The 60,948-nt window shown below is 33.6% G+C and overlaps 2 protein-coding genes and 1 pseudogene across 4 annotated transcripts; 1 reads left to right on the forward strand and 2 right to left on the reverse strand.

Moving 5' to 3' along the window:
* The first annotated feature begins 13,219 nt into the window (after positions 1-13,219).
* On the forward strand, positions 13,220-56,066 carry LOC134244594 (calcyphosin-like protein). Of its 3 annotated transcripts, none has more exons than XM_062726847.1 (2): positions 13,220-13,944; positions 31,831-32,413. In XM_062726847.1, exons 1-2 carry the CDS (start codon positions 13,584-13,586, stop codon positions 32,073-32,075), a joined length of 606 nt encoding a protein of 201 aa, XP_062582831.1. In that variant the 5' UTR covers positions 13,220-13,583; the 3' UTR covers positions 32,076-32,413. The 3 variants fall into 3 exon arrangements, with proteins under 3 accessions (XP_062582831.1, XP_062582832.1, XP_062582830.1); XM_062726848.1 differs by lacking the exon at positions 31,831-32,413 and adding an exon at positions 55,491-56,066 and having other exon boundaries at positions 13,221-13,944; XM_062726846.1 differs by lacking the exon at positions 13,220-13,944 and adding an exon at positions 29,987-30,681.
* Positions 34,936-36,655, reverse strand: LOC134244592 (prostaglandin E2 receptor EP4 subtype-like). Its single transcript, XM_062726845.1, has 2 exons — positions 35,692-36,655; positions 34,936-35,491 (listed from the first exon to the last, which is right to left on the reverse strand). Exons 1-2 carry the CDS (start codon positions 36,445-36,447, stop codon positions 35,219-35,221), a joined length of 1,029 nt encoding a protein of 342 aa, XP_062582829.1. The 5' UTR covers positions 36,448-36,655; the 3' UTR covers positions 34,936-35,218.
* Positions 56,067-58,275: 2,209 nt separating the features above from the next.
* Positions 58,276-59,518, reverse strand: LOC134244593 (prostaglandin E2 receptor EP4 subtype-like; annotated as a pseudogene).
* Positions 59,519-60,948: the final 1,430 nt, after the last annotated feature.

Consider the following 60,948-nt stretch of genomic DNA (forward strand, 5'->3'; position numbering starts at 1 on the left):
CCGTTTATTTTCCAATAATTCAAACATTTTGAAGAAATCTTTCCATAAATGAAAAGGAGTTCTACACGCAGTGTCAGGAAATATTGCGCTTCCATAAACTGGCGGTAGCTGATAAAGGTCTCCGAATGCAATTATGTGAATGTTTCCAAAATAGGTGTCAGTATCAAGATAGTGGCCTTTAATTTCATTTAGACGCAGATGTATGTGCTCCAGTGTGTTATAACTTACCATACTTATTTCATCTATAATCAAACACTGAACATACTTGAATGTATCACTCAACAATTTGTAGTTTTTGGGTGATAATCTTCTGTACTGTGCATTTGCTTTGTCTTGGGTAGGAAGTTGAAGTAAGGTATGTAATGTGTGCCCATTAATATTGAAGGCTGCTACTCCAGTAGGTGCTGCCACTAATACATTTGGAAACTCATGTGCATTTTGACGCAGAAAATATTCCTTTAACAAACACAGAAGAAATGATTTACCAGTTCCTGCACCACCTGTAATGAACAAGGTTAATTGGTTCATTCCTTTTGAAGGCTTCTGCACATAATCAAACACTAGTTTTTGAGATGATGATAGCAACAATATCTTTTCTTGATACTCTTCTTCAGACATAGATAAATGTGCTAGTTTTTTTAAACATTCCTACATTAAAGTCACTTTCAGTTACATCTTTTTCTTTCTCATCATTTGATATATCAAAAGAGAAAATATCCTCTACTTTAGATAGTCCCTCTTCTAAAGCCACATTATTAAGCTGTTCGTTTGATGGTGCAGTAACACAAATTATATCCTCCAAATGATCATGATCCAACCTCAATAAATGCTTGACTGCATTGTCAAACTTCTTGGATAACTTTGTCAACTGCAATAATTGTTGATTGAGATGGTTTTTCTTTTGACGGAAGGCTTCCATATATGTTTTATATGGAGTCAAGATCTGTGATTCATTGCGGAATGGAAGAAACAAATACAACAAGCTGTAATAGTATCCCTCTTCATCCTTCAACATATCTGGAATATAACACTGCAGACAGGCCAGTTTTGAACGTTGCATAATTAACTTTTTTTCACTTGAAATCTCTAAAGTGTACCTTGGCATACCTTTTGAAGTTTTAGGTGCTGTTGATGTTGTCTTATATTTGGTTACAAATTCTGCCAAACACTTGTTTTCAAAAACTTCATTATGTGGACGATACAGATAGTATTGTGCAAGTCCATCATAATAAATGCTTATGCTATCCTGTGACAAATGATCCAGTTCTTTTTTGGATTTTAGAATTCGATAACGTTTCTCTGGAATGTTGACATCTACATAAATAGACTCCCTTGAGCTATATACCATATTTAGTCCTAATAATCTATAAGCAGTTTCCTGAAGACCAATTGTTCTGTGTGTCAACAAAATATTTCCTATTTTTGATAGGAGTTTTCGCTGAGTAGAGTCCTCTGGAAGTTTTTGGATACAGCTTTGTATTTTCTGTCGAAATTCAAATGGCTCATTCTTACAAATGTAAGCACAGACATACTTAGCGACTGCATGCATTGAACCAATAAATTGCAAATCCATATTAGCTTCCCAGTTTTGAAGAACATCTTTGTTGTAAGCATTAACAAATATGTCTTTTTCTGATCGATGCAAAAGGTAAAACCTTGACTTTGATCCAGTGTCTAGTTCTGTTTTCAACCTGGTTTTATCAGAAATTGGCATTGGAAAATCAAATCTGCATAGAACTTTTTTGGAACGCTGACATGACATGGTATGAGAATGTGTTTGTAATGATGTCACAAGGAATTTAAGTCTCTGATCTGTTTCATCTGGTATTTGAGCACTAATATATGCATCAAGAAATGGCACTATGTAGTCCCTTTCATTTTCATTTTCAAAGTTGGGAGCATCTGCAATCCAGAGTAGGATATGAAGATGTGGACTACCACGGACCTGAAATTCTATACGTGCAAAATAATCCACAATATTTCCAAGAGGATAAGGTTTTTCCAGTAGAAAATGTTTCAGAAATGCTTCCCAGCGATTATTGAAATGTATTGAACTGGCAATTGGATTTTCTTTAATAAGTTTCATTTTTTCTGCAGTGGACATTTTCATAATATCTTCACTGGACAGCATAGGGTTAATGAATTTCAAATTGTCAATCCAATGGATGTCATTTGCACTCAATGACATGAAAAATGTTGGTGGACCAAGACTTCTAATTTTAGCCATCAGTTTTGAAAGTTCACTTTTCCAGTATGCTGCAGTTACTCGAAGATTTTTCACGAACATATAATTGTCTGTTTTATTGCTAATGTCTCTTTCATACGTGCATTGTTTTAAATTCATTCCCAACACAGAGCAAAGAATTTTTTTATGCCCATCGTCTTTGTTGAGTGTAAATACTGTTTTCTCTTTAGGAGCACTCTTTCCTGGGGACAAATCAATGTTTGGACTGTTAGGTCCTGGCAAATATCGTGTATAATCTCTGTCAGAGGGATTAACAGTTCTTATGCCAGTACTTCCTTGCAAACATCTCAGCATTCCATATATTCTCAGTTCAATATTTTCTAGCAATCGGATGTCATTAATTGAGAAATTGCCATTCTTGATCTCATTTCCCATTAAGGATAACTGGATTGTTCCAGAATTGTCTTGTAGTCTCACTTTCACAATATCTACCCCTGTTGATCCTAATCGCTCTGCATTTGGTATGGACAAAACCTTTCCGACTACACTGACTTTTTGCTGGTTTTCTTTTGATGCTAACTCGGCGATTGGTGTAACATCAACAGGTGATATCAAAGGTTCAGATTCAACCTGTTCTATTTCTGAGTTTTTGTCTAAAATGATCTGACAGATATGCTTTGTCCTAGAGTAGCTCTCCTTCGCAAATACCGATTTTGCTTTACAAATTTTGTACGTACAGTTCTCTTTCAAAATAGCATCAAATTTGATTGCCCCTTCTGTCCAACACACAAAGTCAATGCTTCCACTTTTGTCCATTAAAATCCCAGTCAGGATCTTTCCACTTGATTTATTCCTAGTCCATGCTCTGACTTGAGTTCTTGTTTTGACGGTTGCCAGAAATGAAACCACACAATCATCTTTGATGTTGTTAATAGTTGTTAGGTCTTTTCCTTCCATGATGATCTGCAAAAATATAACAGGATTTAATAACTGGTATTGATGAACTGTCTCATCTGAAGATATTTATTAAAAGACCTGATATGCCAAAATCAAATCAAAGTAAATTCTTTAGCTAGTTATAAATACATTCTCAATATACTTTACAGTAGGCCCATGGGCCTTAAACATAAGTATACAGGTGACAAAATTATACAGTAGAATATATGTAAACTATAAATGCAAAAAATCATTCAAAAACTATTTTAGTCTGAGCAATCCACCTAATTTTAAGTCAGTAATCAAATAAAAATTCCTTGAAAAATATTTTGATTTGCAGCATCATAAGCATGTAATCAGTATTTGTAATATAAATGTTTGGGGTAAAATATACTCATCATTTTGAAATGATGTAGAAATGACATTAAATCCTAGCAGGAGGAAAATGGGAGCTCACTCCATGCACATCAAAACATTTTTCAAGGGTACAACATTATCAGGCACATTTCTTTCTTTAGTAGGTTTTCCTTCTGCACGACAAATAAGTTAAAGAGTACAGTATAAATGACACCTTTTAACATGTGGTAATATTTGCACAATGCAATATATATAGTATACTTTGTTTCCATTTAGTAGTACAATTGCTCCCTTTCACAAAGTAGAGTTATTTAATTTCAGTCTGTCTATATTTCCGTTCATTTCCTGTTTTTTATTTAAAAGAATATTTACATTAATCTTGTTTCAGTTCTATTAATAATCACTGGGAAAACATTGTTAATTAAAAAAAGCAAGACATTGCAATGATCCTTATTTGTTTTAGAGATTCAGAGTAATTTGTTTTGTTGATCATTTATTTCAAGGTTTCATTATAAATACAGTTTATATTTAACACATCTTAGGTTATAACATTAAAAAGTTGAATATATATGAAAGCACATTTGTCATTAAAATAAACCCTGATTCTCTTTCATCAAAATATACTACCATACCATTAAAAATTACTTTATTGTTTCAAAAATACTGGTATGGTATATTGTACTGTTTTACCCTAATCAGTATCAAACCCTAGTTCTATTGCTCTCAACCAATAGAACACATTGAGTTATTCCCTCAACCTCAGCAAAAATATTCTGGTCTATTAACTGCTCAAGCATTAATAATCATTTAGTATTTTATGAAAATGCATTATATTTAGGTAGTGTTCTCAGGGTGAAGCAATAGATACTTCTCCTTAGTATGACATATTTTTTCTTTAGGAGTTATTCCCCTTAGCTGCCATTATTGTAGGGAAACGTATATTCAGATCTCTTCACTATTCAACTAAGCTCAATTTCTTATACATGTACTGGTTACTGAAGTAAAGATAACACTATTTTCCTTAAAAATATACCACTGTAAAAACCTCTATTAATTCATAATTTTAAGATTTCCCTCATATCTTTCTTGCATATATATATGTTCAGTCTTCATAATAAGTCATTCTAACCCAGCCCATTGAAATTTGTACATGCCCTACTCAAAATTCATTCTTATAACAGATGTATGATTGTGCAACAAAAAATAGGGTTTTTATATTAACTATAAGGACAGTGTTTCTGTTTTTAAATTCTCTCGATCTTAAGTTTAAATTGTTTACCGAGTTTTAAATCAACCGTGGCCTGCCAGTCTGCCATTTTCATATGCATTTTTGTTTACAACTTTTGACTTGCATGTTGGTCATTTGTTGGTTGGTATAGCTGAACTGAATTTCAGAAATAGGATCATGATCATCATGACAGAAGTCACTGCATGTGGTATCAATAAACATATCGTAATTTAGCAAGAAACATCGAGAAAACAAATCAGTTAAATTAAACACTTTGATGATTACCATTGACAAGCATTTGACAAGTCATATCAATAATGTAACGCAAGAAGAATGTAGACTGGCAATTCATAATAAGACATTACATAGCAAGTTTACGCAAATAACGGGTACGACAGAAGAAATAGCAAGTAATCATCATTAATGAAAGGAAATTCACTCATGCCCTTCAGGCATGTAATTTGAGAATTTTCACTTGCCCGCTGACAAATTTACCAGGTCCTAGGCATCAGGCACCCAGGTTATTTCAAAGACTGTATGTTAAAATTTGGTTGCTCGATAAGGTAACTAAATTACCTTGCCCTACAGATGACGGCTAAGGGAAATAACTCCAATGCAAAATATGCCATGGGAAAAGGGTCTATATTCACTAATCTGGATGATTAATTTATCAATATTTCATTCAAAACTGGGTGTTAAATCCATATTAATGAGGCAACACTGAAAATTACAGACACCAAGAAATAAAAAAAATATACTTACACTCTTAATAAACAGCCTCCAGTGGATTTAATGCGTCTTTTTTTTCCATTGACATCATGATGTACATTTATAACTCGTTTTAACATGCAAACATGTGTAGAGAATGTAGTGAGCAAACATTACGCTAATCCATTCTTTAAATTTTTTGTGACAAACTATACCATTGGTGTATCTTGCACTAAAAATTATATGTATACACTAAACCACAAACCTTTGGATAACTTATAAAAATCTGTGTTTGTAAAAAAGATAAAGGTATGGAACTCTTACACAGGGTACCCAATTTTGCAAATAGCATATATCTTTAATCAAATGCACGAAATTACCCCTAAAAGGAGTATATATGATAAGAGCCAGTTTTGGCCCCCTAAAAATTATCATTTTAGAATGACATTCACATATGTTTAATTGATATTTTTTTGTAGAAGAGATTATATTAGAAATATTTCCAATAATTTTTTCACATTTATATGCACTTTCTAGCTGTTAATGACATGAAAAATTATGCTATTTTTGCTATCTAACAAAAAAAGCCAAAAATATGCCTTTTTCTTGATGTTTTTTCTTATGGGAAACATAGAGCGCAGTGTAGAACATGCATAATTTTTCTGTCACTAATTAGTATTGGATAAATACATCTTTGGTAAAAATATAAAGCTTGTTCTAGGCTGCGCTCTATATTTTCCTGAAGAAAAACTGCTTGAAAATAAGCAGTTTTATACAAAATATGCTAAAATGGCGGGAAAACGTGATTTTTACGACATCATATTTCTAAAATAACGGCATTTTGATCAAAATGAAAATGACCAATAAAGGTTGCACATATAGCTGTACAAATTGAAGCTATATATAAAGTAAAATTAAGATATTCATTTTAAGGGGCCAATTGAAACACTAACCACATATCGCTCTTTTACTTTTTATTTAGATCAATTCATAGATAAACAATCTTCATTTCTTCCAAAGCTAGATCATTCCAAAATTCCATATACTTCAAGAGAGTATTCTGATATCAGTTTCAAAAGTGACCAACTTTTTTTTTACTCAAAATTAGCTCAGACCCCCTGGTCATTCATCTCGAGAAAAATGAACAGACTCCTTTTGTAGAGAAGAAACACCAATAAGTTATTTACATAAAAAAATTGAATAAAAATAAAATGTACTGATGTAGAAAAAATATTTTCAAAATCGTTGGTATTAAAGTTCCTTTTTGAAGTTATCTTTCCTGTTGCCCGGTACTCAAAAACTTTGTTTGGTAAGTCTCTGCATACGTCACCATACTATATTTACTCGTTAATGGCTAAATTGATTTCAGAATATTTCGAGAAGTATTATATAGGAATAAATAAGATTAGAAAGTAAAATTGTAAAGCATTTGACTTAAATAATTCTATTGGCATAAGTAGGTACCTATATATGAAAAGAGTCCCAAACCTTTCTATTATTATAACACCTCAATTTCTTTTAAGTCATCTAAAGCTAGGCCTGTGAACTAAACTAAGTAAGTACACCCCTTCATCATGCTGCAAGGAAAAATTCATTTGTGCTACCGCTAAAAAATTTCACATACTGCCTCTATACCAATTATTATCGTTTGCAGCTAGCTGTAAAGTTTCACATTACGTCACAATCGAGTTGACAGCTGCGCTCAAGGGAAATTGTACATGCCTCCTAACCACAAGCTTTACGACAGTCACTAGACCTTTTTTCTTATCCCTGATTGGTTGTTCGTGCAACAGACTATTTCCGTGTCAATGTTGATAATTTGAGTTGACCAATCACGAGAAGTGTTTACGCTGGACACATCTGACAAAAAAGATGGTGACGTAACGTGAAACTTTACAGTTAGCTGTAAACAATAATATTATCAAATAATTTAAATCATGAAATATATTTAGTGTCAACCAGAAGCTTGGCTGTCTCCGTAAGCTCCCACGAGCTCCGTGACGTCGTGTAACGTCACAGGTAGTCGAGACGTATTGTGCGGCTTGATGTTTGAAGTGGCTGATTTTTTCAAGTTTTTTCGATGGTAATACTGCGCTCGCCCCAACGGTCACACCGTAAAACATATTAATTTTATTGTAAATATGGCATTCTTTATAAAATCGTACTGTGTCTCTTATAATCTTGATCGATGAGTTACAAAATCGCAGAAATGCATCGAATGTTTTGGAAAAATTCATCAGTAAATTGAGTAGAGGAGTCAAAAGTAATCTTGCCATGTCAGGGTGTCCACATACATTCCCGGGCAGAAGAATTAAAAGATGAATTCATTTTATTAAAATAAAATTACAATGAAACGCTACAACTTTGTAGATATTTTGGAATATTCTGTGTTTTTTTTTTTCTCTCCCCCAAAATGGCGACACGGGACATAACTTTTGGAAAGTACGATTGCTCCTTCGCATCGATGCTCTGACTTATGTAAGAATGATTTTTAAAAATAAAAAACATTGATAGACATTAATCGAAAATAATCAAAGAAAGGATTATACTTACTGTAATATAAATTGGTAGTAAATCTCCTCGGTTCTCCTCTTGATTTCTCTTTAGTTTGGCATTTGGCGGGAAAATGACGCTTTACTCGCGCAGAAATCTGGTTTACTATATTTTTTTATCTTCATAATTTTAATATTTCAATTCACATTGGATTACATACCAGAAAATCTATTAAACAACATTTTAATTTCATTACATGTTATCAATACGATCTCTGAATAATAAAAATGATACAATCCCTGCAGAACTATATTTTGTCTTAACATTTGCATCCGCAACAAAATATGTGTAAAATAAGTTACGAAAGTATGGTCCAAACCGGAAATTTCGAAAATAAAATCCTGTTTTTTTTCTTTTAATTACTGAAAGATACTTATGTATTAGTCACATAACTTACGTGTATAAATCGAATTCTATATATAATGATAATATCCTGTGCTTCAGCACAAATCCGATTGTCAGTTTAGAAATCTCCGGCCCGGTTTAGGTTTTGTTACACATTTTATAGGCGTTCTCCCTACAGTTAACTATCTACACACGTGCAGGAATCGACTCAGGGATTGAACATTCCGTTATTTAATAAAGCACACACACAAAATGATTAATTTTTTCTCTAAGAGGAAATTTTATGATATTTAACGAACAATTAACATGAACATAATACAATTGTTGATATAGTATAATCAATTCATTGGTGAAAAAATATCAATCGAAGAATGACCTAGATAATTTCTGTTATCAAACAAAAAAAAAGCTGAGGAGGGAGCGAGCGTAGGAATATCAATATTTTTATTTGCATTTCTGGGGGAAAGTGATCTTTGGAGAAAAAAATAACGTTAATTTTCGTTTCTTTTACGTATGACATGCACAGCATTTTCTTAACATGAACAATTATGTTGTATATCTACTTATCATGATGGAACTATTTTCGTCGGAACTATTTGTGTGAGTCGCCGCTGACTACAGTAATATATTTTGCACTAATAGTATGCACTGATCGAATATATTAAAAACATTTGTTAAAATGTTGAAAAAGAGTTCAATGAGCCTACTGGTAAGCCCAATATACGCCACGAGACTGTGCAGCAACAAAGTCTGCGCCACCAGTAGGCATGTGACAAAATAGCAAATTATGATTTATATGAACATGTCACTAGAACCATAATAGCAAATATATGCCAATAAATGCAAATAGTATTGCCTTAGCGACAAGCAACAATCAATCTTCAATGAGGGCAAAAACCTTGCCCAAAATATGTCAATAAATGCAAGCAATATTGCCTTAGCAATAAGCGATGACAATACAAAAATAATGGACTAGTCACAATGTGCAGCCATATTAAATACATATGGCTAAAGCACTATGACCCCATAACTAGTCATAGCGCAGCCATTGCCCAAAGTATGACAAAAATGCAAATTATGATTTATATGAACATGTCATTAGAACCATAATAGCAAATTTATATATGTCATTAAATGCAAATAGTATTGCTTTAGCAATAAGCAACAATCAATCTTCAATGAGGGCAAAAACATTGCCCTAAATTTGTCAATAAAAGCATGCAGTATTGCCTTAGCAATAAGCGATGATAATGCAAAAACAAATGCGCAGCCATATTACTAAATAAATACTCAGTATTTATATACGTTGTTGAAACTATGGCCCCTTAACTAGTCATAGCGCATCCATGACTCAAAGTATCCCTGTGCTGATGAAGCAATTTAATAATAATGTCTGTGTTTGCAAGAGAAGCCTGTAAAATGGTTAAAATTTTACAGGTTTTTCTGTTATCCATTCCAAGTCGAGATATCTAACACCGTGTCACTTAACAAGGTATGGAAGTTGCAAACCTAGATAACGGCGTACAAGACATATTATGTTTTTCTTTTTACCCCTTTTATCCCTTCACTTTCATAAATCACTATAACACAATAAAACACGACAGAGCAATCAAAGTGAGATCTATACATTGCCCACTCACAGCAATCAGCTAACGCAAAATGAGTGAATTTGTAGCAATTATCTGTTAAAAAATATTTATTTAGCATTGAAGACAATAATACAGATTTAACCTAATATTTCGAAGGCAGAGGGTGACATAACACTCCAGGGCTTTCCTGTGTGATATGTGTATATATGTGATATATATGTATAATATCGGTCCTTCCCATTTACATGTCCTGGGATGCCTATTTACCGAATTATGATTAAAATCTCCATGAATTCTCTTAAAATATGCCTTCAAAAAAAGGAAAAGTTAACGCTGCTTGAGAATCGGTCTTGTTAAAACCAAACTGCCCTGGAAATGAGTCATTCAAACTGGAAAAGGAAAGTTTCAGCACAGACTGATGACGAATAAGTGCCGTGACGTCAGAGTTCCCTTGCTAGGTGCTACTAATATTCCCAAACTATAAATGGAACTGATAAATACCGTACAAATTGCCCAATGAACCCGATGCATTTTCGACCAAGCCACACCACAAATATTTAGTTCATTTTGATAAATAGATTTAACCTTTAGTGGTTAAATCTCAATAAATCGTTAGTGAACATACGTCAGAATTTTTCAGCCACATCATAACATTTGAATGTTTTACTGACCCTGACAAGAATGGTAATTAAAACTACATGTATCATCTAAACTGAATGACAAACGAAGTGACTTTTCCATCGTCAAGATTGTACTAAAATCAACAGCCTAAAAACTTTTTACGACTTTAAACCTTTACATACACTCATTCAACACGAACAATTCAAGTCCAGACTTTTTGATATCTTTGATAGTTGCTTTTTTCAATAAAAATGGAACACGTAAATTTACTTACTTTATCATTTGCAAATTCTTTTGTTAAAAGCATTCTGATTGTACACACAATACAAAATACTTGAGTTTCTGATTGACAATATCTTTGGGGTATTTGGAGACCAGGTCTTTTAACAATCTATTGGAATTCCCAGGGGTACCAATTTCGCCACGTTATAAGCAGACCTATTTTTGTATTCGTATTAGCAGAATTTGTCCAAAATCATATACGTGAAAAGAAGAAAACACTTGCTGTGGCCTTCAAATCGACATTTGATATATCATTGACGTATTGTCAATTACTAAGGGTTAATTCCATTTTTTTGTCGATACGATATATCCCTGTGAGCTTGAGATAAAAGATACCATAGAGTCTCATATATCTGTTTTTTAAAAAGAACTTAATGGTAATCTAACAACCAATCTTTATGATAAACGTGAAGATTTTAACTTTTCAATCGTCAATTTCCAATACTTAAGCAGGAAAATACCTTACACCTCCATACCGGGTTGATATCTAGGTTGATTCGATACGCAAGAGCATGCTCCATGCATGTACAATTTCCAAAACGAGATAAATTATTGTCAAACAAGTTGATGAAAAAGGACATCAACAGTTGCGTTTAAAGTGTTCATTTCGTAAGTTGTCAATACAATGACCTTGTCAGAATACACAATTTATATTGAGTCATATGCTGACTTACGTTTTTCATACTAATTTTAGGCCATAATTTACTCTCTGTATTGTCGACGGATTTTTCTGTTATTTCCCGATCATAACAAGGGGCACTAGGCGGGTGTGAGTGATTGGCAGATATTCACTCCTCCATGTCACCTGACCCACCTCTTTTGTTTTTAAGGTTTGCTCATATCTTATATGCAGTTTGTTGTAAAATATCCAGATATCATACAGATGTGTCAGACTTTTTGTGGTATATTATATTCCAAGCTCACTTGAATGTATAGAGTCGACAAACGAATGGAAGTAACTATTGTTAACTGGTACAACGTCGTCGATATATCGAAATGTCTAGTTGAAGGCCAAGTAAATGTTTTCTTCTCATTTATAAGTTTTTTTTTATAAATTGTGCTGCATACAAATACAAAAATGAGTCTGCTAATAACGAGGCGAAATAGGTTCCCATGGAAATTCCAACAGATTGTTTGAAAAACTGATCTCAAGAAAATACATAGATACATGTGTATTGTCGATTAGAAACTCAAATATCTTTGTTTAATATCCCACTTCATTGTACTTATGTGTACAATCAGAATATTAGCAAAAGACCATTGACAAGGTAAGTATATTCACGAGTTACATTTTAAAAGAAAAAAGTAACTGAATACGACGTCAAAAAAATTTATGTTACTAATTTTTTTTAAATTTTCTAAAAGTTCCTTGAAGTATACATTCACGTCTGATTTACATCCCTTCTCGATTTTACTGTTGTTCAGTCCTCCATAAGTTTCTTCTTCACTACTGTGAATATTTTATAAGTAAGATAAGAGTAAAGAAAGATACTTGTAGCAGAATAAGCATTTCTCATCTGAATCGATAATTGTGTAGAGAAGCTCTGGTCGACGTTGGTTTCTTTCAAAGTGTTTAAAAAGAGACCAACATGTTCAATTCTAATTCATATATTGTGAGAAATTATTTTTGTTCCTCACATTTGTATTATTTTTTATTTATAATGTCACTATGGGAGGGAGTATACTATGACGATTTTTAAAGTCAAATGTTGGAATTTTTTATATCAACTATTTATTTTTATAATAAATTATTTGTTTTTATTTTTAATTTATATCAACAAAAATCTAAAAATCTAAAACTTCGAGTCATTACAGGTATATGCATTCATCCCTCAGATTCTAGATTCCTAATGAGGGTTGGACTTCTAAGCTGTACGCGTTTATTTTTACGTTTATTATCAGCTATAGTCTCTTGAATTTCTATATTGATTTTTATTAATGTTTCATCTTTTTATTTCAAAATAAATTGTTGTAAAGTTAAATGCATACAAAATATGCAAATTTAAAACTATTTCCTAATGAGTATTTCTCGAAGACTGCAACTTGACATGAATTATGGATATAAATTATGGACATTCCTGGAGAGCGCCGCAATACGTTACCGTTAATGAGATTTTCTGTAGCTTGATTAGCATGTTAATTGTAAACAAATGTATTTTGACTTATATTGCTTCTCATCCATTATGAGTTTTTAAACAAAATCTCAAAATTCTCTGCAAAATATTCAAACCTCCATCTAACAAACCGCATTAACGCGTTCCGGAGATTGACCTGTGGGGAATAAGAAGGGCCTACTTCAATTCCAAACTTTTGTTTCTACTTGAAAATTTCTTTGACGTCTTGAAACACTCAGAATCTGTTAAACTCAGAAATATTTCAGAGGCATTGATTTTCTCCTGGCATAAGAAGTGTCTCTCTCCCCCACACTAAGGGCGATCCCCTCTGTTTCATGAACATAGGACGGATAATCCTGTTACAATTGACACAAAATGCAACAGTGGTAATAAGCCATCTCATAGGATGTTTTCACTGCAACGGGTTGAAAACAAACATAATCTCCGAGGAATTTTCAGTGAACTATGGCACAATAGACTGGATTAATAATTCACATTTATCTACTCAACACTAATAGTTAACCCCGTTTTATATCATGGGTATGCTGTTAAATGAAGTTTATTGTATTCGTTGTCACTGCTGCAGGTTTAATTCTTCAGAGATGCAATTTGCCTCAGTTCGCAATACGAAAAAGTATTAAAGTAGTTTTCTGCATAGTTTGATCATGGACGACACTACTGTTGTTCTCATTGAAGCCTTGCGAGAGCAAGTTCTACGGAAAGGTTATGGTGGTATGAGGGGCCTCGCCCTGGCATTTAAAAGCCTTGATATCGACTTTTCAAAAAGAATTGTTTTTGAAGAACTGAAAATAGGAATAGAGTCGTATGGCATACGAATGTCACACGGCTATTTACAGCGATTGTTCCGGGCCCTGGATAAAGATAACAGCGGGGGCATCGATTTCCTGGAGTTCATGAAGGCACTGGAGCCGCCAATGAAAACGAGCAGGAAGGTGGTCATCAATGAAGCTTTTGACAAACTGGATATCAGCAAGGACGATGTCCTCAATATTGATGATCTAAGAGGTCAGTTTAACTCTGCTAAGTGTAAACTAATTCTTAATGTTGATGATCTAAGAGGTCAGTTTAACTGCTAAATGTAAACTAATTCTTAATGTTGATGATCTAAGAGGTCAGTGTAACTGCTAAGTGTAAACTAATTCATAATATTGATGATCTAAGAGGTCAGTTTAACTGCTAAGTGTAAACTAATTCTTAATATTGATGATCTAAGAGGTCAGTTTAACTGCTAAGTGTAAACTAATTCTTAATATTGATGATCTAAGAGGTCAGTTTAACTGCTAAGTGTAAACTAATTCATAATATTGATGATCTAAGAGGTCAGTTTAACTGCTAAGTGTAAACTAATTCTTAATATTGATGATCTAAGAGGTCAGTTTAACTGCTAAGTGTAAACTAATTCTTAATATTGATGATCTAAGAGGTCAGTTTAACTGCTAAGTGTAAACTAATTCTTAATATTGATGATCTAAGAGGTCAGTTTAACTGCTAAGTGTAAACTAATTCTTAATATTGATGATCTAAGAGGTCAGTTTAACTCTGCTAAGTGTAAACTAATTCTTAATATTGATGATCTAAGAGGTCAGTTTAACTGCTATGTGTAAACTAATTCTTAATATTGATGATCTAAGAGGTCAGTTTAACTCTGCTATGTGTAAAATAATTCTGTCTTCATAGAGCTCTACATGTTTAGATTTTTGTTCCACTCTGATCACCAATAAGTTTATATAGGGAGGAAAGTGAACCGATATCGGTATAATTTGCTGTAACGTATTTTAGGTTTAACTGGCTATTGATACTCACTTAACGAATGAAAAAAAGCAATCAAAGCTTGAAAATAAAACACATGTATATTTATGAATTGCAGAATTTTGTTTTTCAATCATATTAATTTTAAATCCTAACACACATTTCTATATATATATATATATATATATATATATATATATATATATATATATATATATATATATATATATATATATATATATATATTGTCCATATGCATATATATGTATATCGGTCTTCTTGATCGAATTCATTTAATTAGAGTTGTGGCAAAAATGGATGTTTAGTCGTTTGTGGAGGAATTTTCTTTTTATCTTGGTGAATACGATGCTTTTAATGAGGCACTCTCTATAATTATAGTGCTGCATGGTGTAAAATCTATCAATTTTTTCTCAGTTTACGTTCCATTTCCCATTATACAAAAGTTTTGTAATTCAATTACCAAGAAGAAAAGCAAGAATTTTTCATTCATCATATCTTACAGAAATCCCCATTAATAAACTAAAAAAGATTTTAAACGGATAAAGCTGTTCAGTTATTTAGATAACACTAATATATCTGTTTTTCATGCTAATTTATGTATCGTTATTTACAGTAGAACTGCAGATTCCAACGCATGACCTTTAAAACACAGAAAAAAAACCATTTGAGCATTGTCAAAATACATACTGATTTAATTAAAACTACTTTATGCTTTGTAAAAAAAAAATGAACATTTTTTTCTGTTCTTCATGTATGCTAGACGATTTAACATTGAAATTGTGAAATATTCTAAATTAAAAACAGAAAATCGATTTGGACAGAACCGACTCTAAAAGCAATGAAAACAAAAGTGCTACTTGCAAATTCCTAGTCCTATGAATATAACTGATGGTCTGAACAAAGAAAAAATTCAGCATCTTTGGAGTACATTCTTCTTGATGTTAACAGGCGAGTGTGTGGGAGCCATGTATCATCAAGACTCTATGATCCTTCATCTAAAAGTTCTAAGCTTTTAATATGTTACATATGTTTACCATTGCTTGAATAATCATGTTACTCATACATGAAAAGAACGAGTGTGTACTTTAAGAGCTTAATAATTTACAAAGATTCCTTAACAACTACTACAAGGGTCATTCAAAAAGTTCGTAGACTTTTGTCCTTACTTTTTTATTTAACGTCATATTATATCCAAATTTGATACACATATTTTAACAACAAATTCGAATAATTTGAGTACAAAAATGGGAATATATCTTCATATTTATAAGAAATTATCAAAAATTTAAAACAGAAAAAAGGGGTTACGGAGCAATGTCTAAATTGAGTAAGAAAGAGAGCTTATAAGGCGTAAACAATCCCCGCTCTGAGACAAAACGTTTCTCAATTTTCAAAATTCTCAGAAACTGCGGTCAGAAGGGCGCATCACACTTGCAAATATTAAAAATCCCTCGTCAAACTCGATCTACTGCTTCAACAATCCGAGAAATCGCCAAAGGGGGGCCGGAAGTTTATATTAATATGCTAACGGGAATTCCATATTTGTCAGTTTTGTGGTGGATCTAAAACGGTGTGTTATAATTACTTTGACATTTTAATAAATATTTCGATTTAGTGAAATGAAAAAAAAAGGAAAACACTTCTTGTGAATATACCTGTAAAATGTACTGTATTAATCTATACAGATCGTTGCGTTCGAAACAATCTTGAATAAAAGAGTGGGGGAGGGGGGATGCTTGAAATAAAAAAAACAACAACAATTCATCTAGAGTTTATTGAACGGTTTTCAAAAAACAATAGACTGCAAACCATCCAGTTATATATACATATATACCTGGCATATGCTTAATTAAAAAAGGGGAGGGGTCACACTGATAAAAGGCTATTTGATGAACACAGGCACCAAGTATACTAGGGGATCAAAAATTCAAGCGAGTTTGGTGCCTGTGGTAATGAACTCAAATATTACCTTATGCAATATGCATACCGGTTGGTATAAACTGTCACCAAGAAAAAAAATGGTTCGGACAATAAAAATGTTGCCATGCCACTACTTTATTGCAGTACATAAAATTGCAGATTTCAACACTCCCTGGAATAATTTTAGTGTGACTCCCCCCCCCCCCTCCCTTCTGAAACACGTGCGCACATGTTACTTTAGATAAACAAAGTCAATCTTGTCCACGGATGGCGCTCAAACAGCGCACCAATAATGACAGTGTTAATAATAATATTTAGGCGTGTAAGTAGGGACTTACAACCGACTCAGTATTTTGTCTTGAAAATGTTCATTAATCAGCCTGATCAGGCTTATCTTCGACAATAACAAAATATAATCGCTTTTATCAAGTTATATCGAAATTATTTTGGAGGGAAATAAAATGAATGTTCTTACATGTATATTACGTTGTATTATTGTCTGAATGATTGTTTTTGGAATAAGTACTAACTTTCGCCGGTTATTTTTAAAAAATAAATCGTACAAATATATTGACCAATCAAAAAAGGGCTTTCCCTGAGAATTTCAAGTCGAATGTAACTTCCGGCCCCCCTTTGGCGATTTTTCGGATTGTTGAAGCAGTAGATCGAGTTTGACGAGGGATTTTTAATATTTGGAAGTGTGATGCACCCTTCTGGTTGCAGTTTCCGTAAGTTTAGACCTCGAAAGACTGACCACAGAAGGAATATGGTTGCAGGGAATTTATTTGACGGGGTTTAAAAAGAAAATACAAGTGGATGTGGCAGACCTAGAAAAATTCAACATGGCGCTGATGGGAACCTTGTTTATTATTCAGTATGTGTATAATTTTTTCATTAAAAGAAAACAGTCGGGTGCCTGTGATACATGTGGACTTGATTTAAAAAGGCAAAAAAATACATGACGCTTGGGGACGTCACGGAGCAGCGAGTAGCAATAAAATTTTGCTTTGCATTCGGGAAACCTATTCAACAAACTTTTAAAAAAAATCTGTATAGATCAGGAAATGTATGAAAAGTAAGCCCATATTTGTATAAAATGCAAAATACAATTTTTGAGTGGTAGCGAGTTTGAATCGGACGATGGATGGTCTGCAAAGAAACAGGTTATAGTTTAAAATCTTGTCAAAAGAGTTATGAACGTCATTAAATGTGATGCGCGCTTCACTGTTGCGGAACTAATAGAGTTACGCAGTAAAGAATTTGAAAACACTGACAATATAGTTCAAGCTATTTGCTATTTGCACAACTGTTTGCAAACTAGGTATCAAGAGTAATGGATACGTTTCTGTGAATGATGAAGACGCTACAAACCGTGTTTGCAATTAAAAAGAGTAATTATGAGAAACTCTCGACGTTGTTTTTGACGTTACAATGTTGGTTAAGTGTGCTCCGTGGTACAAAAAACGTTGCTTTAAAAAAAATTGGCGAACATGAGTTCTATTCAATCAAATGGAATGAAACTTCACACTTCGACAAAATAAATTTTTTTATTTACGAAAATTGGTTGATCTGTAGTATTGTAATAATAATATGACGATGAGGAATATTGTCTACGGATTTTTTGAATGACTCTTGTAAATATGTATGATCACGATTCCCTATAAATAAGAATAAAATAATTGTGTAATTACATGTAAACTTCTTACATTTGTTTGCAATTATACCAGTCATACACTTACAAAATTTGTTTCCACTTATACCATTCATACATGTATTTCCATGGTTATATATTCTTATTACTATTAATTGATAAATGACATCAATAAATCAAAATGTTGAGTAGAAGGCAACACCTTGAGTTTTTATTCTCGAGTCAAATAAAACATATAAAGAGAACAAATAGTATTCAAGATAAAAAAAAATCCATAAAACAATACAAAATAGAAGCAGATCAAATACGGACCTCCAAAACATCAGAAGTGGGATCAGGTGTCATGGAGGAGTGAGCATCCCCTTCCGACTGGTCACGCCCGCCATTTGCTCCTTGTCATGATTGGGAAATTACGGGGAAATTCGTCGTCAATTCAGTGTACAATTCAGTGTACATGTATAAATAATAGACTAACAATTAGTATGAAAAACGTCAGCCAGCATTTGACTCAATAATAAATTGTATTTGCTGACACGGTCATTTTATCGGTCATAGAACTTACGAAATGATGGCTTTAAACGTGACTGCTGATATTCTTGTTTCATTAACTTGTTTTTCAATAATTTACCTCGATTTCGAAATTGTTCATACGTAGAGACTACCATTAACGTCTTTTTCAAATAAAATATCCAAATATGAAACAGATGGGTCAGAGTCTGTAATATCTTTTATCAGAAGCTCACCAGGATATATCGTATCGACTTAAGAATGGAAATTACCATGATTGTAAATTGACAAAACGTCGTCGATATATCTAAACGTCGAATTGAAGGCCACAGCAAGTGTTTTCTTCTTTGCACATATAAGATTGTGGACAAATTCTTCTTCATATGGATACAAAAATAGATCTGCTAATAACGGGGCGCAATTGGTACCAATGGGATTTCCGGTAGATTTTTGAAAGATCCGGTCTTCAAAAACAACAAAGATATAGTCAAACTCAAGCATCTTTTTATGTCACCTTTAGAGTACTGACCAATGACAAGGTAAGTAAAGAATAGAGGCGTACAAGGCGAGGACAAGACATTTCTCAGTTCTAAAAGTTACCGGGTATATTTTTCAAAATTATATAATTTATATCATCTTTTACACATTTAATTCTGTATTTGATTGTTTAATATTTTATTTATAATTTTTTTCATACATGTTTTTAAGATATGTGAAAACAAAAAAGAAAAATCTTCACGTATGATTCGAACTCTCTCCATAGTGCAGGGTTTAGTCCAAGACCGACCGGGTTTTTTTTTTCTCTTTTAGACCGACCGCTTTAACCACTACGCTATGAAGTATATGCATTATCGACGATTTAAATGAACGGGTTTGTTGAAGCGTATATTTTTTCAGAAATTTTCGATTTTTATGTAGAATGGGTTCAGATACCATTTTTTGGACAAATGAAATAGATTTCACATGTACGTTTTCATCATTTAAGCGTTAACGAAGAATGGAGACTTGACCCATTCATGTTCAAAATTCGTTTTTAGCCGGGCTTATTGCTCAAAGAGCAATTGCCGGCTTATGTGATCCTGTTCAAGGCAGGATGTTAACCCAATAGTCGCCATTTTAAAGTTACGTGCAAAAATATACTTCTTACTCTCAACCGCTTTTGAGATAATACAAACGCTAAATAAAGCAACAAAAATAAAACGAAGTTTTATCTATATAAAGTAAAAATTTGTAGTAATGACTTTTAAAACTGCTTAAGTCAAAGAACATAGTTCATTAGCGTAAGGATTTTTGATAATCAGTGTTACCGTAGTTCTCTACACATACGAGGTAAAGCAGGAGAGGGAACCAGACTGGCCTGTTTGTTTACATTCAGCTGCGGTACCAGATTAATTCTGATTCTGACAAAATCGGACCGTGGCATTAGGTTTGAAAAACTCACTGTCAGTGTCTTATCATTTATATTGATAGTTTTAAAATAATTTTTTTCATCAGAATATGAACGTGATTCATGTTAGAAATCCATTCTACTCTGTAAATGAGCCCGGCTCTCTGTACTTCTGAGTACTTTGATTATAGCTCTAGTAAACCCATTTTCCACTAAATATGCTTAGCTGTCAACTTTGAAATAAAGATTATCAAATTATAAGTCGTTCAGTAAAATAAAATAATAAAATGTTTTGAAGATGACATTACTGAGAACACGGTTTTAGAAAAATATAACTTTTCTTTGAATTTTGAAAATTGAGAAACATTTTGTCTTACAGCCGGGGATTGTTCACGCCTTGTACGCCCTCTTTCTTTACTAGTTCCATTCTTATTAGAAATCAGATGTCAATGATATCAAAAAGCCTGGGTTCCATTTTACAAAAGAACGTACGACAAAGACAAAAATTTAATTCTGTTTATAAGTTTCTAATTAACGGTTATACTTAAATGGTTAGAATCATATTGAAAGAAATGTAGTAAGATAATTTCATGTTTGCAATATTAAACACAATCATTAATTTAGCAAAATTTTATAAACAATTCAAGAAATGTCTGTCGTTTTGATCCTGTAAGCGGGTGGGGGGGGGGGGGTGTAGGTAAACTTTTTTTCAGTGTCAACTACTTTTAGTACCAATTCTTATACTACATTTTCTGTACATTTCTAAAAGTGGGGGCCCAAACAGGCTTTGAATTAACATTTCCTATAGTGTAAGTATGGTTGGGAAAAAAAGTGGGGGGGAGGGGGCCGGGCCCCCCCCCCCCGCCCCCCCCGATACTATGCCCCTGTGCTAGAACTTTTACAAATCGGTTCTATAATCTTTGATATTATAACCGAAAGAATAATAAAAAAAACTATTTCCGTTTTCACGGTCATAGATCTCAAAGTTGATGTCAAACAACATTCTCCGAGATGAACTACAAATGATACAAATCGTGAAAAAAACAAAAGCATGTTTATATAAGAAGAATAATTCATTCTAAGTTTCTAACCAAATATCTGGCAAGGAATTTTTTATCCTAAACCGTTGTCTGGCTTAGATAGAGGTGTATGAGACTTTTCAGGAATATTGTGTTTATAACTAGTCTCCATTAATCTTCAAAATTTGTCCGTTGTCTGTCGTCGTCGTCGTCGTTGTCGCTGTAAACTTTTCAAATTTTCATTTTCTCAAGAACCCAACCAGTCTTGTCACCTGCGAGGGTAGGGTGGAGTCACAATTAACGATGAAAGTTTAGCATAGGAGTATATAGGAACAATCTTCAAACTTCTTCTCAAGAACAGCAAAGCTTTGATTATTCATATTTATGTGAAAGCATCCTCCTTTAGTGTAGATTCAAGTTGATTCAAAATCATTACCCCCTACGTAGCGTGGAGCTACAATGGAGGATCAAAGTTTAACATTGGAGTATATAGGAAGTATATAGGAAGCCATGGTTTGTTATATTTATTTGGAAGCATCCTCAGAGCTAGAGTGTAGATTCAAATTTGTTCAAATCGTACCCCCCCCCACCCCCCCCACCCCTTCTGTCTTTAATGGGTAGGTTGGGACCACTCATGCATTTAAGCTTTTTATTACTAAACTGATGTTTGCAATTTTCTTAGCCACATTTCTCAGGTGAGCGATGTGGCCCCTGGGCCTCTTGTTAATGCTCAATGAAGTACAGGAAGGACAAGAGGTCCTCTTGCTTTATGTCCTTTTGACACCATTTCGAGAATCTTATGATTTTCTTTGTGCGTAAACTTTACAGATATTTTTGTAATATGACAATTGTTTTTCCATTGAGAAGCATTTTTTTAATTTCAGCTCTAGAATTTATTAATGGTATAGCAAATGCACTGTATTAAATTTCTCCCCATCTCATCTAATTAGGAGAAAATAAATTAGTACTTGTTTTTATGTCATTCTAATGACATGTATGTACATGTATACTCAGGAAAGAACAATAGAAACCATGTTTTAAAGCTCCTTAACGAGGAAGAATGTCTCAAGAAATTCATCATCACCAAAACACATCAATCATTCTCTCGATCTGCACGGGATGCTACTGATGATCAAGGTTGTCGTGCCACAGATTTGCTTGCTTCTGAACGGGAAGGTTAAAGCCACTCTAAAGGATGATTCTAAAAAGAAAGCATCAGATTTTCAGTTGTTAAAGTCGTTAATAAAACAGAGACAATGTGCCGTCTAACACATGATGAGAGGTTACGTTCCCTTGACATGCTAAAGGACTAGGTTGGCACAAGACAGGTCGCTGTGGCAAGGGCAATAAATGTTTCCCAATGTGTTATCAGCAGATTGTGGTCCAAACTTCATTTTCGATATGTATACAATCACAGGAGTTCGCAATGTTATCAATAAAGTCAATAGAAATCTATGGAACGCCGGGACTGTCTTATATGAGGATTAAGTATTATATGCAGTGCTTCCTTTATTATATGCGGTACTATTTTTATTATATAAAGTAGTTTTTACTTTATATTGTGTACAACCTCCATTATATACAGTACTTCTATCATTATATGATGTAGATATGTCATTATATTATGTACATCTATCATTATATGAAGTGCTTTTAACATTATATGCGGTAGTTCCAACATTATATACGGTAGTTCAAACATTATATGCGGTAGTTCTATCATTACATGCAGTAAACACAACAATATATTATGTACTTCTCACATTATATATAGTACATTCATCATTATGTGTAGTATTTCTGTTATTATGATGATGCTGATCATTAAATAATATGTCCGGTCCAGTTAGCTTTCCGTGCGGTAGATTTTGCATTTTGTTATGATGTAGACACAGTATTATATGCGGTGCTTTCTTCTTTATGATGATGATCTTTCGGAAGCTACCCTTCGGAACCCCCTCTGTTATATTTAGAAAGTTTTACTTTTCGGTTTTTAGATATGGACATTCTTCATGGTTTTGGGTAATATTTTTTTTATTTATTTAGTTTGACAAAAACCACATGTGGAGCAAGTAAACAAAAATAATAATTTATATATAGTCACATGGATTTTGTTATATTAATTAAATGCAACACGTATTAAGTTACAAATATTTCTTGTATATTTAACATCCGCTGAATTAAGAATTTCATAAATTATACATGTACAGTATCTTTGAAAAGTGTACAAAATTCACTTTTAAGTTCAGGCGCAGATCCAGATTTTTTTTAGGAGAGGGGGGGGGGGGTTACCCCAAAAAACCCCCCCCCCCCCCGAAATAACGTATTAAATGAGGGGGTCAATGACTTCTAGTTTTTCAAACCTCTGGATTTTCATACCAATTTAATGTAAATTCGCGGTTTCCAGGGGGCGGGGTCCGCGATTTCCGAGGGTGGTCCAAAGTACAGGGGGGGGTGTGACCCAACCCCCTCTAGATTTGTGCATGATTAGTTGTTTATAAAGAGGGCACAAACAAATAAAAAATTAAATTCATCTTCAGCAACAGTTTATACAATATCGTTCATCTCTTGGGAAACATAATCTGCCAACCTCTATCTTTATTTTGTGTACACTTATTTTCAATCCAGCTAAAAAAGAACAAAGATTTTTGGAATTGGTAAAAATTAAGTTTGGTTGAATTTCAAGCTTGTTAAGATTTCGTTGACTTATTAACTAGATTTATCCCTACATTAATTAAAGGAATTTTGAAGTCAATACTTCAGTAGTTTAATTACAATGAGAGAGAGAGAGAGAGAGATGCGCTTATCATTAAAATATTTTTTACCATTCCATTGTATTAATGGTTAAACTATGGCGCATAAAAAATGTATGATATTCACTGTCTTAAATTGTACTAAATAAATGATATGTATCAGGAAAAGACATGCGATATTCAGAGCAGACATTATACACGCGCGAAGTAACACCCCCCCCCCCCTTTCCTTTACATTACTTTTACTATTGAAAATTCTCAATGTTTTTTTTACTTGTCCACTTTCTTCAGGTAACTTGAGTTATTTTTTTTCTTCCGGCCGAACCCCCCCCCCTCCCCTTCCACCACTTTCAAAAACAAAGTCTACGTTACTGTATTGAGTTGTCGTGGATTGTACTTCAAGAATTTACTTTTAAAAAGATATATGGTAGAATCCCTTGTGCCTCTTAAATTGAGAGATAAAGGGTAATTTTACATTATGAAAAAATTAGCACACCCCACCCAATATGTAGGTATATAAATAATGTAATGTTTTCTATAACGCGCTGTTAAAGACCTGCGTACTCGAAGACATCAGTTTTTTTTTTATTAGCCATTTTGAAATTGATTGTCCTACATATGAAATGAATCTTTTTGAATGCCATATTGTTCACAAGAAAGAAAAAAATATCTCATTTTTTACACCCTTTTTCTCTCTCTCTCTCTTTACTTCATACCATGAATTAGATGACATTTTATTTTACTATTACCCTACTTCTTATCTTTTAAAAACAATTTAATTAGTTCCTGTAGCATTTATTATTCACCGCTTTAATCAGAGACATAAATAATACGCGCATGTATTTTTATTGTACTGAATTCAACAGTTGATAGAAAGAAGAACCTTGAACAGAGAGTTCCGAAGGGTAGCTTCCGAAAGATCATCATCATAAAGAAGAAAGCACCGCATATAATACTGTGTCTACATCATAACGAAATGCAAAATTTACCGCACGGAAAGCTAACTGGACCGGACATAATATTTAATGATCAGCATCATCATAATAACAGAAATACTACACATAATGATGGATGTACTATATATAATGTGAGAAGTACATAATATATTGTTGTGTTTACTCCATATAATGTTAGAACTACCGCATATAATGATGGAACTACCGCATATAATGTTGGAACTACCGCATATAATGTTAAAAGCACATCATATAATGATAGATGTACATAATATAATGACATATCTACATCATATAATGAGAGAAGTACTACATGTAATGGAGGTTGTACACTATATAATGTAAAAACTACTTCATATAATAAAAATAGTACCGCGTATAATAAAGGAAGCACTGCATATAATATTTAATCTTCATATAAGACAGTCCCGGCGTTCCATAGAAATCACTCAATTGACGCATAGCTTATGGATTGGTCAATCGAGTGATTTCTATTGACTTTATTGATAAAAATTACGAACTCCTGTGATTACAGTGTGGGAAATTATTTATATACTGTGACTGTGTGTGAGCTCTTATTCGTCTGATGACGTATACTATACAGCTGTATAGTTTGAGGAAGGATCCTTTTTCAATTTTGAGATGAAAATTTCATTATCATCCCCTTTTCTTGCAATTATTTAATATTCGAATGTTGTTTCATTATTCGATCGTCGGTCCATTCGACTGACAGTCGAATGGTCGACTATTCGTTGACATCCCTAGTTTGCTGCCGACGTAATGAACGTTTAAACTTGATCGGTATTATGTAGTAACTGTTCTGTAATGGTGTGGGGAGGCATCACTGTAGACAATAGAACAAACTTGTAGGTTATTGCTGGACGTGTCAAAGGGTAGCATTACAGGGACATCATCTTTGCACCCCATGTGCCGTTTGCACGTCGTTTTGGCAGTCGTTTCATTTTTCAAGATGACAGCCCCAGACGTCATAGTACCAGGATCGTTTCAGATTATCTCCAACAGCAAAATATCACCACATTACCATGACCCACACTCCGACCGGACCTTTCCTCCATCAAGCATGTCTGGGAGATGCTTGGACAGCGGATACGCCAACGTCAACAACCTCCTGCCGATGTCCAAGAACTTGCTGCATCATTGCAACAGGAATAAAATAATCTTTCCTAAAGTGACATGGGACGTCGCATTAGGAGTATGCTACGCCGAATTGGAGCTTGCCTGGCCAACCGAAGGGGTATTTCCCTAACCTGACACTGTTTCACAATGGTGGTGAATTTGCTGCGTGACCCTGTGTTGGTGTCGAACCTCATACTGGAGAACCTGTCTTTTTCTGAGTGCACACAGGGTTTTGAATAAATTGAAAAATGCTTCCTAAATGGTTTCCAGTCATTTGTTTCCTTCCTCACCTTATGATCTGTATTTTATTGTCCTTGTAAATTCTATATCTCGTAACTTTTTTAAATAGATAGTAAACATAATTTTGGAACAAATTTTTAACATTAGAAGTTGCAAACTACTATCGGACATTGTATGACGATTCTTAGAATTGTTCAAGCTTTCATAGAAATATAACAAATACCTTGCATTTTGAAGGAAAAAATCCTTTTTGGTCACCTGAAACGAAGGCTTAAATCAGCGGGAGGTCAACATTACCGCTACGTCGCCAAAAATTTCAACTCATTACCGCTACATTTTTTCAGATTTTCGACCGATCATTACCGCTACATTTTTCCGGCAAAAAACAACTCATTACCGCTACATATTGAATCAGCCAAAAACAACTCATTTCCGCTACATATCAGTTTAGCCAGGGATGTTCGATATATGAGTTCTATAATGAACAGTATTTAGACAGTGGTTGAAAGTTTTCTTCTATTTGTTTTTTTTTTTCTTGGATCCTCGAGAAGTTGAAGAGTGCTTTGTGTTTGATGTGTTTCCGAGGCACATTGAAAGGTCATCGTCATTTCCACCAACAATTTGGGCAGACGCAGACGTTGAGTGTAAAAGTTTTCACAAAGAGTTCGGCACAATTAATGTTAAATATAGTTCACAACCGAGCATTTCTGATTTTCTGGCCTATATTCAGCCTTCCTGGAAAAAAGTTACATGAAAATGCGTGCTGTAAGAAACAGGATTCTCCCAGAATTTTATCTATGAACCGTGCTTGATTTTAAATTTTTGTTTTTTATGAAATAAAATTGATTTTAATTAAAAAAATAATAAACCCATCCTATCCAAAGTTCTACTTTCACCTACCCGTAGTGAGCAGGGGAAACGAGTCTTATGCATGTATAGGTTGTACTGTACACGCATAAGTGGCTGGCTAACGAAAGAGACAATGTAGCGGTAATGTATACTTTTTTATGTAGCGGTAATGTAAGGGTTTTTGTAGCGGTAATGACTATGTAGCGGTAATGAAAATTTTGAAAATGTAGCGGTAATGATACGCACCCAAATCAGCTCTTCTGACCACATCTGTCCGGCACCCGTCTGTACACTTTCCACAATTTTCAAATTCTTAGAACCACTGGGCCAATCTAAACCAATTTTTTGGTAGAGGTGATTTCAGTTTGTTCAAATGAAGGGCCACACCTTCTTCAAAGGGGAGATAATTTCAAATTAGTGAAAAAATAATGGCATCTTTTTAAAAAAGTATGAAAGCTTCCTCGGGTATTGTAGATTCAAATCATGACCCCAGAGGGTAGGATGGAGCCACAATTGCCTATAATAATTACACAGGATTATATAAGAAAAAAAACTTTGAAAAACCTTTCAAGAACAGCAAGCCTTAATTGGTCATGTTTATATAGAGGCATCCTAAATTCGTGTAAATTCTAAATTGTTCACATCATGACCAGAGCGGATAGTGTGTAGCCATATTGGACAATCAAAGTTTTTTCATATGAATACATAGGGCGAATAAAATCTTCAAAACACTCTTCTCAGAAACAGAAAAGCCATTGATTGGTGATATTAATATGAAGCAGCCTTAGGTTTAGATTCAGATTTGTTTAAATCATGACCTCCTTGGAGAGGGAGGGGCCATATTGGTCGACCGATGTTTGACATAGAAATGTATATAAAAAAAGTATATTAAAATCTTCTGGTGAAAAACTTGTTGTTTCAAATTAGTTCAAATCATAAACCAAAGGGTAGGGAGAGGACATAATTGGTGTTTATGTTTTACTTAAGAAGTCAAAAGAAAAATTTGTTTTTAAGAATAAAAAGCAAATTCAAAGAATTGTGGTCCCCACCCCTTTCGGTGTCTTTGTGGGTGAGATGTCATTTTTTGACATATTGTGTCTTCAATGAACAAACTATCATATGTCATTTATTTAAAAATTATCACTGAAGTTGATATGTGAAGAACAAGCAAATTCAAAGAATCAAAGTCCGTTCGGCGTCTTTGTGGGTGGGAAGTCATTTTTTATGACATATTGTGTCAAATCTTGTCAAAGGTAATGCACATGTCAGATATGAAAGCCCTTTCTCTTCTCAATCAAAAGTTATAAGGAAGTGAACCTGATGACCCCGTATGACAAAAGAGAATATATATTGGTATATATATTGACAAACAGACAGACAGACAGGACAAGAACAATATACGCCTCGGATCTTTCAATCAGGGCGCATAATAAAAATGAAATAACTTGAAAGATTTTGCCAATTCTATGGTCCATAAGACATACAATAGCATGTGATGCCTCCATATCTTTTGTTCATTAATGTTAAAGTTTGCAGAAAAAACTATTTTTAGCATATAGGTCACAGTCAAGGTCACAAGGTCATTGACCTTGGTGTCATTTGAAAGAGCTTAATTAGTGGAGTATGCATACCAAATATGAAGTCTCAAACATTCATGGCTCAAAAGTTATGGCGAAGGTTAAAGTTTGCAGACAAACAGATAAACAGATAAACAGACAGACAGGACAAGAAAAATATACGCCTCGGATCTTTTAATCAGGGCGCATAATAAAAATGAAATAACTTGAAAGATTTTGCCAATTCTACGGTCCATAAGACATACAATAGCATGTGATGCATCCATATTTTTTGTTCATTAATGTCTTACAACCTTGTATTCCAGTTGCAGAATTTCATTTAATTTAGGGTACCGAATCTCTCCTGAGGCTTTCTGAATTTCTTTTACGAGGCTTATCACTGGCATTGAGAAAAGCCTCACGGCCGTTAATATGCGATATATATTAATAAAATATGACAACAAGAGCATTAAACCGGAAGATGTCTTTCAAATCCGTGAAATATTGACGTTTTGATTCTGAAAGTGAGCCTACACAATCAAAGAATGAATTAGCAAACAAAACCCTGTATAATTAACGATGAATGTTACTCATCAAGACAAGTATACATTGCACATGTTGTATAGTATAATTTTAACTTCTACCCAAGTTTTACACTGTTTTAACCTCCCTCCCTGTTTAACTTAGATATTTGTTAAGTATTCCTATTTTTTTCAACAAATATAGAAAATTGAAAAGAAATACCGGTATGTTTCTAATTTAAAAAAAAGGCCATGCTTGCTATTTCAATTGAATGGATTTACCGTATAACTTACCCCTACATCTGTATCCCCTTCCCTACCCACCATCTTCTCTGCAGGCGTAAAATTACACAGTGAAATACATACTGTATTGAGAAATTTTAAGTAACATAATGAAAGGAAGAAAATACATTTTTTTAGTGATTTTTCACCAAAATTTAGTTTTGAAATTTTTACTCTATATATAAAAGTATAAAGTAGAAATGACATAATTGTACAATTTGGATATTAATTCGTCTGTTGTGGAAACCCGAATACCTTTCCTGCATAAAATGTAATTTTTCATATCTATATAGAGTTACATCATATGAATGATTGATGATTGCAAAAAATAGCAAAACATGTTTGGATTAATCAATATTGTCGATAAAGGTTTCGCAATATTAAAAAATTTAAAACTTATAGCACTCGTAATTAGATTCCACGACTTTCACGAACAGTTGATAGGACCGGAGGCTCAGTATTGGAAATCGTTACGGGTAATGGGGCGGATTGCCTCCTTAACTTGTCATGGAAACAAGACACACAACTAATGCCACATACAAATGCTGAGAAATGAACGGTTATAAGAAGTCGCGATTTTGGGATTGCTTCAGAACAGGCTTTGAAACCTTCTGTATCAAAAAGTTGATTGGACGTCACAATAGATTATGATTCTTTGTTTTCCCTCATCTCAAGCTTTGCTGATTCATTGTGAACGAACATTAAATTTTTTAAGTTGTTTCTAAGAAGAGGATTGGATAAGAAAAGAAGCATTTGTAACCTTTGAACCCCTGAGTTGATTTACCAGTGTATAAAACACAGATGCAATTATGTACGGTTGTTGGAAAAGAGAGATGTCGGACCGAGCTAGTGAATTGTTTGACCGCATGCGCAACAAGTGCTTATCCCGAGGATGCGGGGGGATCAAAGACCTAGCCGTAGTCTTCAGGAAAATGGACATAGATTATTCCAAGAGGCTGAGTAAAGAAGAACTTAAGAATGGCACCGATTTGTACGGCTTACAGCTCAACGACAGTGACGTCAATGTCTTGTTCGTCTCTTTCGACATGGATGAAAACAAAACGATAGATTTCTCTGAATTTTTGTTTCGATTGAGACCAAAAATGTCACGAGAACGCCAGGATGTTATCATGGAATCTTTTGACAAACTGGACGCGAATGGAGACGGGCATTTAAATTTAGATGACCTAAAAGGTACACTTCATCTCAAGAGCAAAATTTTGGTCGTTAAATTGAAAATTATTTAATAACCAAAGACATTTATTTTTATAAAATGTTTTTCTGTGCTTTAAAATTCAGCTTTCAAACATCTAAACAACAATCCAATTTGATTTACTTCTAAGCTGTGTTCTCAATGCTATTTACATCATCTCTGTGCGAACAATAGTGTGTTCTAAATAAATCTGTAGTTCTGTGAAGTAATTGATTCTAGCACATTTAGACAGGTTTTCCTGTTTAATGAATCTGATCATTTCAGCATGTGTGAAAGTTAAGAAGAATGTATATGTTATAACAAGCATTCGGCAAACAACTTGCTATCATTAATGGTTGTATAAATGAGCAAACGTAAAAATCGAATGGTGCACAAAACAAAGGACCACGAAAGTTTGCTTAAATTCTCAAACTTCTAATCAATGAAATTAATGGTCATGATCTTGTTTAATTCTTAAACAAATGTATAGAAAAAAGAAACGGAAATACAGACGCTGGTGAAAACTGGCATGAGGATCAATTATATTTAGGTAGTAAGCAACTAGTCTCGTGGAAATTATAGGAATATACATATCCAGATCGTGATTGAACTAAGAACAATGTATGTATATTTAATCAAAACCGAAAGTACAAAGAGAGAATCTCTATAACAGCTTCTATAAGAGCCGCTTACAAAGAGAGATATTTGTATTGTACTCCGATCGTATGTTTATCATTTCGTGTTCTCCTAAACAGTCCATTGTCTTATATTTGTACCGGCTAATGACTCGATGCACTAAAACTTGGTTTGATTTGATATATTTAGGAAAAAAAACAATATCCAAATTCTTCAACTGATTTTTCATCATTTTCATTTATTGACAATAAAATCACATGCATTGCCATCCAGCCATGGATGCCACGAAACAATTAACAGAAGGAATACGGTATATCAAAATGTTAATAAAATGTACTGTATCTTAATTAAGGATGAGTTCTGCTTATAAGTATTTTTACCACAAGTCTTCAAACTTTAGTGTTTAATCCTTAAATGCAGATACCACTTTCTGATGGATTTATAAGGACAAGAAGAAATAATCTTTATACTGCGACTAAATTGCATATTTTCTTTCAACTCTGTGTATTTTTCAGTTGTCTATGCCGCCAACGCCAGAAACCATCCGAAGTATCTATCCGGTGAATGGACGGAGGACGAGGTGCTACGAAGTTTCCTAGACAGCATCGACACACCCGGAAGCCCGGATGGAAAAGTAACACGTGACGAATTTATGAATTACTACGCAGGTGTTAGTGCAACGATAGATGATGATTGTTACTTTGATTTGATGATGAGATCCTGCTACGGTCTTCCTCAGAGGAGCTCGCAATCAAAATGAATCAGACGTGTACTCAAATATTTTAAGAACATGTTTTGTCTTTAATATTCACACTGTAGACTGAGATTTAAACCCCGAAATCAAAATTTCTCAATAATGGATAATTGATTTTCGTCCATTTCGATATTGGTGTATTTTTTTAAAGTTATCAAGCCATATAAGTTTTTTTTTTGTCAGAAGTACTGCAGTTTGTAAGTAAAATTTTGCGTCAATGTTTCGTTTGCTTCAGATATTTTCAACCAAATGAATTTCATACTGATGTAAATTATTTCATGCTATGCGATGTTAGTAATAATTATTTTACTCTTCCAGTAAAGTAAATTTGCATACATATGTAAGTGATTTCTTCCTTAAATTTGTTATTAAAGCTATTGCCGTGATTCTAAAAACTGCACAGTTTAAAAACTCGGCTTTCGTGATCAATAAGGGGAAAAAATTTAAAGAATTTTGGCGAGTTCGACAGTGGTAGCCATAAATGAAATCTGCTTGAGGATTAAACCCACTGTAAATGGAAATACTAGTACATTCAAATAAAATGGTAAAAGGCATGTAGCTTTCATTTGCATGAAATTGAAATCGTTCAGCAAGTTTAATCTGATAAATTATCGAAACGATTTCAATTTTCAGATATATACTCATAAATTTGTATCGCGTACATTCGAAAAAAAAAAGTGACATTTCTTCTTAAGAATTGAATTTTTAAAGGACCTAAAACCAAATTTTTACTCATATCAAAATATATAAATATTTGGGATATGCATGTTTCATTTTTTTCATGTTTTTTATAAAACTTTTATTTTTCTTGTATTCAATTATAATATAGTTTTGTGTTATAGGTTTGACTCCAAAGAGTTTATGAAATAGAACCATTCTCAGGTTAGATTGAACTTTCAGTAAGGCGTGGCATTTTCGGTGCTACGTAATTTGGGTCTGTCAAATGGAAAATAGATTCCCATTGGTTAAGAAATTAATAACATCTGGAACTTTGAATTGTTGTTGACAACGATGAGACGACTTAAGCTCCACCTCTTTGCAAGACGAGACAACGTTATTGGTTATTCGATACACTAATTTGCATTTGCCCGAATTTCTGTCCAATGTATATTTCAACAGTGGAGGGAAGGTGTGTAAATTTTAGAAGCTAATTATGTAACATCGAGAATGCCACGCCTTACTGAAAGTCCAAACTAATGTGGGAATGGTTCTAATATGACATTGTCAACTCTCTTCTATAGTTTGTATTTCAGAAAACTAGAAATTGTAGTAATTACTGTATATAGGGTTATTTTCGCCCCGTGTTTTTTTTTTTTTTTTTTTTTTTTTTTTTTTTTTTTTTTTTTTGCCCTTTAACATTTTGAAACAAGTTTGCGCCGTTTTGAATACGCCCAGAAAGATTTTTGTTAAAGATATACTATTTACTTTGAATTCGCTCCGTTTTTAAATCGACCACTTCCGAACAGGGCGAAATGGGCGAAAATAAAACGGGGCGAAATTTTCCCTGTATACAGTATTTATCGAAGAGCCTTTTGTAATGTGATGTTATATATCAAAATATAAAATTGATTAATGAATAATTGTAGAAGTATTCTAAATTCATTCTAAAATTTCTAATAAATACACATTATCCACTCAATTGATAAAAGGTGAAGACAATGAAAGTGATCCATCTAAAAAAAACTACAAACAATATAAATCTGTAAACAGGTCAAAACACAGACCCTGGAAATTCTAGAGGTGGGATCAGGTGCTTAGAAGGAGTAAGCATCCCCTGTGGACCCGTCACACCCATCATGAGCTCTATGCATTGACCCAGTCGACGGAGAAATCCGTCAAACGAAGTATATAAACAAAGACATTAAAAATATGCGTAAATTTTCTAACTAACGCTCGTATCTGACATCATGGATGCAAAATACAAATAATTTTATTATACTTTCATGTTAAATACTAAAATCTGATTGGTTTAGACGCAGGTAACAATCTGTTCTTTTACCCTCAGCCTTAGCAACACACGTGACAACGGGTAACACAACGGTAATGCCACATGCGTGGAAATTATGCGCGTACGGTTCACCGTAGAATTCTCAAAACGTCAGTTGCGCGTTTGAAAGAACCGGAATAAACTTGACGTCAATAAAAGCTTGCGTCCGATGTAGCTTACTTGAAAACAACAAACGACAGACGAAACATGCTTGCGAGTGCAGAAATAACGAAACTTTAGATGATAAAGGACTCGTAGAGTATCAAATAAACAATAAAGAGGTCAGTAAATCTTTTTCGAAGTAGCGGGGAGTTTGAAAGCTTTCTAAACGTGAACGAAAAGGCGATCGACGATTTGAATTGCTGACATAGTAAATCAAGAAGACACTCAGTATAATAATATAAATGGTGCCTAATTTGGAGGGTAACAGTTGAAATTGACACCCCTCGGAAAACCATTGTCAAAAACAGGCGCCATTTATATAATGTAGACATGATACTTATTTATGTCAACATGCAAGATAATCATGTAGACCTGCAACTCACTTATGTGAACATGCAAGATAATTATCTTAACATGCGATTTGGGTCAAATGCAATATAATTATGTGCACATGTAAAATATGTATGTTTATATGCAACTTATTATCTTGCATGTTTTCATAAATATCTTGTTTGAAAATACTCACATTTTGACATAATTAAGTAGCATGTTGGCATAATTTATATTGCATGGTAACATAAATAAGTTGCATGCTTACATAATTAACCCGCATGTAGACATAAATATCTTGCAGATTCAATTCAATTCTTTATTCACTCAAAACCAGATCACTAAGTACAAGAGGTACACACACACACACACACACACACATATATATATATATGTATATATATTTACAGTTATGTTCACATAAATAAGTCGCAATTTGACATAATTATCTTGCATGTTGACATAAATAAGTAGCATGTCTACATTTATGACAAAATAAATTGTGTTATTATTTGCAATTATTTTGATGCTGCATGATAGATTCACTGGATTTAAATCTAAATAAAGTGTACTAGTAACTCTTACTGCAATACCTATTGTTTACAGAAATAAATAATATTGTTATAATGATGAAATAAAACAGTTATGATGTAAAAAGAGTTTTTAGTCATCAAGAACCGTCCACGTCCTTTGACGACATTGAAACAAATGGATCGCTGCTATGGTTCACTTTGTTGGAGGACGGAGAGTCACTGGTTGAGCTTGATTCAGAAACAAGTCCCAATTTTAAGGCCAGTCGCCTAAAAAACGCGAATGTATCTTTTCGGAATACAATATAAATCCATGGATCAATGATGGAGTTCAAGACAGCAATGCGTAAAGCGTTCAGTTCAAACCGCCCATTTCCGGAAATTGTTCCAATTGCATGTCCGAAAATGTTAATCTGTAAAGAAGTACAAAAAGAAAATAAGCATACGAAACAGGGAAATTTTTCACTCTTCATCATCATACAAATATATTTACATGAGGAATTCATTTGTATACGGTTTTAATTCTAGCATGTAAGTCCACCCTCGCCATTAATTACTTATATTTATAAAGTGTCGAATTCTTATCACAATATCCCCTTACCCCGATACTTACTAAGAGTGGTGTTATACAGGATGTGAAGAGGATCACGACTAAGAACAAGAAGACCAAAATATATGTGTTTTTCTTCTTTGTTATGCACATATTCTTCTTCTGACGACTGTCATAGCAGACTTTTATAATTACTGTTGTGTTGAGGACAATTGTGGTGGCAAGAATCAGAATGCCCGTCAACGAGTAAAACAAGGCGAGGATCCTGTTTAATTTGGCATCTGCTACAAAGTCCAGAAAACACCAAGAACCCGGGAAAAAACTCTGACTTTTAAGACCAACCATCAGATGGAGGCTTGATGAAAATGCAGTGAAAATCCAAATTCCGACTATCGTTAAAACAGTTCTCATGGTTTTTGTTAGGGAGTTATAAAAGTGGGGATACAGAATTGCTATGAAACGGTCGAAAGACATTGCACAAATAAATAGTGCTGAACCCAAAATAGTAAACATGAGAATAAATGCCTTATAGTCACACAACGGCTGCGGATAGTCAAATTTAAATTTGCTGCCGTAACGAACCAATGCTATAGGGCAGGAAAGCAATACGCCACCCCCATCTGTGATGGCAAGTCCAAAAACGAAGCGGTAGAAGGGTTGCCATTTGTGATTTTTTGAAGAACAACAGAGAATAGTCAATGCCAATACATTTCCCGTAACTCCAAAAACTAGTAACAGTGTTGCTGGAGCGGCGGATGGCCATTCAGGTCGCGGTGTAGTTGTCAGATTCTTGTCCATCAAAGCTGAATTCAGTTCCATCGCTATATTTTCAGATTGTTTTTCCTAATTTTTTTCTGGAATGATGTTGGACGAAGTGGAAAGATGTATATATACAGCCTGATGTTGCACCGGTAATTTTGTGGCGGGAATGTTTCCTGTCTTAACAAATTTACGTACAAAAAACCTTAAACAAAAATCTTTCTTGTAACAATGATGCATTTTCGTGGAAACAAAGTTGATTTATTATCGGCCGAAGGAGGAAAGATGTATATATACAGCCTGATGTTGCACCGGTAATTTTGTGGCTAGAATGTTTCCTGTCTTAACAAAAAACCTTAAACAAAAATCTTTCTTAACAATGATGCATTTTCATGGAAACACAGTTGATTGAAGGAACGAAAGATCTATTTGTGGTTGTGTTGGAAAGTCCACATGAGGAAAATTAGACTTTTTTTGTTTTATAAGTTCAATAAATATTAAGTAACTAAAATATAATATTTATAAAATTTATGAGTAAAATATTTAAAAATTTTGCTTTAAACTTGTCTTAAAAGTTAAATGCTGTTATATTTAAGACTTTTACTTTCATTGTTTAAGATAATTAATATGACTTAGAGACAAGATGTTACATATGAAAGGAAATCGTTATACTAATAATACAGTTGCAAAAGTGACGAACAAAAAAAATGAAAAGTGGTAAAACTAATAAAAATTGTCCTGAATATGCTACACATGCGAATGATGAATTTTTATTCATGGGCATCATCAAAAACAAAGGATGAAGATCCAGGGTATGAGTACATGTAAAGTTTATCCTTTTTGCGGTCTGAAAAATTTAATAGAGCAAAACATTGATGTACGTAAGCGTTTTTCTTTTTTGTGGAAATTCAAAGTTTAAAGCTGGTTAATCTATTTTTAAAGTTTGGGTTTTTCAACATTTTAGATTTATTTTTAAAGATAAAAGTTTAATTTTCTCTAACGACAGTCTGAAATATGTTGTGATACATGTGGACCCTTACTCGTGAAGACTGAAACTTAATTTTGTTTGCGGCCAATTCGATGCTTTGCGTCAAATTTACTTGCTTGTCATTGAAATTATCAAACTCTTACCCTATATATCATCACACACACACCTTAGAATAATATAGGCGTCGGAAGCAAATTAAAAGTCGGGTGCCTAAGTAAGGGGGTGGGGCTAAACCAACGAAAAAAGCTATGCCCAAATTTTCAATGCTTATATTATGTCTATCTTTGAAAAAAAAAAAAAAAAAAAAGAGGAGGGCTAAGCCCCTCCCCCTCCCCCCCCCCGGGGGGGTCCGACGCCTATGAATATAACACATATATGTAGATCGTTCTACCATATTATATAAAAATCATATTGTGCAACGCCCCCGTCCTCTCTCCACTGTATTCTTTTTTGTTGTATTTATTTTTTTAATCACAAACTGTTACAGTGTCGGTGATTCAAGTACTCATATCCTGTAAATGTGTCGTCATTTCACAACTATAATGTTTTTTTCTTCTTTTGAACATGAAAAGTTTATTTGTTTCAGCCTATCTAACGTCTTTCTAGTTTTACTTTCTTTGTTTACAATGAGATTAGCCTCAATGTATATATTGCGGATAATTAAATAATTGACGCAAAATCGATGAGATGAGACAGATAAACTTCTTTTCTTTTAACAAATAAAGTTTATTATAAAGTTGAGTTGTTACCTTGGCCTCAGTGCCATTTTCTAACATAATATCAAAATATGATATAGTTGTGTTAAACTCTATTGAGTCTTCTAGTTCGACATCAGTGAAATGTTTCGAATCCATGTATGAATGAAACAATAAAACGTCGATCTACCTGTCACATTTGATGTCCAAACTGTGTATCATAGAATTTTACCCATGTAATTAGTATTTTAAGTCCCAAACGTTTGTCCATATTCCTATATATAGAAGGTTTAAACTCACTGGACGGGTTAGGTCTTTAAATAGCTCATGCTCGTCAGTTTGGGCGTAGCAGGCACCAGAGAAGGACACGTTGTTCCTTTGCCAGTTATTATCACATCACGTCTTTGATTTGTATTAACTTCATTTCATACCAGAAATCCTACTCACTTCTGAGGTAAGAGTATTTTGGTTTATTGTTTATTTTAAGTAACAGTATATGTGCAAATTCTGCTGAGTTACTTCGCCGCAGTACATTTTTAGTAAAGTTATTTGAAGTAAACATATTGTTGAATTGTGTATATAATGTACTTATACTTAGTATTGTAATGATGCGTCGTAAGCATTGTAGTAAGTAAGTAGTAATACTGTACTCGAAGTTTGTTCAAAGTAGTAACAATGCGTCAGTAGCATTGTACATGTAATACGTGTTTGTACAGTAGTAAGTTGAATACTTGCAATGTTGGGAACACATCCCCTTTAGCGAGATCATCTCGCTAAAGCGTGATTATCCCTCTTTAGCGGAAGAAAAAAGATTACCATAAAAGGGAATTTTGTTGTTTTCGTTATAAAATAATCAAAAATCTCGTGCGTATTGAAAATCCGGGAGAAAGTTGCATTGAAGCGTGAATTTACTACAAAAAACCGACAATGTTGGCCAGAAATTTAAGACAATCACTGCTGCGTGTGAGAATAAGATGCTAAAATCCACGTGTAAATCGTGCCTTTTTAGCGAAGGTTTCAAGATTTACAGTCATAAATGTTTTTGAAGCATATAAAATATGTATAGATATCCAAATTATATTCGTTAGGGTCTTAGCTTTCCATTCTTGTACAAAAGTTAAAAATAATATTCTTTAGAAACCCATGATATTTGCTTAAATATTTGATCTTTGGTTGATGCGAAGAAGTACGGAAGCGCAACAGGGTTGTAACGTTTGTGGAAAAGTCATGATTAAAAAGCAAGTATAAACTGAGATGTGTATAGAATATGGGTAAACCATTAATATTGAAAGCAAATTAATAAAAAAAAAGCTTTACCGTATATTGAGTCTAACCGATATTGACTTAGTACAAATGTTGATGCATGGTAAACTTGTTAATTCAGAAAAGCATGATTCAGCGGCGTTGGAAGCAAATTGGAAAAGGGGGGATGGCTAATTCAAAGAGAAAAAAAAATCAAACTGAAAAAAACTTGACAAAAAGAGGAGAATTTGACCATTGTCCAAACCTGAAAATCCTATTTCATGCGGGTAGGGGGGGGGGGGGTTACCTTCGAACTTTTTTTTCAGTTACCACTTACCCTTCTTTTCATTAACACAGAAACGTGCCTGTTGAAAGTGTAAACATGTTACCTTGAATTAAATTTAATAACTAAACGAAAATGCGAAATTGCATTGTTGAAATTGCTGCTACTTACGTGTTGTTAGTTATAATTAAAGAAGTATAATATTCCCTAGGTATTCGTATTTTAATGACATAAATTCTTAATGTTTTACCCGGTGTCAATGAACAGTTCTTCGTTTGAGGACACTTCAATTTCGTTGGAAACATATGTTGGGATCCTGCATAAGTTAAAATGTGTAAATTTTAAAAGGAAATCAGATACTAGTACTTTCCAAAACATAGGCTACATGAAAGCACACAGACCAGGTGGCATTTTTATATTTAAAAAAAGGGGGGGGGCTTCTGAAAAATCTGCCCCCAAAAATCAAATAAATAATAAAAAAAAAAAAGCTAAATGTGTTGATTGTTAAATATTGTTAAATGCCGAGTCGGCAAAATTTCAGCCGTATTTTGGCGGCAGGTGAATACTGGTAAAGACATTCTTTATTTTGAAAGAATATCTACGAACATTGCATGGAATACTTCGAATTTTACATTTTATTACACCTTGTAATTGTTTTATTTAGTTAATAAGAGAGGCTATTGTCACCTTTAATAGCTTCCTTATTAGAAGATTGAGTCTTAATTGATCACCGATAAGACTTCCAATTAAAATGGTAAAGATTTAAAAATGGTTATGTCGATAGCTTTTACCATGCACAACCTACCTACTGTATTTGTTTCTAGTACCCCTCCCCCACCTATCCGTCCATCTAATGTACCATCTCTAGCCGTCTAAAATATCACGTTTCCAATATGAAAGTGCAATAGTATAGGATAAAATAATTTTTAGGGTTGATTACCGGTAATTTACGTAGGACTAGAATTTAAAACTGACACTGAACGTATTATTTCACGGGTAAAATATACAGAAAAAAATAATATACATGTATCTGTTAGAAGATCCTGGAAACTCTGACGAGTGTAGCAAAGAACCAATGAGTGCGCTTCTTACAGTAAGAAGGTGGGACTGTATATCAGTCAATCAGGCGATTTGAGAATTTATAGGTCACCAAACAGAGTTCGTCTCGAGATCGTCATGCCCTTTGGAAAGTCCAAAGTGACGGACACCCCATCACTATGTCCTGCTGTATATTCTCCCTTTTTTCAAGCAGGCGTATTAAAAAAAAAGGTAAACATGCAATTACAATAACCGTATACCCGAAGTAAGTTTAGTTGTACTGATAATTATCACATGTGGTCCTCCGTAGGAAGGCTACGCTATTGTTCATAAACTTATTCTAATTTCCATGATTTGCAGCAGTGGAGGCAATATTTTGAAGCAAATTTATTGAGATGAGACAATAAATATTTATCGAATGGGTTAACATACTCCCGGATTTTCCTTTTTCAGAAGTTAACACGATTACAGTTTGAATCAGTGTACAAATCTCGGTTTTCCGAGATGTATTTTCTCCCGCTACAGAGGGATAATCGCGCTTTAGCGAGATGATCTCGCTAAAGGGGATTTGTTCCCAACCTGTAAAATGGCCATGTCTAAAGTGTAAGGAGTATGTTGAGTACAAGGTATGAGTAAAATATGTATAGGAAAATATGCATATTAAGTATTGTAGATGAAGTATGAAGTATATGTACATAATTTAACAAACAATTACAATATGTTTTTTTTTTATTTTAAACATTCAATAGATCCTAGTAGTTGTAGTTAGAAGGAGGGATTCAAGTATATATACAGTCAAGAAGGACCAGACGAGGCTTTCCGCCGTAACAGTATAATGCGCCACATGTGAGTCCGGGACGGAAGTGCTGCCATTACGGGCCACAGCGCCATCCTACAATGTAACCCAAGGAACCAGTCCACAGTGAAATAACAGACTTTATATTTTAACTTTTTATTATACCAAACAAAATATAGAAAAAAATATTGATGTAAAATGTAATAAATGCTGTAAATATATTTTAAAACATCTTCTCCTTATTTCTGACAAAAGATCTGTGACACTACCTGAATTTCTACTTGAATTAAAGGCAACGTCACCAGACTTCTTTTCATATAAAAGTTTCTGAAACCAATTAATGTTAATAATGTTTCCTGACTTTTTGATCGTTGGGCGATAATTTCCCTACTGAACTGACTATAACTCCTTTCATCCAATCAAGACAAAAGGCTTACGGCGGAACAGTCGACAGGGGATGCTCACTCCTCCGTGGCACCTGATCACACCCCTGATGTTTCCGAGGTCCGTTTTTGCTCTGCCCTCAGTTTTTTTTTTAGTTTTATTTGACTTTTGAGCATGATTATTGTTCATTGTCTTCATATTTCATTATGTACAATAAAAAAAACACTTCCATTGAGTGGAAAGTTTAAAATATCTAAAACTGAAAAGAGATTTTGAAAATTTTCATGTTTGAAAAGGAACTATGGGCTGGATGAAGCTGATATTAAATCCAAATCGTCTAAAATGCCACTGTATTAATGATCTTTACAAAGATTATATTGTTATAAGCCTTTGCCAGATGGAAACATGTTACCTAGTACTGATCATTTAGTAATAATGTAATAACTATCATAATTAACGGTGTATCGTTTGATTTTTTACTTTATATCTTCATTAAATGGTGCCGAGAAAAAATATGTTCTTTAAATACGGTCAAAAATATCTTTAGTACAAAGCTAAGCCATCATTATGTTCCAGTATTCACGAGCTCTTATAATTTGCCTATTGTCATTATATAAGTATGCCAACTAATTGTGACATTTTGTAGAACTGCCCTTATTTGAAGTAAGCCGTGTTGCTTTTCAGATCAATTAGGTTTAAAGCAATGTCTCTTTTATTCTCTGGTTGGATAAAGAGAAATCAAAATTTTCTCCATGCCAGGGGATAAAGCTGTAATTTATCCGACTTAAAATGTTGCTTTGCAAATGATCAAACTTTAAATCGAAAGTTCTAGCATCCATTTGGCTGGTATTAAATCGGTATATGATTGTGCAAAGGATGAGGTGACTTGCGGCCCCTCGTATACTGACAAAAAATTAAATGTCTAAATTTTACTCAAATTTTTGTATGTAAATAATCACTGATATGTGTACCTTTATAGAATACTATTTTTAACAAAAATAGTAACGTGATTTGAAAGATATAGATCTTTTATTGTGGTAGGGGCATCATGTTTACATTCAATTCCCATTGCATTTTAAACCCCGCTCCACTCTTTGAAGCCCTTAAAATATACGAGCGCAGGTAGGTACAATTTTCTCCTTTGGCTGGTCACTGTATTTTATTCAAATCTACCTATATGTGAAAGGAGAAAATTGTACCTAACTGCGCTCACATGCTATTTTTAAAAAAAATTGTAAAATCTAGCTGGCCTTTCCCATTATAAACAGATCGACGGAGCAAGATTTTCTGACGTAAGAATGAATTCATATGCTAATCGAGGCACAGGCGATACTTTCTAACTGACCAATCAGCTAAATGAAATTCGTTACGAGTGAGTACAACAAAAATACTATGGTAACATGCTTGGAATTTTACTGCTTTCCGATATCTTTTATGCATTTGAGTCACAGATTAGACACGAATCTACATATGAACCATTTCCGAGACCACAGTAAAATTTTTATACAGTTACAAACAATTGATAGAATATACATGATATACATTAATTTAAAGTTTTGTAGCGTGTTTGGTGAGCAATTCGTTAGGTCTGTACACGTATTCCCGAGTATCGGTGAATACAAGTTTCATAAGCATTTCTTGTCCTAAAAACCGTAAGTGCTGAAAATTCATGCGTATTATTAAGTACAAACAGCCTTGGCTGACCATTATAAAAGTTTGAAATGTAGGAAAGGACAACAGGTAAATTGACCAAAACCACGTGTTTCCGATAAAATGTAAACGTAGTAAACCAGCATGTTTTGTTGTTCTGTCATCGGATTGGACAATGACTAAGTGCGAAATAATAACAATATCCATATAAGGTCTTCTCGGGCACGCATATCCCTCTATTGTACTAAGACCCGCCCATTCTCTTGCCATAAAAGAAAATATGCGCACAAATCTGGCTGAATTTAGCCGTGATAGGGTCTAAAAAATCAAAGATAATGCAGTATTCCTTATAATTAAAATGTGTTTCAACTATTGAAACTATTCAAAAGGCGTCGTATTTATTCACTCATGTATGAAAACTACCAACATCGTTGTAGATTAAATATAATTCGTCATGGAAAAAGGGGCCCCAGATAGCAGTTATGTCACATCATCCTTTTCTACAATAATAGAGAATAATCACGAAGGAAAAGCTCTTTGTTTTCACATAAATTACAGTTACCAGGTATTAGTGGACCATATAAACGTCTATGGCCAGCAATATATCCAAGTAAGAGGAAGATGTTAGAGATTCCATGGGGTCTTTTAATTCGAGTTTAATGTATATGTTTATGCCATATTCCTAAAATGTATCGTTTTAAGATTTTTTTTAGATCGATCAAACAATATTCCATTCAGAGCTAATTCTACGGAATTATTCTAAACACTATTCTTTCTATCGGTGTATATTATTATCAAAATTTAATTTTGAGTTAGGAAAATCAATAGATTGTAATAAATTCTAATAACAAGTTTCCTTCACATCGATATTAGAAGTTCTAAACATGACATACAATAGGACACACAGATAATTATGGGTTCTTATGTATCTTTATCAAGAAAAACATGATGAATTTTCCTCATAATGATATATATATATTGACAGACTCGCGATGACATTTATGAATGGTTGTGAAATTTGTATACAAGCTGCAATTAGTCTGTGCTGAGATTCTATAGTTCGTCCTCAGTAAAATTTACCTGGTATTTGGTCGGCAAACTTTGGTACCATTGGCAAACCAATAGTAAGAAATTCCACTAGCGGTAACTTTGTCCACTAACGGTACTTTGAATGCACCTATACGAGGGTTGTCTGTGAAGCACTGATGAAACCGTATGACACCTTATGGTGAAAGTTTCTAAGGGAAGGCCTTGCCATAGAAATACACATGTGATAAATGAGCTAGCACCAACTTTTACAAGGTTATGGGCCTATGGCCAACGTTAAAGTTTTCCAAAGTTGATCAAACTCCAGGGTGTTGGTTTAGTGGTTAGGAAGGTCTTGTTACAATGGATACACATGTGAAATATAAAAGGTCTAACATTTAGAAGTTTTTAAAAGCACTAACTGTTCAGTAGTGATTTCTAATGTTTAAGGTTTTTTTTAAGTGGGTCAAACTTTAAGGTCAAGGTCAAAAAATACCCAAGGAAAGGTCTTGCATAAGAAGTATATATTTATGTGAAATATGAAAGTAAAAATTCACCCAATCAAAAAGATATGGCCGAGATCAAAGTTCAGTGAATTTTTGCATAAGTGAATCAAACTCAAAGGTCAAGGTTTGAAGGATATGTTGGTATCCATAGAAAGATCTTTTCATCAGAAATACACGTGAAATTTGAAAATCATACCTACATACAATCAAAATTTGTTAGGTGTTTTGGGACAGATAGACGGACGGACAGGGCAAAAATAATGTACCGACCGAATCTTCAATTACGGACGGCATAAAACATGTTTATCCTCAACCTTTAACAAAATGAAATTTAAAAAAAACACAGATCGAAATTTTTCTAGCTATACTGTGATCCGAGTGTTTGCGATTTATCTCTCTTTCTCCGAATCCTGTTATTTATAGACTGCTCAAGATTCTGTAAATGAAAGCGAATCCGATTTACCGTAGCTCTCTTAGTGATCCTTTTTTATGAATAATTATGTCCCCGTAATCGAAGATTCGGAAGATAATAGTCTTTTTTTTTTTTTGCCTTGTCTGTCTGTCTTGCTGTTTGTCCGCAAAAAACTTGAACCTTGCCCATTGTTTTGAATGAGCGGAGCTATACCTGTCGTGTTATACTGAAACGCAACATCCTATTTTAGAGGGGAAAACCATATATATGATGACCATGTAATTTGATATTTTAAAAAAATACGGATATCTTCAACTTTTTAAGTATCGATAATTTAACGGTTGAATAATTTTAAATTGCCATGCCATAACCGGAAGTTGTTTGAGTCCGCTTTAACAAAAATCAAAAATTGCATGTTTATCAATATTCATGAACAATCGTTTGACAAAATATGGTCCTTTAAGGGTGTGATTTGTTAATCATAAGTAATGCAGCAATATTCTGCAAAATACATTTTCTTTCGTTTTCGGAAGAGATACCAAGGCTTCCTGAAAATGACTATGTACGCATTTCCATTGCTCTGGTTGAAAAATCTTAAAATAAAGGTGATGGAGAGTTGCATATAAGAGAAAATCAGGCTGGATAAGCCTCATTTTAAACAAACCCTCAAACACCACAAAACAAGCTCGGATTGGAATCCACAAGGAAAGAGGAGGGTTGGGAGACCGAGGCAAACATGGAGCAGATTTGTTGAGAGGCAGGTTTTACCTGGACCCAATTAAGAAGCATAGCCCAAAACAGAGTCCGATGGCACGGTGCGCTTGCAGTTCTATCAGTATGCTCCCCAAGAAGTGAACAGGAGTAAGTCAAGTAAGTAAAAAGTTGCAGATGCAAAAATGCACAACACACCTCTATGGACCTCAAAAGATTCATAGCCATCATAAGCATGAATGACATTCTCTTTCCAGCGTTATCTTCCGCTACGCTCACAACATGTGAGAGAGAAGCGGGAATGACAACTCTGGATGAAGAATACATGAATGATAGATAGTGGACCGGAAGTCCGAGTGTTTTTACACTATGCTAGGTTATAGAAAATTCTGCTTCATCATCTGAAAAATGGACATTTAAAAACGGCAAAGAATATATCTGTCGCTCAGATCTCGAGATTGATGAACCTACTGCATCATGAAACAGGCGCGCAGCATCGTTTTTGAAAGTGGGGGGGGGCAGCCAGAGAAATTTTTTTTTTACTTACCTGAAAAAGTTGACAAGCCAAAAAAAAAGGAAAAGTTGCCCAAAGTCGAAAATCCGGAAATCCTATTTTTTTTTGGGGGGGGGGGGGGGGGAGGGAGGGAGGGTTGGTTGGTTGGTTGGTTGGTTGAGGTAAACTTTTTCTCAGTGTCAACTACTTTCAGTACCACTTCTAATACTACATTTTCGGTACATTATTAAAAGTCTAAAGGGGGGGGGGGGCCAACCAGGCTTTCAATTAACATTTCCTATAGTATAAGTAAGTTTGGGAAAAAAAAGTGGGGGGCAGGCCCCCTCTGTTGCTACGCCCCTGTGAAAATCAAGCTGCAATTGTTGTGATGGCAGCCTTGCAGGCTGTAATTGAATGGCTGAGAAGGGATGTTTTAACAGTCATAGGTTAATTTCTGAAGTTAAAATAGAATCATTTAATATTGTTTTCAAATCTCTGCTGTTTTTTAAATCGAGTTTAATCTAACTGTATTCCTTTTTGCAAATCATTACATAAAATGATCAGTTACTGATTGCTGTGTTTCTTTTGTGTTTCAGTATAGTATGACTATCTTTGTTACAAGACCTTTCTTCGGGTAAATGTACCACCAAATATGGTCCTATTGACCTTGAACTTGAAGTTTGGTCCACTTTTATTAAGAAATATTACCAAACCCGAACCTTGTTCATATGATAACTTTTAAATACTGTAGTTGGTGGTAGTTCTTTCTAATTCATACTTCACATGTATATTTATTGTGACAAATGTAACATTTCAATGGTTATAAATATTATTTACTTTTTGACCTTGACCCTAGAACTTGGTCCAGTGTGATTCCCCTTTAAAAAGGGAACTTTTACATTAGCCATAACTTTGAAAAGTAAGTTGCTGAAAATATGCGAAGAACGTTTGTTACAGACAGACATACAGACAGCTAAACAGACACACAAGGGTAAAAAAGTACACCCTCTCCTTCAGAGCTACGGTGGAATTACTAGTAATCCGTTTGATTGACTGGACAATGTTATATTAATGTGTATTATTATATGATTGAATAGTTTTCACCTCTCTGATTGGCTGAGATCCAACTATGTTAGAAAAATACTACGTTGTATTGACCTGCACGTGACGTTCCAGGTCTATACAAGGATTTATTTCCTCTACATTGATCTAAAAATAGATCGGGATATTCCAAATTGATACAAATTGAATTTGGAAAGCTATTTAAACTACTATAACTTTTTTTCATGTGAAGATAAGTTAAGCGAATATATATTTTCGGGTGAGGGTGATAAGAGGGGATGCATGGACACTCCTCCAACACTTTTACTGAAAAACAATTTTTACTTTTTGGCAGTCAGTTTTCCCTGATAATACTCCTTCCTTTAAAACTCTATACTAGAAAAAAGACTGACATAATTTTTTTTCATGGCAACTAAAATTGATTTTAAAAAAAAACTTAACAAAAAAATAAATACGACCTGTAAGGTTTATTAACATTTTAATTCTGCTTGTCTCTTAATTGTATTTGGATAGGACTTAATCAAATGCAAACAAGTAATGGGTTTTATCATTTTATTAGTGAATCATATAATAAAACAATTATTGCTGTTTTTTTCGGTCAATACAATGATTTAGCCATCTTCGAAGTACAATATTCACCTCGCCCTCCGGGCTCGGTGAATATTGTACTCCTCAGATGGCTAAATCATTGTATTGACCTCAAAACACAGCAATAATTGTATATGATTCACTTTAAGTGTTTGAATAAAATTAACCACAACTCAACAGATTGCAAAATTTGCAAGTCATTAGTTTTTAAGTGTGTGTTGCATTGCGAACCACAACCATATTTCAGTATAATGTTTCTGTACATATAAGTAATTAATTATCAAATTATGGTTTTGATTCAGAATGCAACACGTGGTGTACTAGAAGGTTAAACATCATAACTCTCCAACATTTTCCCATATACTCAATGTTAAAGCAGTTGAGGATACCATACTTTGATCATTTATTCCAATATTATCCTAACTTTCCTAAATTTCTTTTTTCGCAAAAAACATGGGCCAAAAAAAAAGCCTTGTGGAAACCTCTCCTTTACTTGCTTGTCATTGAAATTATTAAACTCTTACCCTGTATATCATCTCACACACACCTTAGAATAACATAGGCGTCGGAGCAAATTAAAAGTGGGGTGCCTAAGTAAGGGGGTGGGGCTAAACCAACGAAAAAAGCTAAGCTCCAATTTTCAATGCTTACATTATGTCTATCTTTGAAAAAAAAAAGTGGGGGCTCAACCCCCACCCCCCACCACCCCCCATCCCCCGGTTTCGACGCCTATGAATATAACAGATATATGTAGATCGTTCTACCATTTAAGAAATAAACAACGTTATTCAGTGAACATGGCGTTATGAATAGCAATTGCTCTGCTGGCATATTCCATGATGCGCGCTAGCGCATCATGGAAAATATGCCAGCAGAGCTATTGCTATTCATAATGCCATGTTCACTGAATAATCGTTGTTTATAACTTATATTTGCGTTCTTTGATTTTTTTTTCAAGAATATCAGAGGAAATCCTGACTTACATAAGGACGCAGCTTCTTGTCTTCAGTAAAGAAAAACATACGGCTTTAAAATCAGTAAACCTGATTAATGCTCCTTTTCTCTAATAAATCACAAACAATTTATAGAATATTTCCATCTCAAACACAGTTATCTGGATACAAGCAGCGCCGTCATTACATTTTTGTTTTGATGCAGTTGTGACGTCATCGATCAACGTTATGAAAACACTCTGACAAAAATCAATAATTTAACACTATGATGAAAAATAAGAATTTTTTTATCATGATTATTACACCAGAATGCTTTTTTATATATTTTTTTTTAGTTTTTCTATTTATTTTCAATAGCTGAAATCATTCTTGAAATAGAAATTTTCTCTTTTTAAATGTTATTACCCAAGTGTGAAGAGTTACCGTTCTTTGTAAAAATATGCATGATACAAAAAAATAAAAATATGGCAGTTCTCTCTGATTCTAAAAAGTTTTATTATACAATTAAATACATTGACCAAAACTGAATTTTTTAAGATATAAATCAGCAATTTTAAATATTCAGAATTTCCTTTTTTTTAAAAAATATTATTAAAAACTTATTTTTATTCCTCTTACGAAACATTTCATATATATACTTCTCAACATCCTTTATAAGTGTAGCAGAGATTGTTCTACAAGAGAGTGATAGAGCAATTGCACTCATAGTAGAAGCAATTGCGTCTATAGTCCTATAAACGCAGTTGACGACTATATTTTCATACTGGGAGAGAGCAGTGTATATGCAAATATACTATAAAATTCATATTGTGCTACGCCCCCCCCCCCCTCTCCACTGTATTTTTTTTTTTGTTGTTGTTGTATTTTTTTTTTTAATCACAAACTGTTACAGTGTCGGTGATTAAAGTACTCATATCCTGTAAATGTGTCTTCATTTGACAAATAATAATGTTTTTTTTCTTCTTTTGTACATGAAAAGTTTATTTGTTTCAGCCTATCATTCTGACGTCTTTCTAGTTTTACGTTTTTGTTTACAATGAGATTAGCCTCAATGTATATATTGAAGATATTAAATAATTGACGTAAAATCGATGAGCTGAGACAGATAAACTTCTTTTCTTTTAACAAATAAAGTTTATTATAAAGTTAAGTTGTTACTTTGGCCTCAGTGCCATTTTCTAGCATAATATCAAAATGTGATATAGTTGTGTTAAATTCTATTGAGTCTTCTATTTCTACATCAGTGAAATGTTTCGAATCCATGTATGAATGAAACAATAAAACGTCGATCTACCTAAATTTCGACTTGAATTAATTAAAGGCAACGTCAACAGACTTCTTCTCATATGAAAGTTTCTGAATTAAACCGATTAATGATAATAATGTTTACTGACGTTTTTGATATAAATCGTTGGGCGATAATTTCCCTACTGAATTGATAATTACTCCCTTCATTCAATCAAGACAAAAGGCTTACGGCGGAACAGTCGGCAGGGGATGCTCACTCCTCCGTGGCACCTGATCCAAACCCTGATGTTTCCGAGGTCCGTTTTTGCTCTGACCTCAGTTTGCATAGTTTTATTTGACTTTTGGGCATGATTATTGTTCATATACTCTTCATATTTCATAATGTACTCGTACAATAAAAAAAATTCCATTGAGTGGAAAGTTTACAATATCTAAAACTGAAAAGAAATTTTGAAAAATTTCCTGTTTGAAAAGGAGCTATGAGCTGGATGAAACTGACATTAAATCCAAATCGTCTAAAATGCCGCTGTATTAATGATCTTTACAAAGACTATATTGTTATAAGCCTTGTCAGATGGAAACATGGTTAGCTACTGATCATTTAGTAATAATGCAATAACTATCATAATTAAGGGTGTATCTTTTGATGTTTTACTTTATATCTTCATTAAATGGTACCGAGAAAAAATATGTTCTTTAAATACGGTCAAAAATATCTTTAGTACAAAGCTAAGCCATCATTATGTTCTAGTATTCACGAGCTCTTATAATTTACCTATTGTTATTATATAAGTATGCCAACTAATTGTGACATTTTGTAGAACTGCCCTTATTTGAAGTAAGCCGTGTTGCTTTTCAGATCAATTAGGTTTATAGCAATGTCTCTTTTATTCTCTGGTTGGACAAAGAGAAATCAAAATTTTCTCCATGCCAGGGTAAAAAGATGTAATTTATCCGTCTTAAGAAAATGTTGCTTTGCAAATGAACAAACTTTAAATCGAAAGATCTAGCATCCATTTGGCTGGGATTAAATCGGTATATTAAGAAAAACTGAATGGGTTTTTTTCACGTATGAGAACATGTAGATAATAAATTTATAATAATATGACAAAAAGAGCTTTATTTTCCATGAAATTTTTTAAAGATTTTCTACACAAAATTAGTATAATGACTGTAGACGTGGCAAAATGCTGACGTTAAGGGTATAGGCCCACTAACGTCGGTATCCATAGATGTCAACAGAAATATACATGTGAAATTTGAAAATCATACCTACACACAATCAAAATTTGTGGGGTGCATTTCCATTGCTCTGGTTGAAAAATCTTAAAATAAAGGTGATGAAGAGTTGCAGATAAGAGAAAATGGGGCTGGATAGGCCACATTTTACACAAACCCTCAAACAACATCACAAAACAAGTTCGGAATCCACAAGGAAAGAGGAGGGTTGGGAGACCGAGGCAAAGCTGGAGAAGGTTTGTTGAGAGGCAGGTATTTTCCTGGACCCAATTAAGAAGCATTGCCCAAAACAGAGTCCGATGCCGCGGTGTGCTTGCGGTTCTATCAGTACGCTCCCCAGAAGTGAACAGGAGTAAGTCAAGTAAGTCAAAAGTTGCAGATGCAAAAATGCACAACACACCTCTATGGCACGCCAAATTCACAAAAATGAGTTCAATATAGTTTCACAGTCGATAAACTAGGTTTATCGGTTGTAAACTATAGTGTACGGTCTGTAAACTATATTTAACAACGTTAATCTATATTTACATCTGTAAACCATAGTTAACGCGATAATCTATGTTTCAAAACCGTAAATTATACTTAACACTGAAAAGAATCATTTGCGATAGCAAAACATAGATTATTATGGCATGCCAAATTCACAAAAATGAGATAATCATAGTTTCACAATCGATAAACTAGGTTTATCGTGTTTGTAAACTATAGTTAACAACGTTAATCTATATTTCACATCTGTAAACCATAGTTAACGCGATAATCTATGTTAACATACTATATACTTAACACCGAACAACTGAACAACCCCGTTTTAAATTTTCTTGAATGTCTACTAACTTGTCTCTGGTTTCTTTTCGAATATGAACTCAATCATCTAGATAAGCATTTCAGGCAGTTTTGTTCCTTTTTGGGTAAATGGACGCGCCCGTGACGTCACGTCATGGCGTCGCGGACAACGGATATTTGAGCAAAGTTGTGGAGAAATGTCACCGCTGCTGCTGTAAAACATGCGTTTGAAATCATATGCATTAAGAGCCATAAAGAATGGTCCCTTCCAAAAAGATTGGTTTGTGTTTTATAATTTTCGATTGAAGATTAATTGTGCGACAGCCTTGATATTAAGCGAGGGGTTCCCAGGTGACCTAAAATGCGTTGCACTCCTTGTGTTATTATTATACGTATTACGTATTTTTTTATTTAATGAAAATTTCGGTATAATTGATAGGTACGCGAACTCCTGTGATTGACGCAAGCGTCAAAAATCGGCCGCAAACCAATTGGTCCTTTCAATGAAGCAAGTAAAAACTGGAATGCTTGATGTTATAATTAAAATATCTTAAATATTTATCTGTTAATTAATATATCCCTGTGACATTGCACATTTGCATGCGACATTACATGATTTTCTTCCACACTTAATACATGTACATTACTACATGTATACATAAACAAACTACTCATTATCCTCTGCGTCTGCACAGTTTGGTATAAACCAACTCTGTCGGAAGTTTGATGTCTTTAAAAGTAGTTTTTTTTTATATTTACAGATTAAAACTAAAGTTTTAATTTGTCTTAACCATAGAGATAATATTACATAGTTTTACTTTAATATAAACGCAACAGATATGTGGGGATCTTTGCTCGCTCTCACATGATGTAACCCCCCTCCCCCCCCCCCCTAAAAAAAACTCCCTCTAGATCCGCCACTACATTTCTCATCTTTGGTCTGAGATGTGGCGGGAAAAGGCTTGGCATACTGTAAAACACGCTTTATACTTGTCTGTTGGAGCAAAATCTCGCAATATTCTGTCTGATAATAAATTGTCATTTAATCATTTGGAAATTGTTTTGGGGAAATGTATATAACACACAGCATTTTAAAATATATTCAACAAATCCTGTTTAAATAGAGAATTAAAATTGTTTATACTTATATACTACTGTATAATGCGGTTTTTGCTTTAGACCTTGCCCAACACGTGTGCTTCTAATGTCTCCGCACCTCAGTTATGTCAGAGTTTGTCAATCAGGATTGGATAAAACATTTACCCCATATTTACAAAATTTTGATTTTATGATTATTGTGCGTATTTTGTTAAACATTTTAACACTCTTGTTTTAAAATATTCAATTATATGAATGTAATTTTTTTTAATTTAAACTGTTTTAACTCCGCAGAAACGCACAACGACTTCAAACTAACCAGCCACCAGGATTGAACCCCTGAGTTTATTTACCAGTGTATAAAACACAGATGCAATTATGTACGGTTGTTGGAAAAGAGAGATGTCGGACCGAGCTAGTGAATTGTTTGCGCAACAGTTGCTTATCCCGAGGATGCGGGGGGATCAAAGACCTAGCCGTAGTCTTCAGGAAAATGGACATAGATTATTCCAAGAGGCTGAGTAAAGAAGAACTTAAGAATGGCACCGATTTGTACGGCTTACAGCTAAACGACAGTGACGTCAATGTTTTGTTCGTCTCTTTCGACATGGATGAAAACAAAACGATAGATTTCTCTGAATTTTTGTTTTGATTGAGACCAAAAATATCACAAGCACGCCAGGATGTTATCATGGAATCTTTTGACAAACTGAACGCGAATGGAGACGGGCATTTAAATTTAGATGACCTAAAAGGTACACTTCATCCCAAGAGCAAAATTTTGGTCGTTAAATTGAAAATTATTTAATAACCAAAGACATTTATTTTTATAAAGTGTTTTTCTATGCTTTAAAATTCAGCTTTCAAACATCTAAACAACAATCCAATTTGATGTACTTCTAAGCTGTGTTCTCAATGCTATTTACATCATCTCTGTGCGAACAATAGTGTGTTCTAAATAAATCTGTAGTTCTGTGAAGTAATTGATTCTAGCACATTTAGACAGGTTTTCCTGTTTAATGAATCTGATCATTTCAGCATGTGTGAAAGTTAAGAAGAATGTATATGTTATAACAAACATTCAGCATACAACTTGCTATCATTGATAGTTGTGTAAATAAACAAACGTAAAAATCGAATAGTGCACAAAACAAAGGACCACGAAAGTTTGCTTAAATTCTCAAACTTCTAATCAATGAATTAATGGTCATGATCTTGTTTAATTCTTAAACAAATGTATAGAAAAAGAAAACGGAAATACAGACGCTCGTGAAAACTGGCATGAGGATCAATTATATTTAGGCAGTATAAGCCACTAGTCTGGTGGAAATTATATGAATATGCATATCCAGATCGTGATTGAACTAAGAACAATGTATGTATATTTTATCTAAACCGAAAGTACAAAGAGAGAATCTCTATAACAGCTTCTATAAGAGCCGCTTACAAAGAGAGATATTTGTATTGTACTCCGATCGTATGTTTATCATTTCGTGTTCTCCTAAACAGTCCATTATCTTATATTTGTACCGGCTAATGACTCGATGCACTAAGACTTGGTTTGATTTGATATAATTAGGAAAAAAAACAATATCCAAATTCTTCAACTGATTTTTCATCATTTTCATTTAATGACAATGAAATCACATGTGTTGCCATCCAGCCATGGATGCAACGAAACAATTAACAGAAGGAATACGGTATATCAAAATGTTAATAAAATGTACTGTATCTTAATTAAGGATGAGTTCTGCTTATAAGTATTTATATCACAAGTCTTCAAACTTTAGTGTTTAATCCTTAAATGCAGATACCACTTTCTGATTGATTTATAAGGACAAGAAGAAATAATCTTTACATTGCAACTAAATTGCATATTTTCTTTCAACTCTGTGTATTTTTCAGTTGTCTATGCCGCCAACGCCAGAAACCATCCAAAGTATCTATCCGGTGAATGGACGGAGGACGAGGTGCTACGAAGTTTCCTAGACAGCATCGACACACCCGGAAGCCCGGATGGAAAAGTAACACGTGACGAATTTATGAATTACTACGCAGGTGTTAGTGCAACGATAGATGATGATTGTTACTTTGATTTGATGATGAGATCCTGCTACGGTCTTCCTCAGAGAAGCTCGCAATCAAAATGAATCAGATGTGTACTCAAATATTTCAAGAACATATTTTGTCTTTAATATTCACACTGTAGACTGAGATTTAAACCCCGAAATCAAAATTTCTCGATAATGGATAATTGATTTTCGTCCATTTCGATATTGGTGTATTTTTTTTAAAGTTATCAAGCCATATAAGGTTTTTTGTCAGAAGTACTGCAGTTTGTAAGTTTTGCGTCAATGTTTCGTTTGCTTCAGATATTCTCAACCAAATGAATTTCATACTGATGTAAATTATTTCATACTATGCGATGTTAGTAATAATTATTTTACTTTTCCAGTTAAGTAAATTTGCACACATATGTAAGTGATTTCTTCCTTAAATTTGTTATTAACGCTATTGCCGTGATTCTGAAAACTGCACAGTTTAAAAACTCGGCTTTCGTGATCAATAAGGGGGGAAAATTAATCAAAAGAATTTTGGCGAGTTCGACAGTGGTAGCCATAAATGAAAACAGCTTGAGGATTAAAACCACCGTAAATGGAAATACTAGTACATTCAAATAAAATGATAAAAGACATGTAGCTTTCATTTGCATGAAATTGAAATCGTTCAGCAAGTTTAATCTGATAAATTATCGAAACGATTTCAATTTTCAAATATACTTATAAATTTGTGTAGCGTACACTCGAAAAAAAGTGACATTTCTTTTTAAGAATTGAATTTTTAAAGGACCTAAAACCAAATTTTTACTCATATTAAAATATATAAATATTTGGGATATGCATGTTTCATTTTTTTCATGTTTTTTTTTATAAAACTTTTATTTATCTTGTATTCAATTATAATATAGTTTTGTGTTATAGCTTTGACTCAAAAGAGTTTATGAAATAGAACCATTCCCAGGTTAGTTTGGCCTTTCAGTAAGGCGTGGCATTCTCGGTGCTACGTAATTTGCGTCTGTCAAATGGCAAATAGATTCCCATTGGTTAAGAAATTAATAAAATCAGGAAGTTTGAATTGTTGTTGACAACGATGAGACGACTTAAGCTCCACCTCTTGGCAAGACGAGACAACGCTATTGGTTATTCGATACACTAATTTGCATTTGCCCGAATTTCTATCCAATGTATATTTCAACAGTGGAGGGAAGGTATGTAAATTTTAGAAGCTAATTATGTAACATCGAGAATGCCACGCCTTACTGAAAGTCCAAACTAAAGTGGGAATGGTTCTAATATGACATCGTCAACTCTCTTCTATAGTTTGTATTTCAGAAAACTAGAAATTGCAGTAATTACTGTATATAGGGTTATTTTCGCCCCGTGTTTTTTTTTTCGCCCTTTAACATTTTGATACAATTTTGCGCCGTTTTAAATTCGCTCAGAAAGATTTTTGTTAACGATATACTATTTACTTTGAATTCGCTCCGTTTTTAAATCGACCACTTCCGGACAGGGCGAAATGGGCGAAAATAAAACCGGGGCGAAATATTCTCTGTATACAGTATTTATCGAAGAGCCTTTTGTAATGTGATATTATTTATCAAAATATAAAATTGATTCATGCTTAATTGTAGAAGTATTCTAAATTCATACTAACATTTCTAATAAATACACATTATACACTCAGTTGATAAAAGGTGAAGACAATGAAAGTGATCCATCTAAAAAAACTACAAACAATATAAATCTGTAAACAGGTCAAAACACAGACTCTGGAAATTCTAGAGATGGGATCAGGTGCTTAGAAGGAGTAAGCATCCCCCGTTGACGTGTCACACCCTCAATGAGCACTACGCATTGAACCAGTTGACGGAGTAATCCGTCAAACGGAGTATATATACACAAAGACATTAAAAATAGGGGTAAATTTTGTAATTAACTCTCGTATCTGACATCATGGATGCAAAATACAAATAATTATGTAGACATGATACTTATTTATGTCAACATGCAAGATAATCAGACATGTAACTTACTTATGTGAACATGCAAGATAATTATCTCAACATGCGAATTATTCAGGTAAACATTCAACATGATTATGTGCACATGTAAGATACGTATGTTGATATGCAACTTATTATCTTGCATGTTTTCATAAATATCTCGTTTGGAAATATACACTCGCATGTTGACATAATTAAGTAGCATGTTGACATCATTTATATTGAATGTAAACATAAATAAGTTGCATGCCTACATAATTAACCCGCATGTAGACATTAATATCTTGCAGATTCAATTTAATTCTTTATTCACTCAAAACCAGATCACTAAGTACAAGAGGTACATATATACAAACAAAAATTACGGTTATGTTCACATAAATAAGTTTGACATAATTATCTTGCATGTTGACATAGATAAGTAGCATGTCTATACATTTATGACAAAAGAAATTGTGTTATTATTCGCAATTATTTTGATGCTTCATGATACTTAGTAGATTGATTGGATTTAAATCTAGATAAAGTGTACTTGTAGCTCTTACTGCAATACCTATTGTTTACAGAAAATCAAATAAATAATATAGTTATAATGATAAAATAAGACAGTTATGGTCTAAAGAGATTTTTAGTCACGAGGAATTGGCCACATCCTTTGACGACATTGGAACAAATGGATCGCTGCTATGGTTCACTTTGTTGGAGGACGGAGAGTCACTGGTTGAGCTTGATTCAGAAACAAGTCCCAATGTTAAGGCCATTCGCCTAAAAAACGCGAATGTATCTTTTCGGAATACAATATAAATCCATGGATCAATGATGGAGTTCAAGACAGCAATGCGTAAAGCGTTCAGTTCAAACCGCCCATTTCCGGAAATTGTTCCAATTGCATGTCCGAAAATGTTAATCTGTAAAGAAGAACAAAAGGAAAATAAGCATACGAAGCAGGAACATTTTTCATTCTTCATCATCATACAAATATATTAATATGAGGAAATTTTGATTCTAACATTAAGTCCGTCCTCGCCATTAATTACTTATATTTATATAGTCGAATTCATCTCCCAGTATCCCCCTACCCCGATACTTACTAAGAGTGGTGTTATACAGGATGTGAAGAGCATCACGACTAAGAACAGGAAGATCAAGATATATGTGTTTTTCTTCTTTGTTATGCACATATTCTTCTTCTGACGACTGTCATAGCAGACTTTTATTATTACTGTTGTGTTGAGTACAATTGTGGTGGCAAGAATCAGAATACCCGTCAACGAGTAAAACAAGGCGAGGATCCTGTTTAATTTGGCATCTGCTACAAAGTTCAGAAAACACCAAGAACCCGGGAAAAAACTCTGACTTTTAAGACCAACCATCAGATGGAGACTTGATGAAAATGCAGTGAAAATCCAAATTCCGACTATCGTTAAAACAGTTCTCATGTTTTTTGTTAGGGAGGATACAGAATTGCAATAAAACGGTCGAAAGACATGGCACAAATAAATAGTGCTGAACCCAAAATAGTAAACATGAAAATAAATGCCATATAGTCACACAACGGCCGCGGATAGTCAAATTTGAATTCGCTGCCATAACGAACCATAGCAATAGGGTAGGAAAGCAATACGCCACCCCCATCTGTGATGGCAAGTCCAAAAACGAAGCGGTAGAAGGGTCGCCATTTATGATTTTTTGAAGAACAACAGAGAATAGTCAATGCCAATACATTTCCCGTGACTCCAAAAACTAGTAACAGTGCTGCTGGAGCGGCGGATGGCCATTCAGGTCGCGTTGTCGTTGTTGTCAGATTCTTGTCCATCAAAGCTGAATTCAGTTCCATTGCTATATTTACAGATTGTTTTTCCTAATTTTTTTTTTCTGGGATGATGTTGGACGAAGTGAAGTGGAAAAGATGTATATATACAGCTTGCTGTTGCACCGGTAATTCTGTGGCGAGAATGCTTCCTGTCTTAACAAATTTACGTAAAAGCCTTAAACAAAAATCTTTCTTGTAACAATGATGCATTTTCATGGAAACACGGTTGACTTATTATCGGCCGCAGGAACGTAAGATCTATTTGTGGTTGTGAATAAATGTTAAAATATGATATTTCTAAAATTTATGAGTAAAATATTTTATTGAACTTATAAAACAAAAAAAAAATCTAATTTTTTTTTGACTTTACTTAAGTATCAATAAACTGTATTCCAAAAGAAATTGTAACTAAAATATAATATTTATAAAATTTATGAGTAAAATATCCTTTTTTTAAAAATTTTGCTTTAAACGTTTTTTTAAAAGTTCAACGTTTAAAGCTGGTAATTCTATTTTTAAAGTTTTTTACTTTCATTAATTTTAAGCGCGTAATTAAAATGTCTTACGCATAAAAGATGTTACATATGAAAGGAAATCGTTATATTTTAATACTTTTTTACATTTTCCCGCAAAAGAAATCACGCTACATCTCTTTTTTCGAGCAAATACTTAAAGTTAATGCCTTCAAAAGTGGAGAAAATAATTAAAAAATTTTGCGCATATATTGGTAAATATACTTTGGGAAAAAGTTTCCATATGCGACAAAATAAACAGAGACTGAACTAATTTCAATACCGTTGTCATTGGAGTTTAAATATTTCAAATTACAAACGGGGATTGGGGGTCTTTTGTTTAATTATATACTCTGATAGCTTAAACAAAGTGAGAAGTATATTGTTATTTACTTTGTTCAGCGTATTTTAAATTTTACCATTTTTTGTTTATAACGACATTTATTTATCACCTCAACGGAAATTGAAAATCTAATATAGTAGTCCAACGGATTTACGGTTAACATTTTGATTCAACAATATTTTCTTCCTCAATAATTTTGGAAGATGTCTTTAGAATTGATTTTATAAAAGACTGAATTTGATTAATTGTACAGACAATTGCTGAATAAAATTTTCGAAACATAAGACGCAAAATAATTTGAAACAGATTTATTCTTTTCTCTCCGAATAAAGATTTTTTTTTCTTTTCTTTTAAAGTTTTATTTTCTTTTTTTTTTTTTTTTTTTTTTTTGAAAATGATGTGTACGCACTTGCGTACTTGCGTATAGGCAGCTACGCGCCTGATTTTTAAAGATTAAAGTTTTATTTTCTTTAACGACAGTCTGAAATAGTGGACCCTTACTCGTGAAGACTGAAACTTAATTTTCGATGCTTTGCGTCAAATTTACTTGCTTGTCATTGAAATTATTAAACTCATATAATTATCATGTCACATACGCTTTAGAATAACATAGGCGTCGGAAGCAAATT

This window comes from Saccostrea cucullata, unplaced genomic scaffold, assembly GCF_032062105.1.
Source record: "Saccostrea cucullata isolate Sc308-1 unplaced genomic scaffold, CSIRO_AGI_Scuc_v1 ctg33, whole genome shotgun sequence".
Lineage (NCBI taxonomy): Eukaryota > Metazoa > Mollusca > Bivalvia > Ostreida > Ostreidae > Saccostrea > Saccostrea cuccullata.

Bases quoted from the DNA above. Each gene is read 5' to 3' on its own strand.
- LOC134244592 (XM_062726845.1), bottom strand. From the start codon at position 36,447: ATGGAACTGAATTCAGCTTTGATGGACAAGAATCTGACAACTACACCG. The intron at 35,492-35,691 runs GTAAGTATCGGG...ACTTCTTTACAG, and splicing joins CCTGTATAACACCACTCTTA to ATTAACATTTTCGGACATGC.
- LOC134244594 (XM_062726846.1), top strand. From the start codon at position 30,297: ATGTACGGTTGTTGGAAAAGAGAGATGTCGGACCGAGCTAGTGAATTG. The intron at 30,682-31,830 runs GTACACTTCATC...TGTATTTTTCAG, and splicing joins AAATTTAGATGACCTAAAAG to TTGTCTATGCCGCCAACGCC.